The 72089-nt window shown below is 37.9% G+C and overlaps 1 protein-coding gene across 1 annotated transcript; it reads right to left on the minus strand.

Moving 5' to 3' along the window:
- Positions 1-707: 707 nt before the first annotated feature.
- Positions 708-48972, minus strand: NDUFS4 (NADH:ubiquinone oxidoreductase subunit S4). Its single transcript, XM_056325179.1, has 5 exons — positions 48624-48972; positions 28600-28678; positions 9619-9791; positions 5266-5339; positions 708-916 (listed from the first exon to the last, which is right to left on the minus strand). The coding sequence occupies exons 1-5, from the start codon at positions 48932-48934 to the stop codon at positions 813-815; spliced, it is 741 nt and encodes a 246-aa protein (XP_056181154.1). The 5' UTR covers positions 48935-48972; the 3' UTR covers positions 708-812.
- Between the last annotated feature and the right edge of the window lie 23117 nt (positions 48973-72089).

Here is a 72089-nt window from a genome sequence, read left to right on the forward strand (position 1 = left end):
TTACTAAAATTAACAATTTAATGTCACATAGACAAACTGAGTTTAGGCTACATATTTGGTGTGAAGGCTAAGATACTATCACCATCTCTCTGTTAGGCAACAGGAAACTTCAACGCAGATAAAGATGTAACTAGCAATTAAAAAATAGCATTATAATCATATACGCTATTTGACACTATTCTGACAATCTGTGAAAACTGTCTTAGTTTCACTTTTGAAGAATGTCACAGACAAACAATTGCAATCCCAATCTTTTGGTTTAAACCTCCCCCATATCAAACATAAAAATCAGTGCTTTCTATTCTAGTCATAAATCTTTCTGGAATAATGACAATATTAATTAGGACAGAAAGGAAGTTATATAATACACATTTTACTCATATGCTAAGTTTTAGATATCATACTTTGGTCTTCAATTGACAACTTCTTTTGTATAGAGCAAGAAAAAATCCTAGCTTCTATTGAGAGAACTTATATATGCAAGGCTGGTTAAGTTTAAACAAGACAGTCAATATAAAATTACCATTGAAAAGCAATCATAATCTTTAAAGTTGCAGCTGATTTCAAACATTCCTTTAGATAGTTTCCTAGTACAGCAATTTTTTAGAAGTATGAACACTTCAAATCTCTTCTATTTATAGGGAGGTTTGTAACAGGTTCAATTGGAGACATCAAAAACATTTTAAATAGACATCACAAGATGCATCTGTAGTTTAAAGGTCAAATTTATTAGGAGATTAAGAGATGTATTATACATGGACTATAAATACAGCACAGCTGACTTTATTTGCAGTCAGGCAGCCAATGCCAACCTATTTTGTAGACACCCTCGTTCTCTTGTTCCAAGAAAAGTTTGCACCATAAGACTTGAATTTAGGTTTTGGAACCTTCTTCTCTTCAACATCATAGCTCCAGCCTGGAGGTTACAGGGGGAATGGTGGGAGGAGACAAGAAACAAAAGAGAATTCTAAATATTCTCAGCATATAACATTGAGCCAATGCAACTTAAAACCTTTTAACTTTAATATCTTTTTCTCCACGTAGGCATCCACTAGTTTATTCCTATGTAGTGGGCAGCAGAAGTATCATAGATGTGACATAAGCCCGTTCTCCCAGTTGCTAAGACCTCTCCATACTACGTAGCCCCATTTTCTTTACTACTGCAAAAAACTTGACAGTCATCAATGAAAAGCTCAACAGGGAACGCTGACTGTCCTGCAAGTTCATGGCTACAAAACTCCAGAGAATCACAGAAACACTAAGGCTCTGTGTGTGCTGGGACAGGAAATTAAAATAAGATAAGGAAACATGGAAAAAAAGTAGCATACAGAAGATCAATCCCAAAGGTTGGCAGAGAATGGAGACCTTGGAAAGCTAGAGAAAAAAGAAGGGTGAGAGGCCGAAAGAAAGTAAGACCAAAGAAAAATCTTCAGCATTAGAAGGAGTTTAATACTTAACATTTTTGTAAGTAAAAAATCAGGGGTAAAAGAAAAGAGAATGAAGTGATAGAAGACAAGTAAATTATGTGATAGTTAAGCGAGAGAAATGCTAAAAAATGTCAAAAAGAGGAGGTGGAGACATTAGTGTTTATGTAAATCAAAATGCAAATTGGTTGCAGCTTCCAGGTGCCTGGAAAGGTGCCAGGGCAGCACTCAGTATTCCAGAGTTTGGTGTCTTTAGCTGCAACACTTCACTCAAAGTTGAGATACTTGAGTTGAAGCTAGATGTGGTTAAGTATGCAGTTTTAACTGTTACTAATAAGATGATACTTTTCTTCCTTAGTTTTAAAATAAAAACTTGTAGAGTTCTTAAAAGTTTTAACATATATATGAATTTTTACATTTATGTCCACAGAAAACACTCAAGATACACCTACATGTCAAAACATGATTTGTAACATACACAAGTTGTCTTGTCACCATGCCTCAATTTTGTGTATTCAAAAATGTCACACAAACATTTTCTTCATGTTTATTAGGCTGGATCAACATTCATTTCCAAGTTAACTATTCTTTGCAAGAAATACTGGAATAGAGGTTTTAAAAACATGCTCTTTCCATCTGAGCGAGCACTGGCTTTTGCCTTCTGTTCCAATTAAAAATATAAGCTTGAGTAAACAGCCAGAACTAGATCCAGAGACAGACATTGGTATTGCAACATTTAGCATTGTAACACCTAACTTTGAGACACTGGCTTCTGGAATGGATCTGTAGCCCCAAGTTATTGCTTCATCTTTTTATAGACTAGATCGAAAGGAGCTGAGTGCCTCCAAAAGAGATTCACAACAGCCAGCACAATGACTTGGGCTGCTATAGCTATCCAAAATCCACAATGTTAGTTACGTCTAACTTTGGATTGCAAAAGGCTACAGTATGTGATAAGGTTTTACACTCTGGAACAGTCTCTTTGAGTTAGGCACCTTCAGTTGTTCATGACAGAGAGCAGAGGTCACTTTTATAAAAATACCACAACAGTGGGGGAGGTTGTTCTTGCCCAGAACCCTGGCATACAAGCCAAGTAGATGAAAAGCAGATTTAATTGTCTCTGGAAGTACACCCTCACTATCTGACTAAAGGTTATTGTGGAGTAGAAAAACTCTACATACTTGTTACTAAAGCTGTATGTTTTTAAAGAACGACCTTGGTGACAGGACAAAAAAGGATTTAGGCCGACAGGCTATAGTTTTAATTTCATTCAGTTAAAAGGGGTTCCTCCTTGCCTTGTCTTCAGACTATCGTCAGCTAACATATTTTGGACAGAGATCTCTCCCATTACTGTATTCAGTGCTGTTACTCCTACATTAAAAAAACCATCAGATGGAGCAGGCATAAAAAGATTGTTTGCCTCACATTCCTGAAGTTCTTAGGTGAGAAAGAACTCTTAGGTTTCCCAATCATATCAAAATACCTGAAATACCTAGGATTTGCAGAAATTGAACTTGAGGTTCTTAAGAAATTTTGTAACGGAAAACTTGGGTGGTTCATACAGGAAGGACAGAGGTAAATATTTGTGTTCTTAGATTTAGACATGTTTCAATAGCACATCAGTTTAGAACCTAAGTTCTACTGTAAATGTGTGCCTGTTTCTCATTTTTTTCCAAAAGCAGAACTAAATACTGTGATTTTTATTTCCAGCTACATCTGATACTGCAGCTATTACTATAGAAAATACTATGCACATATCATATGCATAAAACTAAGCCACCTTATATAAAAATGGAATAATAATTTAGGCAAGCCAGTATCTGCAGAAAGGTTTGGTGCATCTCGACTATGGTACAAGTAAGGGTGCTAGGTAAGTGAATATTGAACTAATGATATTAATACTTAGTTTAGTTGGCAGAATTTCTCTGCAGTTTTCCTGTGCAATGGAGATTCATTACTAATTCAGTGAAGGCATAAATTTTCTGCACTGAACAAATAAAGTATTTTACCTGAATCTGCATTTCAAAAGGACAAAATATGTCATATCTTTGGACATGTTATAAGTAGCTCATTAACATAGTGATACATAGGCCAGGATTCTTTTTTTTTTTCTTATAGTCTGAATTTCCCAATAAGTGGAAATAGTGTGAACAATACTAAACACAAAGAAGCATAAGTAAAGCAACAGCAGATTCTCCAAAATTTATTTCTTCACAAAAGATTACAAAATACTATTGGAATTGCACAGTGACTGGTATATCCAATACAAACATGATGATCCTACTAATTTCTTAGTGAATACAATTTAATTTTCAGTAAAATTAAGACTATTAAGTTTAAAAAAATCCATTTAAAGAGGAACAGAGGAATTCAATACTAGCTTTTATCATTAAAAAGTGCAAATAAATTGCACATTAAATGATTTAGATTCTTAATTGTAGAAGCTAATGGACTTACCCTGTTTGGGTGTACAGCTTAAGCCTTCTAACAACTTTGCACGATTTGGCCTGACCAAAAAACTTCACTACCTGTCTACCCCAGACTAAATATAGTTGAAAGCTGTAGACCACAGGTAAGAAGACTTCTGAACAAGTTTGCACTCCATGTGCATTATTCCTGCCTTTAACTCAGTGCAATTAATCTCCCTCACATCCATAAGCACTAAGCATCAAGCCTAGCTCTTTAAGGAAAACTGAACTGATTTAAAAAAAAAAAAAATTGCAGTGAAAAATTCATACCAACACATAGAATGACTGCTGAATATTCAAAAGGCTGAGATTATGCGTACGTAATTCTGTCAGAAAATGCAAGTCTGAATAACCAAGTAAGTTTACAGATACAGTCCTTCTGCTACACTATTAGTACTAAAATTATTTAAGTAATGATACTGGCTTTACTCTCTTTCTCAAATATGATCATCAAGTGTAAATGTTTAGACTTTAGTACTGTACTTTGTAAGTAACATGTAACTTCCTCGATCTACAACCTCCTCAAGGGGAGCAGTTGAGGGGGAGCTGCTGATCTCCTCTCGACTGGTGACCCGTGACAAGAGACAAGGAAATAGAATGAAGCTGTGTCAGGGGAAGTTCAGACTGGACATTAGAAAAGCTTCTTCACCAAGAGGGTGGTCAGTCACTGGAACAGGCTCCTCAGGGAAGTCGTCATGGCAACAGGCCTATCAAGAGTTCAAGAAGCATCTAGAACACACTCTTAGTCATATGGTTTAGTTTTAGGTAGCCCTGCGATGAGCAGGGAGTTGGACTTGATGATCCTTATGCTCCCTTCCAACATGAGATACTCTGATTCAATGATAAATCCATTCTGCAACATGGCCAAAACTAAAGTCCAACATAATTACTTGGTAGTCACTTAATTTTAGTTTTTCTGATTATCAAACACTTACAAGGGTTCTGACAGTCTTTCCTTAACTAGAATTCAGATGCTCATGTCAAGCCTTCATGCAAAAATTTAACTGCCATATAGCTGGGACCTGCAGCTTGGGATAGTTTTGAAGTATTAATATTGATTTTCCTCCGAGAGTTAAGCAAGGCTCAGTTCTTATTCAAAACACAGATACTTGCTTTATTTTTGCAATAGTAATGCTAACAGGCTGGAACACTTATCCAGGAAGTGAAAGGCCTAGATTCATGCCTTCAGTGCCCTTGGAAACATTCGGCCCCATTTTCCTCCTCCTCAAGCAGAGCACTAATGGTCTGCAGATTTTGCGGAACAGAGGGAAGATACTTTATCCTGTACTTTTTCTGTTGTTAATACTTCGAAATCAAGATTGCCTATAGAAAGTTGAATCACTCACACCCAACCTGTACAATACATAACGTACCATTTTTTTCAGCAAAGGCAATGGCATCTTCTTTAGTAGAGAAAGTAAGAACCATGTTGGATAAAGGATCAGCGCTGTAAGAAAATCACATGACAAATTTTAAGCACATTTGAAATAAAAAATAACTCTATCTGTATCTCAAATGCTAGTCAAATGCTGTATGTACGCCACCTCACAAGGCATTCAAAATCTCTTTAATTATTTCTGGGATTAACCTTTTTTTCTGTAGGGTATTGTTTCATCCTTTCAGTCTGTTAACCTCCCCTCCTAACTCCTTGCAGAAATTATTGTGTTAAGTTTTTTATTAGACAAATATATCTAACCACCTGCTGAGGTTATAATATCTGCTCTGCAACAATCTTTTTCTTTTTAAAGCTTTGTAGTGCCTCTCTTTTTGGAAGGTCAGGAGGCTTAAGGTAGTTTTGAACATTTCAAGGAGACCTGGAGTCTGTAGAGCAGCTAGGAGAAAAATAATGTTATACAGAAAAGAGCAGAATATCAAAAGTGAGCAGAACAGGAATCAATAAGAGACTGAAAAGTACATTACAGAAACTCAGGAGTTCAGCTTGGCTGAGGTCACATGACCTCCACAAATTATTCCAGTGCAGCACACTGACCGCAGGCCACCACTGAACAGAAAGTTCAAAACCACAAACTGCTAGCTAACTAACTACACAGTGGTTAGTTTTAAATGATCAGCTATTCCTCACCTGCATTTCTGAAAGAAATCAAACAGCAAAAACCTTTCTGAAACAAACTGAAAACTCAGTTTAAAAAATACACTGCATTTGTTGTTACAAAAGCTCAATTTACGAACAGTGACAAGTGATGAAAAAAATAGGCTCTAAAAATTAACCTACAAAACTTCTAGAAAATAAGATACTGGTTGTAGCAGCACAATGATTAGATAATGCTTCCCTGAAACAACACTGCACATGAGCCTGGGAGACAACTGGGAAGACAAAACCAAACTGCAACGGATTACTGAAGGAGCTGCCTCTCAACTGTTCTCTCTCTGAAGCTAGAAGGTAAATGAAGAGAAAAAGCAACCAAAGCTACACTGAACTCTCTACAATAAAGGACAAAGCCTGTGACTGGAGGAGGGGGAGGGAAAAAGGGGAAATCTAGCTTCCAGCAAAGACAACAATGTAATTTTATCTGATGTACACATGGGAAAATGGAGTTCACTATATATCCAATATATTCCCCAAGAAAAAAAAAACAAAACACAACAAACACAAACAACAAAAAAACAAAACCAAAAAAACCCCAACAACAACAAAAAAACAGCATACAGGCAGAAATTACACTTTCACAAGCCATTAAGATGGGTTCTCTTGAAGACATTTAAAGATTTCTCTTACAGAGCAGTAAGGAGAATTAGGAACTAAGAAATAGTCCATGACATGAACAGTGGAGAATCAAGTGACCCAAACTGCAATATCGTGACAACTTTTGCTTTTTGTCCTTCTCTTCCACAGCTGGGGTTGTAAAACTCTTCTCAACACTACTAAGTGGAAACAAAGAAGTTTAAGTCTTATGTGTAGTGAGGGACCACTGCCTGTTCAGTACTGCAAGTCTGGTGAAAACCTTACAGGACAGAGGTAGTTTGAATATGAGGATTGTGCAGAAATTATTTGTTCTGTTTTCATATGGGATCATCTTTCATTCAACCTAAATACAGATTTTTGATTTCTTCCCATAAATGAGCTATCCACGTGTTTAAGTTTGGATAATCTGTAAGCAAACTGGAGTTCTGGATGGCCAGCATCACATCCTGATAGCGTCAGCAACAGCAGTGCTGCAGGATGTGCAATGACTGCCCTAAACTGTCTTATCAGTCACAGAGATTCCAAGTTTCGTTCTCTTATGACATCTTGTACAATTGAAACCATGTATTTCCCATGTTCCTTCATTTACAGCTTTATACTAAAAGACGTACTCAAGAACTATCCATAGGCATTCCCGTAATGAAACTGCCTAATTAAAAAAAAAATAAATCCATGAGTCCATTTTATTTTGATCTAATGCTGGATTATTTCCACAGAAACCTATATCCAAGAAACAACAAATGCAACAAAAAAAGCAAATGAGACTGTAAAATGATACAAGTATAGCAAAGACCTACAGGTAAGCAAGTACATTGAGTTCAGAGGAAAAGGGATCTAATCTCCAGACTCTAAAGGGCTCTAAATCACTAATCCCATTACATTATTCAAGAGTGAATGGGAAAACTTCTAAGAATTGTTCTTTGCAGAAATTAAATCTGAAGAGAAGAAACTCTTCTTAGGTATTTCTCAGTGTTCAATGGTAATTTGAAATTACCAGAATGACCACTAATAGTTTTTGCAAAAATCCCTTAAAAATGAACAGATACAAACTAGTTTAAAAAGCTCTTAACCTAGCTGTGTCAATTCTCAACACAGCACTTGCTTTTGACCTACCTGGAGTTTGCTTACACAGGAAATATTTCTTTCCCTACTCCAAAATAAAACCACATGCAGAGATGGATTAGTTCAAAACAGTCATTCCTTTTTTAAATTCCCACAGTAAGATCACTCCAGGACAATTTAACATACAGGTAAGCCCTTAATACCAGGGCTCATTTTTCTAGGTCATTTATTTAGCACAAATGGTTATAACTGTTAGAAAGGTTAAAAGCATTTGTTTTGGCTGAGATGATGCAAAATCCCACACATAAAATAATTTGTCTGGGGAGGTTAAAGACAGCTGAAAAGCAAAAGGAGATCAGAAGAAAAGTTAAAATTCAAACTGAACCAAAGCAGATTTTAGTAGCACCTGCTAAAATGTTACATCTGTGCAGTGGTGTTTACACCACCATACTTCAGTGGCTAGACACTTAGGGGGCACACAAGTCGGGAGGGAAAGGTGTATTGCTGGTCAACAGTCTATTACTTCATTAATTTAGGCCCCATGAAACAACAACCTGGTCATTACTTGTTAAATGTAGCCATCTTCAGCAGGTGAGTCACCCAAGGCATACATGTATTAAATCACTGAACTCTTATCCTCTGAAACAACAATTTAAATACGCTTAAGATGAAATGGTGAAAAACCCCCAAGACATGCTTGAAATGAGGTCATTGTTATATAAACGCTTATAGTTTTAGAACAGCTATTTTAACAGACTGTTTAAATACAATTAGTAAGTTAATTCGTATTCAGTATTTTTTCACGTCTAATGACAGTTGAGCTTGGCTTCCCTAGTACTTTGCAATACTGATACAACTGAGATGTTCCAGGTTGTGAGTCTTTTCAGTTTTTTACAGGAAACCAACATAACAGGAAGACTTGATTTCAGCATTATTCTGAATATTTCTGGATACATTTATTTTATAAATATGTTTAAAAAGTAAAAAAAAAATATATTAAAAAAAAACGTTCTGTGACTGGACTTAGAATGTATCAAAAAATGTCCTCAAATTATTTAATAATTAAAGTTTTAAGTTTTTTTTCATGTAATTTTGTATTCTTTCATTGTAAGCACTAATATGATTGCAGACAGAAATTTTCAATACATGTTGTATCCTTTCTGAAGTTTAAACAATATTCTCTAGTGGCTATTTTTTGTTTATGTAGAATAATTAACTTTTCTGAATATGCCTCAAACAAAACAGCTTCAAATCAAAACCACAACACTGTCAGAAGAATTACTAGTGTAGCCCTCACAGTTTACAGGAATTCTAAGTACACTGTAAAATGTAGGTAGTACCTTTATATAAGGAAAAAAGAATTAAAAATTAGCTGCATCCAAATTGTACTTATGGCTCCAAATTATAGCATTTTTAGCTAAGATTAGTAGTTTTCTGAGTTCTGGCATATTTAAGAGTTTTTACTGCTAATATTAGCAACACTGAAACAAGCAGTGTAATATTTTAAATATGTTTGGTTTGGTTTTTTTTAAATTAGGTATGGCTCCATTTCAGATCTTCAGGATATTTATAAAATTATGTAAAAAAAAAATAATTCAGATTTTATGTTTAACCAAATTTAAAAGACCCAACTGTACAGCTGAGGAGGATTTACTGCTTCAGCTAACAAATAATCTTCTTTCCCTGATGCTGCCATACAGTAACATCACTGCAAATGTAATTGTTCACATTTCTTGTTGTTAACACTTTTTTCAAACTCTTCCAGATGATGCTGGGAGCTAAAATCTTTTAAACATAACAGATCATTAATCACATGACTAAATAACCCAAGCACTTGCCGTAAGAACTGTTAAAACACAAGTAGATTTACAGGTAGGAAGGATAGTTCAAACTTAACATTTATATGAACCGTAAGAGCCAAATATAGAAGAAAAATATTTCCCATTCAGTAACTACTCACGTAGATGCCCAGCCCATTAAAGGGTTCTCCCAGCGCTCTCTGTTATCAAATTCCATCTTCCATTTCTTTGTATTGTTAACTCCTGCCTGCATTGCATTACGCGCTGGAACAAAAATGTGAACTTTTCTGGTTTTGATGTGCTCATCTGGAACACCAGTTAAAGCAGTGATATCCTATGAAAAACACAAGGGAACTTGTTAAAAAAGGGTTCATGTAAAAGGCTTGTAAAATAACACTGCTTACGCTTTTTACATAATTTCATGCTTAATTTTTTACATAATTTCATGCTTAATTTCTAAAGTTCCAAATAAAGAAAAAAAATTTCAAACAAGTATGTTACGAGTCCAGTTGTAAAAAAAGTGAAGCTGATAGATGCTGGGGCTGCTATCACCCTACTTCCCCTGGCTGAATTAAAATTTTGCATGGATCAGCTACCTGAACATACTCATTTCCCTGCTACGGAACTGCTAGTGTCAGAGAAGGGACAGGACATTCCCTCCCATCCTCTGACCACAACTGCGAAGTCAGGACTGCTCCAACTGGCACCAGTTAAAGTAAATGTGGAGATGTGTCAACTCTTCTTTCACCCTTAAAGAAAATACTGGAGCACAGACTGAAATGACAAATCCTGGAATTTTACATTAACATTAGGAGCCTGAATTTCATAGGAGCAGGGCTATTTACCAAATTCCTAGCTAGCCTACTACGTGCCACAGCGTAAGCTCTTTCACTCAGACAGAAGTCTGTATGTTATTAAGAGGCACCGACATCCACACTGACCCCAGAAGCTATGCTTAGCATGAAGGAAGAAGAGGCAGGAGGTTCTCTTCTGCACAATATTCTGTTGACTGAGACTGCAGAGCAGGTACTAGAATCCAGTTCTCTTAATTCTCTAACCATTAGTTATTCTATAAAATTGACTCCCTTTTGTTTCAAGCTACGAGTATCAGCTTTTTACAGTCAATTCTTCTCTTGATATTCACGATTAAGAGAGGAACATTGATACTGGTAACATTCATCAGCATTTTTGTGAAGGGCAAAAGGATTCAAGGGATTCCAACCTTCAAAGACACAAAAGGGCTCGTAACATTGCACACAGTCAGTAGTAGGATGCCCTCCTCTATTAAGGCTTGGCTTGTGACTCAACAAATAAACTTAACAAAGATTAAAATTGAAGGATCACAAAACCAGCATAAAATATTAACTGACTAACAAAGAATAAGATAGGGAAAAACTTCACAAGAACTGCTGTGAAAAATTACCCTCAGCAGCATCTGGTATAATCAAAGTGAACTTTCTTGCTAAAAACTAAACAGTAATTACATAAAATTAACCTGTCATTTCACCCTAGTAGAGTAAAGGGTGAAATCAAACATCAAATCCATCTCTAAGAATGCTAAACTGCTCCTGTTCCTTACATACTTAAAAGGCCAGTGGGAGCTCCTCGGTCTCCTTTCTTGCCCTTCGCTTCCCTTCTCCCTCCAGGAACAAATAGTAAACTGGCAAAAGTCAAAAAAAGTGCAGCAAAACGTTGGACATACTGAACTCGTCTCACCAGGACTGCCATGACTTGAATTAAAAGCCAAACAAGTTTAAATAAAACACTGTCACTTTTAAATGTCTGCAGCTACTAACTTTCTGGGATTTTGTTTTGTGGCAAACTTGAAAGCTCTTGGTGCTGTCACCAGATCATCCTTTGAAATGAGGCAAGTGTCATTTTTTTGTTTTACTTCAGAAAATAGATTTTGGGAGATAGTCTCTCTAAACTACAAAACAGAGCAAGTTTAAAGCATGTGACTTGTATTTGCAATTAGAACAGCAGGAGAAACAAACAAGCATGCACGTTTAATTTTTCAATGTCTGACATTTCTACAAAGACTACCAAAAGAAAGCGTCAAAATATCTTAACAATTCCATTATAAATGCTTTCATTAGGACCGAGTAATGTTTATTTTTAATGAGTCTAGCAGTGATACGAAAGAGAAACGTGAATAGTCACTGCAATGTTGCAACATGTATGTAAAATATCTCCTGACAGACTGGCATTTCTGACTGCTGAAGCTTAAACCACAGTTTTGGAAGGAAATAGCTTAAAGTTTTCTTATTTGAATTGGCAAAGTGCTTTCTTTAACAAAAAAGGGGGTTTTACCTGCAGTAAAGTTTGGCAGGGGTTCAATGTTTCAGCTTGCCTGTTTATAGGAACAGGCTACTATATTAGCCTTTATTTCTGTATTAAACAAGCATGCATATCTAGAAAACATACGAATATTCACAAAAATTTTGTTTTTTCCCCCCTCTATCTGCTACAGGCAAAAATTCTAGGTTTGTTATCGAATACCTCCAAATGTGCAAGCTTCAAAGTAGCTCAGAATAATGGTATTCTTAACTACTATTATTCTCAGCAATTCATGCTTCAGATTTAGAGGGTTTTGAATTCTTCCAGAATTATCTGGAATTATTAAAATAAGATACTACATGAAATAACATTACCGACATATATAATTTCCTCTTTTGAAGCCTCCACACCAGAGAACCATAAAAATACTACCTATTAGTGTACACAGAACACAATCTAAAGAGAGCATTAAAAAGCAGCAAATGCTGTATTTATGAGGCAACCATAGAAAAGAAATGCCTAGACTTGTTCATCTGAATGAAAATAAAACCAAAACCCCAGACAAACCGTAAGTTCCTTCAAGCCATGGTTTTTTGGGCACTCAGTTGGCTCCAAATCAAAGTTATTTCACTAATAGTACAGGATTCATCCCATTAAAAAAATCTTTTCAAGTTGAAAACTAAAATATCTACATGGTGTTGCTAGCTCTTCACACTTTGATTCATTATAGCTAAAGTTTCCATGCCTTCTGGGAATCTAGCAATCGTTTATTGATATCTTCCCTGTTTTAAAGCTGGCAATTGAACAGACAGTTGTTAGGACAATGAGTTTCTGGTTTCTGAAACCCAAGTTGTCCTGACATAAAATCACTGGTTATGCTTGCTGTAGACATGTAAGGTACTGTAGCATAGCTGAGCTGTTGCCAAAGATATGGAATAAAAAGGCTTGGCATCTATCACATACTTGACACCTAAAGAGCACAGAAGCTCTAAAATTCCTATTCCCTGTAGGCGCACTCTTAGTCTAGACAAACTGATTTCTCACACTTTTAAAATGCATTACAACACTCTATTGTGATCATTTCATCCACACAGCTCCAGCAAGTGACAGAAGAACCTGTCCTTTAAGCGACATTTCAATGGGCTAAAGCTCCCACTCCAAGATGCCATTAAAACAATATAATACTTGAAAAGAACTATGCTGCACTGGGTTGAACTCTTTACTGTGTCTTCAGTGCTTTGTTCTGAGTTCAAGTTCTCATTGAAACTACCTGTGAACCAACTTTCCAAAACAAAGATTTTTTGACAGCTGGTTTCACATTACTATCTCTTTTTTTTTTTTTTTTCTTTTCCCTAAAGTGTTCCTTACTGAATTTTGCCACATTAGCATATTAAAATATTAGTGAGGTGTTCAGCACTCAAAATTCTAAATAATAAGGTGACAATATAAAAGACCTAAGATTTGAACTGTACAGGTTCGCTTTACTAGAAATTAACAATCCTGCTTCACATTTTAAGGCAGGCTATCATCTAAAAGGTGCATTCTGACATTATATTTTTCTTAATATACATAGTGTGTTGTTTCTTTTAATAGCAACCTCTGAATTTCTTTGTAATTCAAAAAAACCCAAAATACTCATTTTGAAACATTTTGGCTCTTCCTGGAATAAGCTCAGAGGGATGAAACACTTTTTTTAAACTGCAGAAATCACATCAAATTGCTTACAAATGAAGATAAGGGGTTTTCTTTATTATAACTTACACTGCTATCTATGAATGCTTGCCACGGTGGAAAGTAAAGCTGTTCTAGGAAGAGCAATAAGAAATTATAAACGTGCTATACAGCAGTGAGAAAAACTGGTTCACGGAGGCAGTGTCAATGAAAGCAATATTCAGCATGAAGATGACTTTTAAAGGAAACGAGAATTTCCTTCTTTTAAGTACTCTACCAATAGCACACATTCCAAAGGGGACAATAAACGGAATTCTATCATTCAAGGGAAAAAGACCAATGATTGAAAGAATCTCTGAAAACAAATGTTTTTGAACAAATGGGTCAGGTGTGCATAAAGGTGTCATGTTTCTCCTAGGACATTTCTTTCCACTGTAGACAAAACCTGTACATAACCACTACCAACTATCTACTGTTTAGCATCCCCCTCCCTCTTTTTTTTTTTAATAAAGGAAACAGGGAACAAGCAATGGGAAGTTGATGTCAAAACACAGAAAAACCTCCCAGCAAGCTTCCAGCAACCACCCAGGATTTAGAGTCTTGCTAGCTGCTCTCTTTTCAATACCAGAATTTCACACATTTCAATGACCATTATGACTTCAAAGAATCAAATTTTCATCATTGTCCGTCATCTGCCGGTTGATTTGTATAAAGGAGTTCTTCTGCATGCATTCCAGACAAAGGACTCCTTACTTTCGTGGCTATATATCAAGTTTAAAAGTTCTGTTTGTGACAGTTGTGTCTGTGGTAAATTAGGGTAACACTGAAGGAGTGCAGCTGCCCTGCAGGAACCTCCTTTCTGGCATCATTTCACTTAAATAAAAACTGAATAATTAGCTTCTGCCTTTATTAAACCGCAAAAATGCCACTGGCCTTAGTAATTACTTCCGGTTGCCCCACCTACTTAACCTCAATAGTTTACACTTGTTAGAAAGGAGGAGAAGTTTTCTGGAGCTTACAACAGCTTGCTCTCTTCCCCACCCCCAACATGTTTTACAAGACTAAGTGCATAAAGTTTCACTATAAATTAATGTTGCAATACACTTTCTTTAGTAGCTGTTATATCAAAGCACAGAACATCTTGCATAATACCCACAAAATAGCTGCCGTGAAAGGGACTTTTTATGTAGTGTGCTCAGCTGCTTAGGCTGCAAGTCAGGATGAGAACATTTATGTCTCTACACTTCAATACGGTGTTTTTGAAACAAATGCAAGAGAACAGAATCTACTATGCAAATTGTCAGTGGAAAAATGGAGCAAAACGAACTAAATGCGGTCAGACAACATTTCTCTAACAGCTACAGACATAACAAGGGGAAAAAAGCATATCTGCCCTTAGGAAACTCTGTATTACACAGAACAGAGTTTTCTTTCAGGTTTCACAATCATTTTGCATTATCACAGTAATTTGTGAACAACATGGTGTTACCCGTAACATGCTCTCCCACCTAACCATCCTGCAGAACGATTAATAAAGATGTGAGAAAAGCACTGAAAGAACCCTATTTTAAGGAGACAGGATTCAACGATAATAATGACTGCATGATAGCTTCTACTTAAGAGTATCTCCTTCCATAGGCAGTTTTGCAGAAATCACTGAAGAGAAACTGGAAATGAAGAAAACGATATGCTGAAAAGTGGGTCTAACAGAAGGAGATACTGTCACAATACTGGAATCCACATAAGTCTATTACAATACTTTTTAGATTACCGACTGTCATTATGTAAAGGTGTTCTCAGAGTCCTAAACAGTCCAACATCCGCCAGCGCTGCTAGCTTCAGCAAACTCTATTCATCAGTTTGTGTTTCACAGCTGAGGAGATACTACTTTAACAGCCATGATAGCTAAACATTTGCTGCTGTCGCAAAGCCTCCTTGAGAACTTCCCTGTCATCCCACTGCACAAAGGCTCACTCCACTTTCCCAACAATATTGTGCATGCCCAATACTATTCCATGCTGATTGCATGACTTACTACAAACACAATGGCATAACACATCCCACAAGCACATTAAACTAACATCACCTGGATTTGTTCAGAGAGAACGTGATAGAACAGTAAACAGGAATAACTGACTGGATTTCTAAAAATCCCAGGTGCTCTCCACAAATTGGAACATGACTTCACACTAGTAAGTAGAAAACTTCCTGCTTACTAACTCTTCTTTCTCATCTTAAAACAGTTTCATTATAGTCTGCATTACATTCCCAAATTTCATATCCATATTCGTCTTCTGCAAAAGAAAGACTGTATTTATAAAAGCAATTAATGGTAAAAGTTATGGCAAAAGTTGCTGATCTGTGCTTTTGTTATTTTAAACCACAATACTAAAAATAAAACAAAAAATCTCAGATTTCGCACCTCAGTGCTCTGCCAAGCCTCAAAACGGAGAGGTGTTTTTCTTGACAAACATGTGACAAATACCAATCATTCAGCTTGCATTCTTCATGGACAGGTAAACAACATTTTAGAAATTTAAAAATGAAACAGTCAAAACACTTAAGTCCCACTTTCAGCACAGATAGATATTTCATGCTTAGTATACTTTTTCTGCCAAGGAATAATCAAAGAGCAAGACAAAATGATTATTTGATTATTAATCATGTACGGTTTTTTTCCTGTAACAGTATGTCTTAGTTTTGTAAATGTTGTCTGGGTAAATACTATGAAATTAAAGAGAAGAGGAACCAAATATCTGGGTCTACACTTCAGAGCTTCTCCATATGACCGAAAGTAAGAAATATTAAGAATATTAAATGGAGAAAAGTAGGTGCAGTCAAGGGAGAGCAATAGATTTCATACAAACAGATTGACATTGCTAGTAGTAGTCATCAGAGACTTAAGTGTGGTCATGACATTCTTCAAATTAAGGAGATTATACACAGTGGGCTTATCTTGAACAAGGTGGGGGAAAAAAAGTCTTAATTACTTACAGCAGATATTGTAGAATACTTTTTCTTGTAACACAGCAAGATTTAGAGGGAATGTATTTTCTAGAACCCATTCAAAGTGTATGTAAGCAAACCTTTTGCTTACACACAAATGTCTGAGATTTTTTTACTACCCGTAAGGCAGTTTTCTACAGTGCACAACTTTCAAGCATTCTCCAAGAACTTCACAATCTTCAGATTAAAAAATGTGCAAAAAAAAAAAAATCAATTAAATTAAGAGTAAGACTACAGCAGAGTTTTTAGACCTTAAACTATCAAATAAAAGGAGAGGCAGTTTTAGTTTTTCTACATTTAGAAAGGAGATAACTGGTTGAATATAGCTGATATAATTGAAATAATCTGATTCCGCTTAGAATAATTTAGTTATGACAACACTCTGCTCCTTTACTACCATAAGCAACTGTTCTTAAATAAACTATTTCTCAGTTGGAAAACAAGCAGGCAGGAAGGAGCTTTAAAGGAAAGAAGACAAAGTACTAGCAGCTAGAGCCCACCAGACAGCATTGTACTGATTCCCCCGATTAGTTCATATTTGTATATGCTATTACATAAATAGTATATTGTAGCTCACCTCCAGTTCAGTGACCGTATGTTCTTTCAAACAAAATTTATTCAGATTGTACTTCTGATTATTTATGCTATACTCCTAACATAAGTCACAATAAGCAAACTGGCTTGCAAAGCTAAACATAGTATTTCAAGAACATCTAGGTGAATTATTCACTAAAGGTGACTCTTGAGCTTACAGTTATAAAATGTAGTTTTGCTGACGCAAAGCCTCAGCCTGCAGCTCAGCACGGGGTCTTCCATATCTTAAGCGAGAGCCAAAATTCAGGCTACTCTTGCACATTGGGAATAATTTTCTGTATTTTTTTTTGTGTGTTTCTAATGCCACTTCAGTAAAGTCCTTATTTTTAACATTCACTAAAAGTTACCTATCTTTACAAAATAAATGATAAGCATACAACTTAAGTGATTTTTGTAAAGTTACTGTTTTTCAGGAATTCTGTCAGAAACAAGAAAATTAACAGTACTCATCTGCTTTATGCCTATTTGAAAACCTTACAAAGCTTCCTTTAAAGTACTCACTAAGAAATTTTGCAAGTAAGGCCCAGGTGGAATTCCCAAATACCAGCACCATTTGTTTCACCGTCTTCAGTTTTTGTAAGGAAGGGGTCTAATCTGTGTTAAATGTGTGGCTGGGGTGCCTTTTCTCAGTTTTGTGGAAAGGTCCCTTACCAGTTCAAGCTGCGAAGACCCAAGGAAGCATGATGTTCACAGCCCAGCAGCGAGCTGGGACAGTACTCACACAGCAGCAGTGTAATTAGTGCAGTGAAGCAGGAACACCTTGGCCAATTCATACTGTAATCTGGAAAGCAAATATCCTAAGGTCTGAGCTGCTGAGTTCAAATTTGGACGTAAAGTGCAGTCTTAAGATTTGAGAACTCTAGTAGTTTCCTATCATGAAACCATCAGAGACATTATCACTACATAATATGAAACATCCATTGTGAATTCAGTTTTAACTAGTCAAAAATCTCCCTGGGCTGGTAGCTACAGCAAAGAATACTATTTTTTGTTTTGTTTTTAAATTTCATTATTGTGCATTCTGGTGTTCTTTGCATTTCACCTCCCACCTCTTAATTCCCTATGTAATTATAACTGTGGAACATAATTTAAGGGTTACAATTTAACAAACTGTTTAGGGTCTGGTTTATTTAAAAAAAGACAATTCATCAAAGATGGGGGTGGATAAAAGGCAAAAAGTAGTGTTTCAAAGTTTTAACCTGACAATAATGTCACACTAGTGCATGGTCTGCTACTACAAACAATACCGAGAAACCCTGAGTTCATGTAAACGGATGCCTGCCTTCATGGTGATCTATGTTCTCTAGTCTTTACACCTCCTCTAAAAAGAAAGTGATTTCTGTAACAGATCTTTGCCACATAGTAACAAGTGGTATACAACACGGGAGAAAACCAGGAGCAAATCCCCAATCAAGAAACGGAAATTTAAAGCAACATTGCTATTGGTGCATGCTTTTTTAGAAGAAAAGTTTCCTTTAAGAAATTACAAGCCAGACAGACAGTAAGCTGTCCCTTACTCTAATGAAAGTGTATATTCTGTGTAATATGCATGGCCTTTAAAAGTTGAAAGCAAGTGCTGAATAGTGTACATAACTTCCATACACAGCAGGTAGTGAACCAAGAAAGAACTGACACAGTTACCCACGTTAAAGAGATGCACAATTACAAACTGTATGCAGTGCTAGCATACTGAAGGTCTGTGCATGAAGGATGTTGCAGTTATTAACAGCTTAAATGTTCACTCTATTTTGTTAATTAGTGCATACAGCTTTTAAGCCTTAAAATGTGTTTTAGAAGGTTCTTTTCTAACAGTAACACAGTCATTATTCCCCAATGGATACAGGAATTGATGGGGTTTCAACTGTTTCAACATCATCAATAAAATACACAGCTTAACACCACTAGACAAAAACAGTTCCTTTAAATTCATCCATATGGTTGGTTAAAATAGAAGCTTTCTACAATCTTTTTCTAAAAAGCTGAAGCATAACTAGAATGTATTAGTGTTATTTCACAACCTGTTTTCAGTTCATTCTGCCTAGTAGTCTGTCCCTGTAATTTCTGCTTTGGCCTTTATATGCTTGGCCTTGAAGGTTATTTACACGACAGAAATCATGGTATTACACTTCCTGATAAAGTAGAGAGAAATCTGTCACCAATTAAATTCAGTGATTAGTTTTTCAGATTGAATTCAAATTTACATGTAGTGTATCTACATCTTTCCTTTCAGTTTTCTATTACTGTGAGGAAAAATAAATAAAATCAAAGGATGCTACAATGTACAATTGTGTTTACTAAACAATGATAAAGTAAGACACTGTACTGGAAACAGACACTATGGAAGAAGATAACAAACTTCTGACTTAAAGAACCAGAATTAGTTGACTCAAGAAGGCTTTCAAATGGAGTGGAGATGGCAATAAAAAATGGAAAAAATAGTTATTTATTTTTATACAGGAATATATGTGTACATCTATAAAATCAATCTGTAAGGAAAAACTATCCACTTTTCACGTTTGTAATTGGAAATAATCATGATAGCCTTAACTTTTTTAAAACATTTGCAAAATAATTGTAACATCTTTAAAGAAATACTGTATTTGGTATGTCTTATCAGCATTTTGTAGAAATTCCTTATAGCTCAGCTTCTGCCTACTTGTTAACCCAGCTTTCAGGCTAACAAGTAATAGGATAAAATTTACTTCACCATCAAGCTGAGATGTTCTTTTGCACTACTTGTAAGCCACAACACATAAAAAGACTGAGCAATTTCCCTACAGTGCATGCTTCACAACACAAGAACTAAACTGCATACTAGAACCTCAACATCAGATGCTGCCTCCATGGCCCATGTCCCCACTTAATGCAGGTTAATGTTCCTAATCTGAGAAAGCAGCCATAAAAGCAGTTCAAAGATAGCTCATAAACAAGCCATCACAAACTGTAAGTGCATCTGGTTCCATTTCATCATTCATTTTCTGAGTAGAAAGACATAGTACTGCAGAAGAGCCTAGCTCTCTTGCAGTATGACTAAGATGTTCAACGATTCCCACAGGATTATGAGGATTTCTAGACAAGGAAAGTTTTTCCCTTCTGACTTGATAAAATTATTCAGCTAGAACTTCAGAACTAGAAACAGCTTTCAAGTCTGTACATAGAACTCTGTTAGTTAGGCTAGGATTTGTGTCTTAAATCTACAACTTAGATATGCTACAGAAGTTCAGAAAGACACATTGATTGAACTGCAAGCCCTCTACAATTAATTGTACATTCAGTATTCCCAACAGGACAAGAATTCATGTGATCTACAAAAATATTTCGTAACACGGGATACTAACTTGGGTGTTCAGATAATGGCATTGTATTATGAGAACATGAAAATACTATCTAGTCTTTAAAAAGCAAAACAGCTCCAGAAATTATGTTACTTCTTACTCCTGTTGATTACTAGACTGTATCAATGGCTTTTATTCTTTCTAGCAGATTAGAAACATTGCTTATATACTTTGACTTAAAAAACCAAGTATTTGCATGTTGAATAACCCTTCGGAAGCCAGACAAACTAAACATGGTACAATGACACTCCTTTAATTTGTTTGAGCAGCCACCGTAGCAAGCTCGTCAAAACCAGTATTCTTTGATAGAAAATTAAATACGGTGTCATGAAACAACAAAAAAAAAAAATCGCCTGCATACCCTTCAAAGAGACATATTCTTTGACCCGGTGCTCCAGACTAAAGCCTTGAAATTTTTGCACAAGAATGCTGCATGAAGGAAGCCCAGACAAAACAGACACTCGAGATGTTAGAAGGTTATGTAACCTCAATATCAGGCACTCCCCCTTCCAATACCCAGCAGAGATAGCACCACCATGCACCAAAAGAGAAGGCTCTGAGACAAAGAAATCCAAATCCTTTACCCTGTCCTAAAACCAAAACAAACCTCCACAGGGATAAGAGTGCAATTGCTATCACTTATTCAACTATGTACCACTTCATACAAGGTTCTGGGCTACTTGCAACTTATGTAGTTTTCTAAACTGAAAAATAAAATTATCTCAAGCTGAACTTTAGAAATATAGCACTATTTATTGCTCTTAAAGGACAGCTGAAGGTGACGGCAATTTCTTTACTTGGACTGTCATAACTACAGAAACTTTATCGTGGAGAGTAACTTGTTGCCTGCAGCCATGCTTGCAGAAAGCTCTTTATTGGTATCCAGCCAACCAGGTTTTCTAAACCACTGCAAGCTTCATCAAACTACAATTGCTTAGAAAAACAAGTTGTAGCAAGCAGTATAGGCTGAATTGAGCTAGACTGTTCCAAGTGAAAAGGGGTTTAATTGCCAAACAGCACAATATAGTGAATTTGCAGTACTTAAAACATGTACAGAACTAGATAATCTGGCGAGTATGCACACAGCTACACCTGAGTTTGTACTGTATTTAAGACCAAATACAACTACCAGCCAAAACCATGAAGAAGAAACTGTCAAATTACTTAAATATTTAAAAAGAAAAAGAAAAAAAAAGGCAACCAAACAAATAAAACTGTTTAGAAATACATGTATGCTCTGACAGACCAGTGTTGTATACATGAAGTGACAAGGATTATCACCATCCCCAAAATCAATAAAAACTTTAAATACTAAATTTCACATTAGCTGCTTGACAAAATTAACCAACACAGTTTTTTCCCTCCTCAGAGCAGTCTTTCTTTGTTTGGGGGGGTGGGAAGGGGGCGGAGGGGAGAAAAGAGAAAGAGAGAAAAAAACTTTTTTGTAGATTGTTTTGCAGCAAAAATGCAGATTCACAAATAAACTATCAGTGATGACAAAAAGTAAAGGTGGGGTTTTTTATTTATTTGTATTTAATATTTAATATTTGACTCTATACAAAGTCCACTCTTAAATAATACACTTTTAGTAAAGCAGATGTATTTTCATTTGCATAGTGTTCTCCTTTGAGTATTTCACTTTTATTGAAATAATGCTTTTAATTCTGAAATAATTCTAGAATGTGGAACCTTGTACCCTTTGAACAGGACAACTGCCTATCATAGAGCCATACAAATAAAGCACACAAAAATTTCAAAGTTACATTCCTCATCTAAAGAGGAATGCTGTCCTTACCATCTTATATGGTAACGAGTTGAATAAATATTGTAGCTAGAGTGGTCTAAATGAAGAAAAGATTATTCTAAATTCTTCTATCCCATTAAGTTACTTTACGAACAGCTTGAACTCACCCTCAAGTAATAACCCCACAAGGGGTTAACAGCATTTTGGAAAAAAAACCCAACACAGAACATCCAGTATATCCTTATTATCTAACACACTGGTAATGCTTGGAGAATTCTTGGCTGAATAGCAGTTTCAAGAAAAGCAAATCTAGTAAGCCTGTCTTTAATAAACGCATACTTTGCCAAGTGTTTCTCTTCACCAAGTTCCAAGATCAGTTCCTATACACAATCTTCAAATGCAATGTCACACTGTCTTGCAAGTAATGTTGTGCATACTACTCCGGTTATCAGAGTAAAGTATATTATCTATTTGCGGTTCTTGGGAAATGCTGCTAGCAATGATCACACTTTAAAAAGCATATGAGGGTGGTGAGACACTGGCACAGGCTGCCCAGAGCAGCTGTGGATGCCCCATCCCTGGCAGTGTTCAAGGCCAGGCTGGATGGGGCTTGGAGCAACCTGGGCTGGTGGAAGGTGTCTGTGTCCATGGCAGGGGGTTGGAACTGGGTGATCTTTAAGGTCCTTTCTAATCCAAATCATTCTATGGTTCTATGTTAAAGCTTGATTTGCTATGCCCTTTGTTTCACAGCACTGTAGCCTATCAGGATTGAGATTTCAAGAAGTATTGTCATTCCAGCCTATTTTTCACTTGTTTGTATATTTTATTTTGAGCCGCAGTATTACCACAGTTTATTATAGTAAAGTTTATACTTCTCTAATCAAACAAAGATTATACAAGTTCATTAATTTCTAAGCCTAGCCAAAGTTGGGATTTGGATGGTGAACAATGAGTCAATACTGAAAACATTGTGTGATGTTTGCTAATAATGAAAATGATGTTTGCTTCTAGAAAAACTGGACTGGAGTGTTTCTGCAACTCTTTTGCTGAAGAGGTTCATGTTCTGAGAATTCTAATAATACAGTGCTACTCCTGGATTATCCAGTAGTAAACACAACAGACACTAACTGCTACCTCTGGACAGCCAAGAGGAAGCTGCTGAGATTCTTGATATCCATTTCACAATAGTTACTAGAATCATGGAATCATTTAGGCTGCAAAAAAACCTTGAGATCAAGTCCAATCATTCACCTAGCACTGCCAAGCCCACCATTAAATGATGCCCCCAGATGCCACATCTACACATCTTTTAAATATATCCAGGGATGCTGATTCCACCACTTCCCTGGGCAGCCTGTTCCAAGGCTTGACCACCCTCTCAGGGAAGGAATTTTTCCTAATAACCAACCCATTTCCTCTTGTCCTATTACCTCCTACTTGGGAGAAGAGACTGACACCCACCTTGCAACGACCTTCCTTCAGGTAGCTGTAGAGAGTGATAAAATCCCCCCTAAGCCTCCTTTTCTCTTCCTTTTCCAGGCTAAACAACCCCAGTTCCCTCAGCCACTCCTCATAAGACCTGTGCTCCAGACCCTTCACCAGCCCCCTGCCCATCTCTGGACACGCTGCAGCCCCTCTGCGTCCCCCTGGCAGTGAGGGGCCCAACCTGAACACAGGAGTCGAGGGGCGGCCTCGCCAGTGCCCAGTGCAGGGGGACAGCACTGCCCTGGCCCTGCTGGCCATGCTGTTCCCGGCACCAGCCAGGATGCTGCTGGCCTCCTTGGCCACCTGGGCACACGGGGGGCTCATGCCCAGCCGGCTGCCGACCAGCCCCCCCAGGCCCTTTCCCCCCAGGCAGTTCCCAGCCCCCTGCCCCCAGCCCGCAGCGCTGCAGGGGCTGGTGTGACCCACGGGCAGGACCCGGCACTGAGCCTGGTTGAACCTCACACAACTGGCCTGGGCCCATCGCTCCAGCCTGCCCAGACCCCTCTGCAGAGCCTCCTGCCCTCCCGCAGATCAACGCTCCCCCCCAGCTTGCCATCACCTGCAAACTTACTGAGGTTGCACTCAATCCTCTCATCCAGATCACTGATGAGCTTAGCCCTGAGCCCTGGGGAACACCACTTCTGACTGGCCGCCGGCTGGATGTAACTTCATTAACCCAGTCTCTGGGAGTGGCCATGCAGCCAGTTTGTTACCCAGGAAAGAGTACAGCCGTCCAACCATGAGCAGCCGGTTTCTTGAGGAGAAAGCTGTGGGAAATGCTGTCAAGGGCTTTACTCAAGCAGATAAATAACATCCACAGCCTTTCCCTCATCCACTAAGTCCACTTATTAATCTGCTTTGGCCTAGGCTGCTGCAGTATACAGCTTTTACTGCTCCTCTTGAACATCATCCAAAAAATGGGAACTTTTCCTCAAAAAAGAATTCAGATTTTCTGTGCCCAGTTTGGTGTATGCAAGTTACTTTTAATGAGTTATGTATGTGATTTCATCTACAGTCAGAAGTAAACGATCCCTCTGCTGAATTTCAGAACTGAGACTTCTGAACCATTACTGAAACAAAGGTTAATTCACAGTATATATAAAACAATTTCAAGACAGGTGCTGAAATGTCAATACTATCACTCTAGTTAGCCTGTCATGTGTGTAATAGAGTCTGTTTCTACATGTTCTCATAATGCTGGAAAAACCACTTTAGTACCATCTCAAGTGCACTTGATAGCACTGCTCTTGAATGCTTAGTCCTGAGTAGCAACTCATCCTATTTTGTCTTGGCCTGATACAGAGTAAAAACATCTGTGAGATGGTTGCAACTAACAGCTGATCCTTAGCACAGTTGAACAACGTTTCTAGTGTCTCCGCAGTGACCAAACCCTAAAACTGCCTTTGCAATATTTTTTCTCTTGAACTACAGGATATACATTATCAGTGGAATATTCTGCCTCAGAGATGGAAAGGATATTTTCTGGCAGTTGTTCTAATTTTGAAATCGGTATCATTTATCCACTACGAAAGTCCTTTTATTGGCAAATATTAGGGGGCAACTTTCACAAAAATGCCTAGCCTGTAGAAACTCCAGGCTAGATACCCACAATGCAGCGTCACCAGCCCTGACTGGGAAGCCAGTTGTGAACTGGACAACTTTTAGCTAAAACAAACAGTATTGATGTACCCTACTTAAAACGATTTAATCAAATCATAGCAATTTAAAACAGTTCAAACCCACATTTCAGACAAAACCACTGAAGCTTTTTATAATGATGATGGAAGCTATGTTATTCCATATGCATAAACAGTTAAATCATTTGGAACATTACCTGAGGGAGATTCGCTGCCGACAGCCTTTGTCCTCTATAGCCCAAATTTCCTAACACAAGCCGGGTCTTGAGAGACTATTTTTCACATAACTATTTGTCCAGACTCTTGGAATATGACCTAATTGGTGGCCAGAGATTCAAAATGTGATGCAAGAGCTTTATTTCTGTTCAGCTTTGTTCATTTTGTCTGTTATTTTCCTTGGATTTAACTATTCACTAAAAGTTATTTTATTCGATATTCACCCAAAACAGCCAGTAACTTGAGACATAGGTACCATTTCTCAGATGTGTTCTAGACAAGCTGAGCATTTAGCTCCTCTTATATTTAACAGTCCCACTTTTTCCTAATATAAAAGGTCAACATGGCCTAAACTACTGTCTCTTTTGCTATTTCATTAGAACTCATTTTTCTGTTGTATTCAACACATGCTGGGTGGCAGTAAGAAGATAACTGACAACTGGTTAATAATTCAATGTCAGGATGCTCCTCTGCCTTCTATTTCATTTGTGTTCACAAGACAAGGAACATTTTAGTACTTACAGAACCAAATGGGGCTCTAGATAATCCAAAGGAACCCCTGTTGATCAAGTTCTAGCATATGCATGTATACATAGGAATACAGGGCCTACAAAAGCACTGGAAATAGATTAACCCAACCACAATACGCAGTTAAAAGTTCTAAATAAACACAGTGTTACTCTACTAGCCTTGCAAACACCAGCTCACAGAAGAGTTCAGTTTCAAAATAAGTTACAAGAGCAGTAAGGCAAACAAGCACAACCATATCCCATTTTCCACCTGTTCTTGCTTCTTCTTTCTGATACGCACATAAAACCCATGCATAAGGTGATGTTAGGCTTTAAAAAAACCAACAACCAAACCCCAAAAAACCCAAGTATGACAAAGCCAACAAATCCATCAAAATAGGACTTAATGATTTCTAACAATAAGATTCACACATCTGGCAGTAACACAAGCAAAGGGGTCTTTTTTTAATTAAAAGTTAAATATTAACCTCTGGAATACAGTTTAGTTACAACTTGCATGGAAATAATAGTTTTATTGTGCTGAGCAACATTATTAGAAAAACAGAACATTCATGTAATGTGTTAAATTGGTTTTAATGGGTTGTAATTAATCCTATTTAAATCAGGAAATATATTGCAGCAACTTAAAATAAGTTAATACAGTACTCTACTTTTCCATGAGGTTTAATAGGTGCCCAGAGAACTTCTCCTAGTCCTGAAAAGAGTTGAAAACCACATCAAACCCCTTTGTGAAGACTTTCCTTGCTAATGGGATACAAATTTTTGTCCATTAAAAGAACATAGATTATTGGAAATTTTACAGCATTATGGAAACTACTTCAAAAACTTACTAAACCTACAAATGAAAATTTTAAAATGTTATTCTAATTTCCCATCATTTTATTTAGGGCTCTACAATAATCTGGAAAACAAAAAGATTTGCGCATCTAGAATGTGCACCAACATACTGTAGAAAAATACTATCCAGTCTGACATTTAATGTAATACTTGAAAAAAAATGAGCATAAAACAATAATTTAGATACATTACATGTATCAAAATTAAAATTACTCAACAGCTGCTACTATGAGATCTCAAACCCCAGCCCCAGCAACTATGATACGAGTGTCGTCTATGACAGAAATACCCACTTAACTTACAATTCATTTACACTAACACTAAGAGAACAGAATAGTTGTATTTCAAATCAGTATCACTTTAACTCAACTGGAAGTGTAAACCGTCATAGATAGACAGGGTAATGTACAACCCTAACTTAGGATAATGTACATTTAAATACAAAACAGAAGATAGAAGAGTATTTATTTTGTGGGTTTCTCTTTGCACTGTAGCCTCTTTCAGATCTATGTATTCATCACCTGAGGTCACAATAGGGAAATATGATACTGTAAATTCAGGCATTATAAAAATGCTATTTAGATGATTTTTTTTTTTATGTTAAAGAACAGTGCTACAATAATCAAACTCATTCGTAATTTGTTTAGGGAAATGTAGGTCTACTGACTTGGAGAATCTTATTTACATAGTGACTCACAAACCCCTATCCATTAAATGAAATTTCCTGAATCCCAAGTTATGCAACTAGATTAGTAAGACAATCCCATTCACTAGAATACAGCATTATTTTTTTCCCTGATTTTTAAACCTAAAATTATACTATTACTTCCTAAAATCAGAAAAAAAGCTTACGTAAAGAACTGTATTTTTTTACCTGTGAGTAGGTTATTATTGCTACATCTACATTACAAAGCATGAGAAAAAAAAGCCCTAAAGAGTAAAGTAGGTGTGTTTTTTTCCAATAGCCTGTTAAACGTTAACTAGATTGTGACAGCTGACATTACAAATTTTCGATTTATAAATACAAATTCAAAATATTTCTCAAGTAGTTAATATAGCTTTAGGAATACAAGGCACTACATACAATATGAACTGTCTGGTATATATGATGGGAATATTTTTTTTCCCCTGAAGATTCAAAAGTGATTTGAAAACCAATGAAAAGCATGCTTCTGCTGTGATGCATTCCCCCTCAGAAGTCTTACAAAAATTATACTATTGAATAATGTAAACATAAGTGTCAGGTTGCACCTAGAGTAACAGACCACACATTATGGAAGAACTTACAAGAAAAGATTGCCAAATTTCTGATCTGCTACTGATTAGCAGAAGAATGTTATGCATTTGTTCCTAGTTGTAATCTAACCTTCATGCATATTCAAAAGCTAAAGTATATGTGCATAGTAACAATAATCTTGCATGCTGCTTCTTTGCACAGTTCCTTTAATAAAATGGGTCCTAATGAAGATAGTTTCAAGAATCTGGCAAATAATGTATACTTACATATCCAGATTTCAAAAAGAACAAACTGTTATAAATTACAGTTCATATTGATCCTTGGCCATGATATAATAATAATAATAAACAAGGTATTCATCATTTTATATTGCTTAATACTTTGAATTCCGTATTGCCTTCACATAGTTACGTTTTACTAATGCTCCTCTTAAAAATGTATGAAGCATTGTTGCTTTGTAGTTCCAATTTATACAGCTTTCCTAGAAGAACGCAGAATACCATACTGAATGTCTATTGTGCAAAAATAACCCTGAAGGCTGTATCATAGCAGTATGCAGTAGAAAACCCTTACCAATTTTTCATCAACTGTGATGAGTTGCGTGTCTCGAGTTTGGTCCTGTGCCAGCCGCCATGTGGAAGTGCTCAGTGACCTGCGGTGCAAGACTTGAAGTTAAAAAATGATTCATGCAATGAGAAAATAGAGGCAGACAAATCTTACATAAACAAGTTACTTTAACAATATCCGTCTTGTAAAAAAAATTGAAGAGGGAGAGATGAGGGCACAAAAATCCTTTTTCTCCCCAATTAGTTCTGTCTGCTGAGTTTTTGGCAGACTCCCACTTAGCAGTTCACAACAGGCTGCACTTTATGTCAGCCTACAGGCTCTCTGTCACAGACAGACTGCCAGTGGCAAGGACTGTACTACTCTATATGAATGTACAGTAGCTGGTTTGTCACGAACAGACAGAAAAATACAAGGCTGCTGCAAGCATTCTGGAACTCCGATCCTTAAAATGATGGCATCAAAGGAAAAAAATCCTCAATCTATTTGTAATGGTAAAGCTCCAGTTCTACACTTTAACAACAGAACATTAACAAATTAAAAAACAAACAAACAAAAAAAAAAAACCAACAAAACCAAAACAAACCCTAAGCTGAGAATTCAAACAAAATTTTCTGGGTTTGAGTGGGAAAGCTCACAAGTATTTTCTTCATCACTAGATCAGTATTGGTCAGCTTATTTGTTTCCAAGAAATATGATTAATCTTCTTGCATAACTACTAAACCTGTAAGGTACATATGGAAACACAGAATCCAATTCCACATTAATGATTTAAGAAGTAAAATCTCCCTTCATTTGCATTGTCACTAATGTCAGGATTGGGCCCTCCGAGTATATATCATCTTTTGACAAAATAATACAACAGTGAGTGAAACAAGCCAAAAAGCCCAATTCCCTGAGCTAAGAATGTGCGCCACATTAAATTAAGGTCACTTTAAACAAATAAGGCACAAAAAAGCAAAAATACAGACATGAGAACAGTAACAGGGATGAAGCCCACTTTCATTTTGACTGTTCTTCAGATGATTACCTACTTTGGAAAGCCAGGCATGCTTGCAGATGCAAATGAACTCTGAGATTTTGCCTATGGGAACTTACAACCATACTGCTAGTAATTTAACCTATTCGTAATTTTTATCTAATTTTTGAGGAAAGCATCCATAGATGCCTTTAAAAACAACACAGCTTTTAAAGCCAAATTCCAAGACTTCCATAAAACCTGCAATACTATCCAAACTAACCCTTCCCCACATAAACTGTAACTGTTAAATAGTCAATAAAATGAAAGGTGTTTCAGGGCCAGATAACTTGCACACAATCATTCAAAACTTGTAGACTTAAAAAATCATTATCTTCTACCACATTATACTAAACCATGGAAACATGGAAGACCTAACTGGGGAAACAGTCTCCGTAACACATGCATCTGCCATGTCTTCTGATCTCAAATCCCCCCCCCCCCCTAATTTTTGTTGATTCTGGTGAGAATGCATTTGAAGATATGAGCTTGATCATTTAATTAATCTAGCTGCACTGGATTTAACACAGTAACTAAATAAGAATTCAATTTTCAGGCAATATTAGCATGGTAAAGTTTTTAGTGGGTAAAACCTACACTAGACAGGAATTTGAAATCAGTGACTGAAGAAAGCCACAAGAATCTTACAAAACTAAGCAAATGGAATGAAGTTCAGTTCAGTAATATTTCAAATGCAGATCTCCTCAAATCCATACTTCTAACACAGATTACAGTCTACTAAATTACCTTCCATCCGCCAATAACAACTTAAAAAAATCCCCACATCATGAAAAACTAATTCAAAGTACAAAGTTTACAATATCACCCAACTTCGTGACATGGACAGACACATCTATTCTTGTTTAGAATCACAAAACCCACCAGAAGGGTATTCTGAAGAACAAGATGGAAGTTTTCAAGCATAAGGGAGCACAAGAATTTCATAAACATCAAAATGATAACTACCATGTTAGCTTAGAATCTCTGTCCCAGAGAGCTTTTGGTTCAACACAGCTGTTATTTTTTAATTTGAACATGTAAAAAAATACATCATAAAAACACAACAGACAGATACTGCAAAATGCTACAAGAAATGGCTCTTAGATGTCCTTATTCAAAAACACGCCAGAGCAGTTATCCTAAATCAGAACAGGAGCATTATGCTTGAGTTCCAGTGGTAAGCAGCTGAAGCCACAAAATTTAAAACCTTAAACAAGGCAAAACCATTGTTACAGGAAAATCAGTTTCTCCCCCGCTCCAGTAATTTTAGTATCGAAGTATTATTCTGCAGCTATTCTAGAACATCACATGATACAGTGTTCAGCACACCTCTTAATATATGGCCAAAACAGGACATTGGATTATGCAATCAAAATGGTCCTTTCTGGATAGAAAATCATCTAAACTATGAAACAAGAAGTTCGATGAACCTTGCTCTGTGGAGAGGTCTGATGACTATGTAAACATTTGAATATGCCATGATTTAAGCAATAGGGTAATCAGAATCACGGATTTTCTTCTAATGTGTATGACATTTGGAACAGATTTTAGCACAATTCAGTTTGCATTTGGCTGTTTTGTGTTGTTGTTTGGGGGGGGGTTGGTGTGTGTGTGTGTGTTTATTTTTTGATTTGGAAAAGCATTAATCAGCTTTGCAAAGTATAAGCGCCATGCCCTTCCAAAATTATTTCCACTCAGCATTACGCCATTTGAAATTGTTTTTCCTCAGATGATTGCTCATTTTGGAAATTTCTGTAATTGCAGGAAAAAATTAAATGTTTTTCATATCATTACAGTTGATAGGGAAGAGCAGGGTAAAAATCCCACCAGATCAAAGGTGAGCAGAATCTCTCTTAGATGCCTCTACACTGCATGCAGAGGGAGCTGATTTTTTTGCACAAGATGTCTCTGTCAGCTGGGATAAACTGCAAGGCATCACACCTTACAGCTGGTCCATGATGTTTCAGCTCTTCTACAAAAGCAGGCAGATAGTTTACTAACCTGTCAACTTCTGCTCCTCTTCATCATTTCTCAAAGCCCTTTCTCTTGACTACAGCATTCTGGAAAAAGCCCAACTGTTACTGGAATTTGCAGCCTTGTACATTTCTTAAATGCCCAGCCTTCTGCCATCCCTGGATTGCAATGAGTTGGAAAGAACATACTTTCCTTAAGAATTTCCTATCTGAAAAGTGCTTGAAAACTGACATTTGGACTAGACTAGGAATGTGAACTGTAAGTCCATGGAGGTCTGGCTGTGTAAAAATACATAAAACACCAGTTTTGCTTTAAATGTGATAGGTTGCTGGTATTTCCATTTGTTGCATCTCTCATAGGAAAGTAACCTGGAGAAATACCAGCAACTCTGAAATACTACTATTTCAAAGTTAATAGAAAGTGTTACTTGATTCCCAGAGCACTTGTTTAATTTTCAACAGGTTTCACTGCAAGTTTGTCCCTAATGTCAGGCACTTAACTGAGAAGATAATCAGTAAACAGATCTCTTACGCACAATCCTCCCTTTTCAAATTCCCACAACTACAAGTATCATTTCGTCACTCAAGTTTCCCCTTAGAAATTGTATAAACTTTACAACATTTCTTTTACCTTCAAATTAAATGAATATGCCATCTAAATCACTCAAGTGACCATTCAATGTAAATCTTTTATTCTGTGCTCAACAGTAAAGTAATTCTCACAAAATTCCCAATACCTTTGCCTTTAGGTAGCTTTTGTGACAGATAAACTTACAGAAGTATAAAACATACTGTTTACAGTTCCATTCTCACAAGGTTCTCCTCCTTTCTTCTACTACTGACCTCCAGAAAGGTAATCTGCTTTCTCCCTTTCTCTTTGTAAGCAATATGGGTCCACATTATCCTGTTTTGCCTTTTTGACTTCTTACGCATTATTTTTTTTCCTGTCAAAAAAGATCTTGGCATGAGGCCTTAAAAGCAGGAAGTTCCATTTCTTACCCTGTTCCAAGACCACTCAAACTCTGACTTAAGATTACTGTACGCAGAATACTTTAAATAATAATAAATAGCAGTGATAGAATCCTAAAGTTCAGAAACTATACAGAAAGTTTTACGTGTAATAGTTAGCAATAATAAACCCTGATACCTTCTAGGCTCATTAATGTCCCATTCAAAACACGTATCAGACAAACTTCCCTCACAGTTACTATCTAATAACAGTGTGACAAGACTCCAAGCTGGCCACAGCTCCTTTGTGGATCTGCCCAAACATCTATCTTATAGTGAGCTCCCTAGTGATGAAGAAACAAGCTTTTAAATGTAAAAGCCTGGCTTGATTAGAATAGTTAGCCTTTTCAATCAAAAATACTTCAAATTTACACAGACAAAAATAAAATTAAGGTTTATTTTGAAAAGTCACCTATGTCCTTCATGATCTTGCTGATACTTTCCCACAGTATCCTACATTAATGTATGTGACTAATCCAATCTGTAGCTTCTTGGATTATAACCAACCCTTCACAAGGTCTTCTAGTCCCTAAAAAGTTTTTCTTTCATCAAAGAGAACCGGGTGTATGGCTTGTAAAGATGCCACACTTAGTCCACAGTAAATGTGGATGTCTTCTATACTGTGTAGAGAGACATGAGCAGAAATCTGTCAAAGACTATACTACATGGTGTTCTTATTAAATACTTGTAAAAACACTCTCACAATAGCTCAATGACATGGAATGAATTAATGATCACTACTAGTGAAAATATGAATTTGTAGAGTTAAAAATTTTCTATAGGTATTGGGCAACCTGGAAAAAAAATAATGTTGTGATCATCTAACCATGTGTCATCCACAAGAAGCATGTGCTCCCACCATTATATGCTGTTCCAGCAAAGTCACAAATGGGTTCATCTCTGCTACACAAATGGAGGGGTCCATTGAGAAGCTGCTGGAAGCTCTCCAGTCCTATGCCACAATATTCACATCAGTATCAGGTCTCTTGACCATCTTATCCCACTGTGGGATAAGGACATAACAAGGTTCCTTGTTGCAGGGGATGTATTTATGGCTTCTTTTCCCTTGTTATGTTAGAGACCCCAGCTCTGTTGATGCCATTAGCCAAGCTCTGTTGAACTGGAGAAACCAAACAGTAAAAAAAAGAACAGTGAAAGTATTTTGTGATATCAGGATGTAGGATATTAAGGCATTTGATGTGAACGTTTATCTTGGTAGTTTTGGATATCTGTAGTCAATCTCTAAAATTCAACAAACTTGAACTTCTTAAGTATCTGCTAAATAACTTACGCTTAACCCTATACGATATAAATGGAAGTCTTACAGAAGAGAATGCCAGCCACAGAGCCTCTGGAAATGCCACGAAGAATCCTCCACAAGCCTAATGGAAGGCAAGAAGCTGCCATATTTACAAAGCACGAATTTGCCGTCCACAAAGAGCAATGATGTGACTAGCGTGTTACATAACACAGAGATGCAAACACTCATATTTACCTGACCTAATTCAGTAGCTCAGATTTAATCCATTGCACAAAAATAGGCTTCTTAACCTTTGGCAACACGTGTGACTGTTTGATCTATTAGCACCCCCTTTTGGTCAACTGTTGGAGACATGTTAAAGAAAATCAGATATCGCAGCACAGGTAATCAGATCACAACACAGAGATGAAGCAAATCCTTGATGAAAACCTCACGAGCCTCATGAAGAATGAGGGCAGTCATTAAGAAGTAAGTCTAAATGCTGTTTTAACTGTTCTCATACTGAATGATCAGGGCACCAGTAGGTGTGGATATACATACACGCAGAAGCAGAAGCCGTGATGAACCATTCAAAACCTTGAACAGATTCTTAGAAAACCAACCTTTTTTAATATTATGGCATTTATCAGGAATAATAAAAGCTTCACAGCATACAGCCACCATAATGACATTAAATTCTGAACAAAAAGAACATGGAAACACTGCCAGCTCAGAACTTCCACAGCATCCAACCTAGCCACACGCTGCAATTAAGTAGACTAAAACCAAATCAGTATAATGTTCTGCCATGTAAAATACAGACATTAATGACTGCCTGTTATATGATGTTGAATACAGTACAGATCACGGAATGCAGCCCCCATATAATGTGTTTTATAAAGACAGCTTGTAAAGTTGAACTTGTGAGAGATGAACTCTAAGTGGAGTGGGATAATAGTTCCTCGGTATTAGATTCACAGTTGTAATTAAAGTGATAAAGACCTAACAGAGTCAATGGTATTTTATTTTTACCAGGATACATTTATTATTCCTATTACATCCCAGCATAAACAAACTATGAAATATAATGCCAAATACTGCCTGTGGAGACCATGTAGTTCTATTTTGTAGTGTGAACTGCAGGAATATACAGTTACATTCTCAGGCAATATTGACACATCGTAATTCTTCCTTCACCTACAAAATGATGTTAAATTATAAACACAGTAAATTACATTTCTGAATGGATGAAAGGAATGCCTATTTATTTAATTTAAACTACTGAAATTTCTATATTAAGTGGCAAAAAAGATCAAAATTGATAACAGAAATTTATTAACACTGCTTCTATGCAAAATGTGTATACATATATATTCCAGGTATGTGGAAAACAGGGCAGGAACTGATTGCGCTTTTGTTAGGCAAATGTGCATTATTAAAAGAAGCAATGGTCATATAAAGGTACTGAAACATGAAAATAACTTTAAGCATTTGACTTGTGACTTGTAATTCAGTGTGCATCTTCAAAGCTAAATTTTCTGTTCAACTGCCTTTAGAAACATTAAATGAGTTATATCTTCAAGTAGTAAATATTTAAGTAGAAAAGAATCAAATTTTAGTTATTTTATGTTCTACTTCAATTATCTTATGGATAGGAAAACGTTATTGATGTATCTGCAGACAACCAAGGTATCAACTGAACCACAGCACTATGCAAACATAGCCATAGTCCTTCCAGAACTACTGCAGGACCAGAGCAGTATAGCTGCTCCCGGCACCCCAGTTAAGTCCCAGGACAAGTGTCAGCTCTCTTAAGACACAGCTTGACTTGCCCACCATCAGTTTCCCGCATTCAACCGGCTTTCTAATGGTCAACAAAGATGAAGATTAGCTCTGACTTAGTGCCAAGCCTGCACTGCCCCCAACTTAAACAGGCCCCCTCTGAGCTGCTCTCCAGCTAGCTAATTGAGCTGACACCATTTCGCACACAACAAAGGCAAGCACAACCCTTCAGAAGGCTCTGCAATAGCCATACAGTAAGCACAGGCCCATTCAACCTACTCCCGCAGAGCTATATGAATGTCTCCACTCTGCTTTTTAGCATTGTGCCTTGTAGCAGCATTAATAAGGTGGGTACATGCATGGCACAAGCATATACACGATGAAAATAGCTTCAGCTGAGGAACAGTTCAGGCAAAAAGCACAGAGCTAGCTTGGGTTCAAGCTGCACATACTGAAACAGTTCTCTGCAAGTCCCAGGCTGACAGCAGACTGTTTCTGCATGTGCTTGGATGCAAACTCTGTCACTTACCTGCAACTAAACTTCTGAACAAAGTCATACCAGTGCTTCTAGACCCTCATATGCATGAGATTCAAAGTATGCTAGTGGTCTCCCCCAGATTACAGCAAAGAGACTGAAAACGGGTGAAAGGGGCTTAGCATGCTAAGAATAAAATGACCCAAAATTATTTAAATACTTTTGTCATAAAAATTATAAAACTTTTAATAAAAGGTGATCTGATGTACTACTTTTACAGCAGTAGAATACATAATTTATAAGATGTCCAACTGCTGCCAGGTGACAGGAATTCTGAACTACTGCCACCTGTACAGTTGCTGATCAGCAATTTCATGACACACTACTCTCCAAACGAGAAGATCTAATCTTAGAAATCAGCCTCAAAATCACAATCCGAGAACAGCAGGTTCCCTTGTGAACCAGTGGAAACCTCTTGCAGGCGCGTCAGCTGAAAAGCAAATACTAGAAACGCTGCAAAGCCCATATCAACTATCAACTGAATTTTATGCATCTGGTTAGAAAGCCTAATAAAGTTAAAAAGGAAGAGGGAAAAGTTACGTAGGGAGTAAATACAAAATAAACAGGTGACATATTTGCTCTGATTGTGCTTTCTAAATGTCAAACTTCTCCCCCCACACACACATTAAGGCATTCATACAACTAGACAGTAACTATAAACTGTGCTCTCTTTATAGTAAGAACAACAGAAGTCAAAGGGTTTAATTCCAAAACTGTGAGGAATGAAACTAATGTTCCACTACCCACCTCTGTCTTAGGGAAGTTTATGCATTTTGAACAAGAGCCTTTGAATCATGTAACATTAAGCAAAAAAAAATTAGTAAAGATTCCTCTGTGTTTGCAAACTGGTTTATGGCATAGTATGGTCCTGTGTTTCAGCCTCATCCTTTCCTCTTTATTTAGCCTTTCTATCTGACTGCAGTTGTAGGCTTAAGTAATACTTATTCTAATTACCTAAAGTAATAGCAATGTCTGTAAAACATGGCATATAAACAAAGGCAACTTCTTTCTTACATATATTTAATGCCCTCAAACAATTGAACTTAAACTACTGAACTAAACCATGGTACAAAAAACAATCCTATAAAGTGATACTGGAAAACTACATCTTGGTTTATAATGGTTAAAAAAAGTCCATGAAGCTATTTGGCTAGTAAGCCTCAGGTGTTGGGCAGCTATGAAAAAATGTATTTAAGACCAATCTATTGATTTGTGTTTGTAGTACTTTGTAAAAGCCACTTAAGAGGCAGGCAAATCCCTCACAAATGGAATGCAACATACAGAAGCCGGTCACTTCCAGAACCGCATGCTCTCAGCAGCTGTTCTAGATAAGAATGGGATAATATAGCTAATATTACTGTGTACGATTTTATGGCACCTTTGCTTTGTCAGCTTTCATAGAATCACAGAATGGTTTGGGTTGGAAGGGACCTCAAAGATCATCTAGTCCCAATCCCCCTGCCATGGGCAGGGACACCTTCCACTAGTCCAGGTTCCTCAGAGCCCCACCCAACCTGGCCTTTAAACACTTGTCTCAGCCATTTTACTCTTCAATTTCCTTCCCAACATTAAGCTTTTGTCCTCAACTCCTTTTTGAACTGTTGCCGTTCCACAGTTATCAGGTACCTTGGCTACTCTCCTTTGTATCACACACCTTAATCACACCACAGCCCATTTGTTAATTCTTCTGCCTATCCACATCATTCCTTTGTTGGCATATTTCCAACTTCCTTTTCACACACCTCTGAGTGGAACAACCCCCATGGTATCTCAATAGATCTTTGCCTACTGAGTTACATGCAGAGAAGATAGCATCTTACAAGAAAGAATATAATCTGATTTTTCAAGTCAGCTTCTGCGCTAACATTAACAGTCTGAACACAAACTCTGTCAGACCATGCCATCAGGACCCTACAGGCACTAACAGGTCTTAACGGCCCTGACCAGCCTCATCCAGGGCCTCCATGACCACCCCCTGCCTGTGGCCCTGGAGCTCCATTTAAGCTCAGCTCTGGATCTTCCACCCTTGCCTAAGCGACATCATTAAGTGTATCTGCCTCTAGCCCTGGCTCTGGCTCCTGTCTCTCAGCCTGGCTAGACCCCTCACCCAAGCTGCAGTATGACTCCAGTCCTGTTCAGACCCTGTTGCCTGGATGGACTTCAGAAACACGTTGCAGCTTGTCTCCAAACATGTCTCTTTTGCTCCTGAAAGGACTCCTCAGACAGACCCTGGACCTCACTTATGACTGCTGTGTCTGGGACGGTTGATGGACCCCTATAACCAGCACCCAGCTGTCCTCATGTACAGATGCTCTAAGACTGTGCACTGGTCATGAGGGCACTGTGCCTGCTGGGATCAGGCTTGGCTTCCAGCTTGCCTTACTTACCTTCAGGAGCAGCCAGCCTTTGCTGCTCCAGACTCGTCACTAGTCATTAAATCCACATCAAATTCTAGGGAGATTGGAGTGTTTCCAGTGTATGCAACATATTTACACTTGTTTTTCAGCCTCATTACTTTGAAACAAATGCACAGGACTTAATTTTTATGTAATCTCTCTATAATGACCAATTCTAAAACTTATCTCTTTTTTAAAAAAGATACTAAACACACAGGTTTTTTGTTGTGAGTACCAGTGTGATTAATTAGCTTCTACAATACACATCTGTCTTTAGCTTAAAACAAATGGTTGGCTGCAATGTAAGCAACATATGCAAGTGTCTCCAAGTCTTAAAATATTACCACATCAGAACTTTTAAGTGCTATTCTACGTGCAAGTGCAACTAACAATTACAAGGCACTAGTTTTGGGGGTGGGTGGGGGAAATCCTTTATTCTAGAGGGTACTGTATCAGCATCTGTAGTCTGATGAAGGATAAATTATTGTACATTAGAAAAATAATGTAATGAAACTACCAAGGTACTTAAATGACATCCACTTTAAAATAAAGCCTGAGTGCCCTGCTGTTCCATCACTATCCTACTTCATTTTTTCCCCATTTATCACTGTTTATTAACATAAACACACCTTACAAGCATATTTGGAGAACTCAACCCGGGGAATAAAAATAACCTCATCAGTTTACCCTATTTGTGTGTTCCCTTATATGCTGACCTTCTCCTCCTCCACTGGTACTACTCTTTCTTTTTTCTAGTCTCTTTTCATATTCTTACTATCTGAGCAGCTATTAGCTCCCTGAAAGGAGACTCCTAGCCTTGCTATTGCTCACTCTTTTCTAAAGTGGAATAAACCCTTAAGGCAAAACTGGTGTTTCAAATGCAAACCTTATTCTTGAATTCCAGTTCAGACAACAACATTTGGATTATTTGTCTCTTTCTCCAGTAGGCACAATCAACACTGACATATGGCAAAACATCACGGCTGCAGAATTTCACTTCAAATAACTTAAGCAGCACATACAAATACTCCTTGAATACATGACAGAAAAGTCAAAGCTACTGCATGAAGAGCTCTGCTGTTTTTTCCCTTCATTTAAAATACAGTGGGTTTACTGAAAGCAGTAAGCGTCTTGTTTATTCTTGGGTCTTTAAATAGCCACAAAATACATCTCTGGTTTTATAATGAAAGACAGTACTTCTGAACATTACTGACATCAGATACAACATCCAGAAAAATCTCTACTTAAAATTACTGAAAAATACAGAAAAGATGGAAAGTTAAACAGTTATCCTCTGCAACAAAATTCTGGCTTGGACTTTAATACAAATGGCATCACCAACAATACTTTAGTAGACTGACAGCAAATGACATCAGAAGTATTTACATATAAAGTATACAGTCAAAAAAGATAGGTCTTCAAATATTTCCTATAAAATACATCAAATCTGTTATTTAAAACATAATGAATAGAAGCTGTTTACGAAATCTTTCATGTTAACACTCCAGGAATAAGCAGCTGTAAGAATTGTTTGCCCACACACATTCTGGAGCTGCCTACAGTCTGTCTAGTTGAGTCAGAAGCTAATTTACTTCCTCAACATCAGTCACAGGTCAAGGGAATATTAAGAGAGACAGAAATTCCTGCAACTAGAAAGTGGCTTGTTAACAAAACAGTACCTATACATACTGTTATACTGTCAGGAGGAAACAACTGCACTTTGAAACTCAGACAGAAATACACCATTCATTTCTTAGGAAATACAGAAACATGCATACACCATTCATTTCTTAGGAAATACAGAAACATGCATTATAAAGAAGGTAATGTTAAGTTTTTGGCCTGCCTCCTGCTAGCTTAACAGTTTTATTAGAAACAATAAAAGATGTGATCTTAAAAGACAGTTTGGAAGTATACTTTGTAACACACAGAATCAAATTCTTACAAAAGAATTTAAAAACCTTACCAAAATCCACTGCATTGTCATGAGAATTAAAACATGTACATAAATAAAATATATAAATTATACAAACTTACTTAAACTATGAGTATAAAAAGTTTTTTAAAAACTTGAGGGTTTTTTAAACTTTGTGAGGAGGTTCAAGCTTGCCTGCTAACTGTATAAGCCTCTCAGCATTTCAGTCTCTTGTAACAGACAATTTTATCTATGGCAGATGATTTGGCCAACAGCAGAAAAATCAACAGCAGCCTGGAAGGGTGGGGTATGTTTAATTTCTAGCTTTTCTTAAAATACTAAAAAATTTATGTCATGCCTTATGATAACAAAACAAACAAAAAAGGCAAACAGGCATGGTCCACTTTTAAAGAACCAAACAGGTGCAAGTTTAAGAACAGTTGTTTTACTACATCACAGAGAATTGCATAAATCATAGTAACTATGAACTACGATATTGCCTGTATCTCTAGAAATTTACCTTATGCCTAACACTGTTTTCAAGCATGCTTACAGCTCAGATTCCTTTTAAAACAACAACCTGACGGAAACAGTCACAAGGTTGGTGATGATGAGAAATTATTACTATACTAAATAGATGATTTGTCCATAGAATATTATACAAAGACGTCAGCAAAAGCAACATTCAAAATTGAGAATACAGATAAAAGCTGAAAGTATCAACCATATTAACTGTAATTGGTGTTTCCACCCTCAATATTCATCAATATGCACTTAAAAACAGGCAAGATCTCCCACAGTGCCACAGAAGACCTATCACATTGGTCTAATACACCAAGAGCTATACAATAGTTTAATTTCCTACTGTTGATTTTATTTGCATTTATCTCCTGCCAAAACCAGAGGTATTGGATACTGTTTTGCTTGTGTCTAGCTGTGAGTGAAAGGCCAAAGCAGCACTGTACTGAGGCAGATGGTATAAAATTTGCAAGTTACTTTGGGCTTTGGAATTTAACAACTTCTGAATCTCACTCGTGCATTTTGATTGTGCCTGCTTTTGTGCAGAACAGCTTTGAAAGCGACCGTTCCCATCAGTCAGAAATACAACCCATTCCAACTTTCTCCTGGGCTTTTCCAACCATATAAAAATATTGCATCAAGTTCATATGTGTAATGGAATAACATGGTTAACTGAGCTGTAATGCTCAAACCTACATTAAAGCAACATCAAGGTCATTTTTATAACCCAAAATATATTATTTTCCCAGTATGAGTTAAATCTGCTAAATAGTATATATTAAGCTACCACCACTAAGGCAAATTTTATTATTTTGTTAACACAGATTTGAAATTCTATCTATTGACAGCTGGCATTCAGATTTGCCTTCTCCATGTATTCATACGGCATTTCATAATCTTTCTTTCAATTTATTCATTTGAAAAAACAAAAAGGTGCTTTAAGATACATTTCTGCTAAACTTCAAGATACCAGATATTTGGTATTAGGAAATAACAACATGAATTTCCATTAAAAAAGTTTTGGGTTTTGTTTTGAAAACCAAGTGAGCGTCATTTTCAAACACAGTGTCAGAAGCTAATTTAAATTGTTTAGTCCCTGAAGAAAAGTATTAGGTCCATCTACTTTGGGATACTAGTGCCAACAAGCTTCATCTCTACCCTCCAAGGCTTTTGTGTTTGGGGTTTTTTTTCTCTTTTGGTGGGGATTTGGAGTTTTATTCATATCTCCGTTCTTCTTCTGATCTTCAAAGTAGAGAGAAGATTATTAGGTTCTCAGACCAGTAGATTTATAGGAAAAGTTATTCTAACATGCAATAATCCTTTTTTTAATGCTGCACCAAACTTTAGGTAAAGTGACCTGTAGTTCTGAGCCCACAATGACTAGTTGCACAGAGCTGGTAAGAAGAGCTTTCAGCTGTTCTAATGCAGAAGCAAGCACGTCACTTATTTACTAGTTATCTTTCAAGACAGAAACAGCTTAAACGTTTGTCTGTTTGTCTCTATTGCTGAAAAGACTGTCATTGCTTCCCCTTTGGGTTTCTAATTCTGAAAGTGAAGGAACGAAATGTATTAAAATATGTAACTCCGTAGCATATGTCCAATAAGGAACAGCAATTTAAGAAGCCTCATCAGGAACATTTTGCAGTCATAATGCCTGCTCTGCTTACTTCTCCACAACCACTTTAGAAAAACAGCCATTTCCAGAACAACACCTCTCTCCCTTGCCCCCATGCTCAAACTCTGGTTCTCCTACCCTATCTCCCCCTTCTGCCCCTCTTACATATTTCTACCTCTTCCTCACCTAGACCAATACTGAAAGTACCTGAATGTTAAGGCACATTATGGGCGTTCCATACAACTTTAAGAGTAAGAATGATCTGGATCTTAGCTCACTAGAAGTTGTGAATTAGAAGAAAGCTAAACTACATGATACATGGAATTTTTTCACTTTTTCATTTCTCCAATCTGTGATGGTATTCTTCACTTCGATAGCAACATCCTACTGCTCTGAAGTTTCATCACACCCAACATCTCCACTTCTCCATGGGGGCTTTCCAAAGCTTCCTCTTTCCATTTTAAAGGAAAGTGGGACCACTCCTATAGCCTACTTCCCATAATGCCAGAGAAGCCAAATGTGGAAATCTGAAACACCATTCTGGTTCACCAGAGCCACTCTGACCTTCTAATAAAGGCACCCATGGACAAGACATCAGCCATGAATATGACTGGTATGTTGTTGTCCCATCACACCCTACACTACCGAGGCAAGTAGTGATGGATTAGCAACTTTGATATCCTATATACAGTACTGTAAAAGGGCTCAAAGTCATTCTACTTGTCAGGAATCTTCTCCTCTCTCTCCCTCAAAGCATGCAAAACTAATGGGGAAAGACAGCCTTCCTTCACAAGAGCCAGACACCAGATCATCATCAAAAGACATGTGACTAAAAAATCACCACTGATGATGCTTTCAGTCACTGTGAATATGCAAGATTTGGCTGCAAGACCCTCTCTTATCCACACAATCACTATTTGAACTGCATGGACAAAGTCAAAGGGAATGGGTTTTAAATAAATTCTACACTTAGATATACAGAACATCTACTTCTCTGAAACTACTGCTTCAGGCTGTCTGCAAGATCAAGCGAATACTCACTGCTGCCTCGAGTCTTGTTTTTAAACTTGTGCTCTTTAAGTGTACAAATGGCAGTTTTTCATCTTTCTCTCCCCTTGCCACGTCCATTTGTCTCTCCACATCTTTCACCTTGAGTCTGCTCCAAACCTCACATCACCACAATCTTGCAACCAAAAAACTCCCTGGAGCTTTATTCCACATTTCAGTTCTCAGTTGTACTATTGTGTAGTCTGATTCACTGTACTTTCTCTGATATGCATTAAAAACAAAATCAATATTCAAGATAAAATTGTAAAATTCAAGTTAAATGTATGTTTTAACAGGTCTTTTTCCCCTACGAATAACCAAAGTGAAACTACGTATAAATACAAGTTATACAGCAAGGGCAAGACCTCAAAAAACTTTTTATCCTGGTCTTATCTTGAAATTTTACTACAGGTACTGTTTGCAGATGCAGTTAGCTATTGGAATTAATTTTGATGAAGTGCTGCAGAACTGTTTTTCTTTAAATAACGAAAACCAAAGCTTCTGATGCATCTGAACCTGGCACCACCACACATACATTATCCTGCACAGTGTATGAGAGGAAGTAGAAGATATGCATTACAGCTGGATGAAATAGTAAGTGATGTAACTGCTGCAACACACTACTTACTCCAAACTTTACAAAATTGTCACACTGGCTAGCACTAACACCAGCTAAATAGTGCTTCTATTAACCAGATGCATCTCTGTGCGTCTTTGTGTAGCACTTTGGTCTACCCAGATCTGGGAAGTCTACTAAGCCATACTTTAACATATGGCTTAGTATGAATGTGCTACAAAAAAGTCAACACTATTCTGAAGAAAGAAAAAAACCCTCAACAAAACAAATAATAAAACAATAAGCCCATTATCTTGAGGGGAAAAAAACACCTTTTTTTGAAAAGTTAATAAACATTTTTTCTGTTATTCATGAAAAAGCAAGACAGAAAATGAAACAGGTATCTTCTGTAAGTCTTTTCCTTTCCCACAAAAATGGTTTCCCCCTCTTTTTACTGAGGGGCACGCTTGCTTATGTAGAACATAACTGAAGAGCAAGATTTAAATGACATCCCAGGTTTCTTCATTCTCTTGAGCATATAGCATGAATTAATAACAGGCTTTCTACTACACAAATGCCTGTAACTTTTTGCTTTCATAACGTCATGTTTCCATTTATGATGAAGCAGCAAAACACTTCCTGTCATGCTCAGAGTTCTTACAACAGTTACAAGAGGAAGGTAATACATTTTGAAGAATTATCATCTATCACTGAGAAGCGAGAAGAACAAGCCATTATCATGGTATGTAGGGACTATGTGGCCAGGTATTACATCTCCCTTCTGCAACAGAAATTGGTACCTTTGTACCCTGACTGCAATACTTTGTGAAATAAAGGGACTCTGAAACACTAAGTGGTTTTGGAACAAACAGCTGATTCCCAGCTCATTACAGATTCATCTTAAGTCTCTTCCCAGCTCCATGTACCCACATTTTCTAATGCAAGGAGACACTGCAATCTTTCCCAAGACAATGAACGACACTTAAAAGTCCCTCCTATGCTTTCATCCAATTCACATGAGACTTAAAGAAATATAACCGTATTACTTACATTATACCAAATCAAACTGTGGCTGCAGATAAGAGGTAAAAACTGAAGTAATTAGGTAAGACAGACAAAGGTGGTACAACTTTCATCCTAAAGAGGTCAAATTCAAAAGGGCACATTCAACGTAACTTCAGGCTCCTGAAGCCTTGACAGACCTTAGAGCACAAAAGCTTCAAAACTGATCCAAGAAAAGGAGGCACTTCCGCTTTCTGGATCAGCTCAAACCATCTGCTGATGGTCTACTAGGCTCACCACTAGACAGAATCATGATGGATTCAGTAACCACTGCTTCAGTGATTTAAACTAGGCACACAGAACTTCATAAAGATATAAGGAATGTCGCTGCCAGTTCTAACTTTCCGGACTAAATGCTTATTTCCTTATTGTGTTACCAGTAACTATTTCCAAATTATCAAGCAGCTTGGACATGCATATTTTGATGTGCTTAAACATTAGAGGGTGTCATATCTGTAAGAAACAAATACAACTCATGGAAATGAGTACAGCATCTCTCTTGTGACTACCAGAAAGTGATCTTGGGAATTGTTTTCAAAATCAGAGGCAGTTATACTATTCTGTAATTGAAATTTTGAAAACTGGAGAACTATCAGAAGTTTCATATGGAAAATAAACGCAAAAAACACTGCTTGAATCATTTAATCCTTTAAAAACTTTAATCCTACAGTGCTGAAACAATAAGCTATGTTACCCTCATAACCTAATTTAGGTAAATAACATGAAACTGTAATTTAACCAAGTTGTACCAAACTTGACCAAACCTCACCCTGAATCTGTGTAAACAAAAGCACATTGCTGAAGTGACAGAAGAATCATTCATATGCCGTCACAGTTGCCAATTCCAGTATCTTCTCCAGTCATCTCCTAAGAACAGCGCTGCCTTCTATTGCTAGTGATTCTAACACTGATATTTACTTTAAGACAGACATCTAGCATACTAGTATATTCTTTCTGTAGGTTGACAAAAACACAGATTACTCGGAAAACTTTAAATACAGTCTGAATTTATTGTAACAAAGCAGCTGCTTGTACCAAACTGTATCTGTCAAAATGCTTTTCTGAAAGGAAACACTATACCCAATTGCAAGACATGCCGCAAACCACTGGCTTCTCAAAGAAGTAGGCTTTTGGATAGCTGCTGATCATTATAACTGGAAAATAAGCTTAAAGAGTTTGTATTAGAAGACCATTCAAAATTCCGTGAGGCAGGGAAGTTCCTTTACCCCCTTTTTAGAAAATTAGATGCAAGATACAAAAGCTAGAAATGGGACGGGTATACTGCCAAGCTTTAAGGCATCTACCTGTTCACTGAAATTTATACTAGAGTCATCTATCTTTCTGGTAAAACACAAAGGCAGGATTATATGGTATGCAAGAAAAGTATCCACAAAAGGAAAACAAACCAAACAGCTGCTTTCAAGAAGCAATGGAAAGTACAGAAGCAAAAGATACACTTTCTCCCATGCGCATCTATCTGATTTTATTACCTGTCTATGAACTGCAGGAAGACATGCTGAATTCAAAATTTAGAGCCCTGAATTTTTCTTAATTATGCATCTTGATTCTCCCTCCCAAGTACGGAGACTGCACAGGCTACTTAACACTTTTTGCATAAAACAGTAACTGACAAGAGAGGAAAGATCTAAGTTTCAGTGCCTACTTCATGAAGAAGATAATTAATTACTTTACTAAAATTATGTATTGAAGGACAGCCTCAACCATTCCTCCATATTGCCAAAACTATCTTACTCTGAAAATCTCTGAAAATCTGTTCCAAGAAAAATTTTATTCCTGCTCTTCCAACATGCAATGATAGCAAAGATGTGCAAAACTTTTAAAGAGACTCACAGTGCTCTTCCCTCCCTCTTCTCCAAGAAACCTGCATCAGGCCACTCTCTTACAGAATGTGAAGCTTAAGTTGCAGCGCCCCTCAGGCAACTACCTTCAATATCCCTCATATTAAAAAAAAAATTAAGGGACACTTAATTCTTCAGTCTCCCTCTGTGGCACTATTTCAAAGAATAAATTTCCTGGAAGAAATGCCAACTTAAGAGCCCCTACCTCACATTTCCATGCTGTTAATTTCCAACCCTGCTACACCCTACTGTTTGTTCTGGAATAACTGCTTAAAAGGTAGAGAGGAAAAACTTTAAAACAAACAAACAAAGTTATATTTAACCGGAATCAGGTGACTGATCTGAGATACCACATGGCACAGGCAACAGTTGTGTCAACACCACAGAGGACTAAAAGAAGGGCAGAAACAAGTAGTCAAACATGAACAGTAGGTTTCTGCATTAGCATAAAGGAACTCCTGAATTTATATTCACAGATTCCAAAGCATTTTTATGAGACCAAGAATTACCTTCAGCACTATAAAACATGTTACCTTAAGAAGGAGCAAGCAGCAGTAACCAATGGGACAGTCAGAACATAAAAAGTGGGGAAAAACAGTATGGCCATATTTCTTCTTTCTCTCCGTATTTGTGTATACATAGCTTTCTCTGTGTGTTTTTATATTTTTATATTTTAAAATATATATATATAAATACCCCACAGATTTTAAAAAATTACTGTGTATGCTTATACATAAAGATCTAAGTCGCATGGAAAAGCAAACCCTCCAAATCACAGTTAATGGCACTGAACTGTATTTTTCCTCCTGAACAGAAGGGACTCTTACAGAAACCTAAGTCCTGTGACATGCACAGAAGTAAACACACGCCCACCTCTTCAGCTTGAGGTCGGCTCATGTACTGGTCTTTCAGTACTGGTCTCTGCACTAATGAAACAAAGTCCCACCAAAAATTATAAAACGATTTCCAGCATTATTTTGATGAATCAACAAAAGAGTTGCTACGTCCCTCCTGAAAAAAACCCAACAGATTTCGGGAAGGGGACAGAAAAACTACAGGGTTCAGAACAGGGGAAAGGGGTGAAGATCTCTGGGGACCGTGCTGGCGATAGCAGGAACCACCACGCTCTCCGGATCCTTGGCAGCCAGGTGAACGCTGCCCGCCGCGCCGGGACCCCCCCGCCGTTTGCATCAGCTCTGGCTCCGGGCGCCGCAAGGACACCGGCCGGGCGCTCGCAGCGAGGAAGACGGCAAAGGCAGGCACGGGCAGGCACGCACAGCCCCGGAGGAGGGCCTCGGCCGGACGCCCACTGGCAGCCCGGCCGCCCCCCACTCGCGGCGGGGCCCTGCGCGGCCCCCCCGGCCTGGCGCCCGAGGCGGCCACGGCAAAGCCGTAGGCCCGGGTCAGACTCCGGGAGCGCGGGCCGCCCCCGCGACCGGCCGCCGGCAGGCCCCTGGCTGCAGCGGCGCTGGCCGGGCCGCCGGCGGAGCACCCGCAGTGCCCGTTACCTGGCCGGCGACAGGCGGGCCACGGCGACCCCGCTCCTCGCAACAAGGTGCTTCAGAGCCGCTGACATTGAGAAAGCCGCCGCCATGACGCTCGCTGCAGCCGCTGGGAGACGGCGGCGTCGCAGGGCCAAACCTCCTCCGCCCAGGCAGGAAACGCGAAGGCGAGGGCGGAAAGAGGGAGCGGGAGGGGCCGGCGGGAGGGGGTAAGGTGCAGTGCAGACAGTGCTGGGAAAGGGGCCGGCGAGGGTGGGCGGCTGCGGGCATCCCATTGCCAGCCACCCCACTGCAAGGTTAGGCCTGGGGCCCTGCATGCCCTCGGCCACCGGCGCCCCTTTCCCGGCGGCACCTCCGGCCCGGCAGCGCTTTCTGGCCGCTTTGGGCATGAGGCCGCCTTCTCGGTGGCGGGGGACGAGCCCCGGGAGGCTGGCACGGGCCCTACGGCCCTTCGGCCCCCGGGCAGAGTGGCGGGGCTGGCGGCTCTGCGTGCCTGGGGCAGGGCAGGGAGCCCTGGTGTCCCCAGAGCCTGGAGCCCCTCCTGCCTGGGCACAGAAGCTGCGGCACGGGTATTTTTGGCCCCGGAAAGATCCCGGTAACGCTTCACAGGCAAAATGGTGCACTCTGTACAAAGACATGGAAGATCTGACTTACTTTCTTGCACTTGTTTTTTAACATGCTGCTTCGTTTCACCATCTAAAATGGTTCTGCGTTCATGGGTCATTAAGATAAGCAAGCCTGTAACATACTGTGGTACTTTCAGGAGTTCTGTCTTATTTTTAATCCAATTCCAGCTGTATTTCCTCTATTCAACCAAGGACGACTGGCACAACCCCTGTTCTCTTGGAGACTTATTTGTAATACATCAGCTGTAAAAGGGGAGTAAATAACAGTACTTATGCCCTGGGAGCATTATAGTGCTGTGTTCTTGTTTAAAGAAGACAGACGGCTATAAATCAAGAGTCAAATATGATTGTGTTCGGTGCCAAAACCTCAAATGGCATAAAGTTTCCAAAAATGTGTGGTGCAAAAGCACAGTGTTATAGTATAATCTATAATATTGTAAAAGACTGAACAGATTTTGGCTCTGGGAGGAAAAAAAGGTGGTATTCTTAAAATTATTCTGATTATACTAAAAATCTGTTGACATTTTGAAAAAAGCTTAGCTAAGCTTTCAGCTTAAATTTTACTGAAAAACTGAAAAAATACTTAGAAGTTTGTTAAACAAAAAAGTGATGAAATTCCTACGGGAGGAGATGTTGGATTTAACTAACTCTCTCTGCTTCTCTTCTTCTCCAGAAGAAGCCAGCCTTGTTCTCAATTTTGACAGCACAGTTTGACAGGGTCAGATACCAAAATTCTGCACAAACAAGTAAATTTAGCATTTTCCTGCCCCAAATAAAGGAAGGTGGAAGAAGAATAATTTTAATGGAAAGTTAAACAAACTTTCAAGAAATTAATTTTTGATGAGAACAAGCAACGCCCTTGTGTTGTATAATCCTAATTAAATGGCAGACCTAAAGCCATTATTTCATAGTCTTCATATTAATCAAAGGTTGCAAAATACTATCTATTGTAAATCATCCTATTAGAAATTTCCACTTTCAAATAGTTACGTTTCTATGCTTTCTTCCCATCAAATATTTCTGAATTGTGGGGAAACAAAATTGTATACTGGTTTTCCCTTTCAAAACAGCAACAACACTGCAGAAAAAAAAAGTGAAAAATCTTTCTGGGCAACATAATACAGAGATACAGTAAGGACAGTGGTTTACAAATCTGGTGCTTTTACAGATAGGAGTGTTTTAAATTAACCTTTCAATCATTAATGAATATGCTCAAAGTCAGATGTAGTAGAACAGACAGGAGTAGTAATTTTGTAGCAGTGATGAATTGTAATGGGTTATATGGAGAGGTGATATCCTTTGTTAAAAGCAGGTGGGAAAATATCCCAAACTTTTGAATTTACCAATTTTTTTCCAAGGATTTTGAGAGAAAGACTTGAAAAACTGTGTTCACCAAAGTTTTATGTGTTTGGTTTGTTAGGGTTTTTTAACTGTATCAGTTATCAGCCTGCACATTTTCTCTCACACTGAACCTTCAGTCACATGCAGATAGACCTAGTAAGAATATCTGTGTTTCAGGAAATTAATTAATTTTTTTCTCTCCCAACATCTTTTTCTAATGTGTGAGTGTTCATAGGTTAGAGGAGGTATTCATACCAGCTCAGATTTACTTCAGCAAATCTAAACTTGTCCCTTTGTGGTACTTCAGCTAAGAGAAATATTTTGTCTTTTCTGGAAGCAGAGGAACATTTTATAGTTGTTCAAAGGCGTCAGCGGTTTGGTGAGACCAGTTGCCTTTGAGGGCTCCATTGTAAACTGAGGCAAGATTTTTGAGTTTGTCTACTTTGCATCAATGCTAGCAGATAGTCATAGCTCAACTGAAGAACATCAAGGTAGATCCAGCTTTGTATCTGGTGTCTTCTTTCACTGTCAGAGATGGAACCACTGGTTTGGGCAGCACCCAAAGGTTACTGTGCTTCATGTGGCTCAGTTCTTTGAGCCATGCCACTGTGGGTGGGAAAAGGACAGAAGCAGCACATGGCAGCTGGAGTTTGGAGCTGCCACCTTATTAACTGAATCTGTCAAAGGAGGGTGCCAAATTCAGGAGCTGCCTTTGACAGCTGCAGAGACAGGGAGCATCCTGTGCTAGATCACAGCGACTGATGGGCTTGAGCATGTGCACAAGTGAGTGTACTGCTAATTGCTAGTGCAGTCCCTGGAACCATTTTGGCCCTGGCCCATTAGCACCATCCCAGTGCCTGAGCAGAGTCTGGGAACTAGCGTAGGCCTGAGACTGCTCCTAATAAACCGCATAGATGAGGCTATTCTGGGGTTTGCATTGTTTTTTTGGAGCAGGGGAGAAGAGAGGAAAGACTTTAGCTCCATGCATGTGACCTGTGCCATATAAGCTAAGCTGCATCAGGGGTACAAAAGGGTCCTTGGACTCTATTTACTAATATAAATGTAACCATAGCATTTGTTGCTGAAGTATTACTGTATAGTATTCACAAACATGAGAGACTATTTCAAGACAAATAACTGTAGCTCTCCAGAGACAGCACGTGTGGCAATTCCAAGTACACAGTTTACCGTGAAATTAATATGCGCCAACAGTCCCTTGCAGTCTGGTGCCTGAGAAAGGCAGAGATAGGAATTTTTCTGTCTCCCACTATTTCATCGGTTTAGAAGTAGACCTATAATAGTATAATACAACACCTTTCAAAATCATCAAGTCTTAGGTTAAACTTATGAATTTGTGTGTGTAACAGTCGTAGAAAATGAAGTGTTAAATGACTTATTCCCCAAAATAAGTGAACGCATCCATTTTTGAGGTCACTGCAAAAGTATCGTTCTAAGTCCATACTTTCACGAAGGCTTAAACTTTTCATTCATAATTCTGGCTGCAAGCTGGTCTTCTGTCACTGATAAACTGTGAAACACTGTCCCTCAAGACTGAAACAGTTCATGTGCCAGCACTTATTGTGCTGTACAGTATGCTCATAGTTCCTATTGTCTCACTCTATGAGAAATCTTGTTAGCTTAACTATGCAGAGTGAGAGTCGTATTTTCTCTTCACATGTGAGCTGCACACATTGTGAGAATTGGAGAGGAAAATTTAACCTTTTACTTTTTCCCTGCAAGATTGAGGCTGCACAGCTTTACTCCATGCCCAGACGAATCATTTCTGGTACAAATAATTTCATAGTCTCAAATAAACCAGAGTCAGCAGTGACAAGCAGAATTCTAGAGCTATTCCTTAATGTATTGTTGCTTTGAGTTAGTTTGTTTTCTTCTGGGTGGTGTAGAGGAATTATGCAGGAAACAATAGCATCAGTCTCAATGATCTTGACAGTCTATTGCAGCAAAAAACTGGTAGAGAAAGGGTAAAACAAGCAAGCAAACTGGTTATGCAGAGTATAGCTGTGTGTATTCCCAGATCCATTTTGTTTGAGGTTGTATTGCTTTTACATACAGAAGCTATGATTTCAGTGTTGGATAACTTGCAGATTCTGATCCTCCAGACATCTAAGCATGACAGCTTAATATACGCTAAGGAACTCACATTAATTAACTTTTATGGGACTGGAACTTAGTTTTTAAAATATTAATTTCTAGTTTGAAAATTTTATCTTTGTAAAATCTTACTCTGTAAGTAGTGGCTCTTTTATCTCCATCCTCTTTAAAATAATTTTTTACTGATGAAATATCAGCTGCAGTTATGTTTGTAGGTTTTTTGAGTATTTGCAGTGGGATGAAGACTACCCGTCTTATATAGTCCTTTGCAAACCTTACTATGCTTCAGGTGTCAAGGTAAATTTAGTGAGAGAATTTGTCCTGTATGCCAGTTTCTGCATGAAAAGATGAATAACTATAAGAACATGATGTTTGGGGATTTTATGGCAGCCAGGTTGGTAAGGAAGCTGACAATGTTCTCCAAGTCTGGTTGATTGCATATGAAATTTAAAGTGCAGTTGGAGCTGTCTGGATTTAATTCCCACCCTCCACACACACCCCCCTTTGGTATGGGGGAATAAAACATCTCAGCTTATGCAGGAGAAAAAAATTAAAACCAGGCAGAGCCAGCCCCATTGTAAGCTTCACATGCAATCAAACGGCCTTGCAAGGAAACTCCCCTTCCTGGCCGCACTGCTGCCACTGGTGAACCACAATTACAAAAAAAAAAAAAAAAAATCACTTTTTATACTCCCTGCTTTCAAGCTAGACATTGACATGTGAACCAAAATCTTCTTTTTAACTATTGCCCGGGAGGCCACCAAAGAATCCCAGCTGACCCCCTGCCATCAGAGTGAGTGATAGTCTGCTGCTGGTGTTGCAGCTCACTTCCCCCAGGCTGCCACCCTGAGAGATCCCACCATCCACCATCGGTGTGAGTGACATTAGCCCACTGGGCTTTGAAAACACTTTTCAGGTCGGTCATTGCAGAGAGATGGCTTCCTTCACACACACCATCAGGGTGAGTGACGTCAGGCCACTGGGGTTTAAAATACAGACCCTCAGGCTTGCTAAGCTGACACTGCTGAGAAAACTGCTTTTATTGTTTTACATCAGCAGGGACCTCTTTGTCTTTTTTTGCATTGTTTACTTAGAAGCCAGTCTCCCCGTTCCCTGACTCCCACCCCAGACAATTATTAACATCTGCAGGATAATATTCTACTTTTAAAAAAAAAAAACAACTGAAGGTAAAGCAGATTTTAGTCTTTGAATTTTTATAGCCATCTGCTTTCTCATATGATTTTTGAAAGATCCTGGGTGTGCCTGAAGATTTGTTACAGAAAAGTCTTAGAATAATAAAAGGAGAGCAATTTTTAGAGATTCTAGACCTTTTAGCTGTCCAGGTCAGACACTCCTTGATTGATATTGCTAATGATAGTTATTCTTCCTTCTTAGCTTTTCCTGAGGTTCCTGGAAAATTAAGAATTCAGGGAATGTTTTTCTCTGTCTTGACAGAATATGACTCTGGCTGGTGCTTGGTCTTCCAATTCATGCTGCAAAAATTAAAAGGATCCTCTCTGGCCAACCATTATAGAAATCTATATCTCAAATTTTGAATAGCTTTTGAATCCTAAATTCAGATGATGAGATTTTAGGAGCTTTGTGAAATAATAGAGGGGATTTAGGGTTAAAATCCCTAAACTGGCTAATATGGAATACAAAGATTTCAAATTGTCATTATATAATATTGCTGAAAATATTGTATCATATAATTATACATAGTGCAGTAGAAGTACCATTTTTATGAATTGTGTTTCCCTGTCATTCAAAATTAGGAAATGTTTCTTGATAGATTATTGAAAAGTAGTGGGGTTTTTGTCCAAATATTTATAACTGAAGGATTCTAATTCCTTATGAAAACAGCAAACATAGGTAAGCTAAAATAAATACATGCATTTGAAAATTAAGGAAAATAAATTCTGAGGACGATTACTTGGTTAATTGTTAATTTATTTAAAGATATAGAATAGTATTGAAACTAGTATTTTTTGTCTGATTTGCAACTTTGTTTTCCTTTGGTCTGTGCAATTTGAAGCTTTTCTTTCACTGATCTGATCTTCATTTCAATGCATAAATTCATTTGGAGTTAGATTTCACAAGAGGTACTGTGGAGAGTACTATTGCTCTTTAAGAGAAATTCAATTGCTTAGAATAGTCTCTCACTTCCTCAGCTTGCCTATTTTCTGAAGGGCATCAACTACAGATAGATACTGAATGGCATGAGTTTCACTGAAGGAAGAGACCTTTTAATGTTTTTGAGAGATTAACAGGAAATTATTGACAGTATGTTATAAAAATGGATTTTGGTGAAGCAACTGGGCTGTCCAGTAAAATGTATCTGAAGAGAATTTGCTTTAGCCTTGTGAGAACTGAAATACAGAACAGAAATGTATTAACTGTGCAATACTAGATCAGACTGAAGTCCTTTGATGTTGGCATGAAGGTAGCGCCCAGTAGTTACCACTATGAGATGCTTCTGAGGACACCGCACGCAACGATGACACAGAGTCTTCCACACTGAAGTTCTCATCCTAAGATATATCCTTAAAGGTTCAGGTTTTTCCTACTCATAAAAGTTATTTTAAAGATGCAGTTTTAATGAGCTTAATAATATTCTGTGGTAGGAAACACCACAAGCCAGTTACGTATTTTGTGAAGTTTTTTTAAATTATTGTCCTGAGTTTTGAATAAGCCCCGCTTCACCTTCATATAAATGAGACTTTTGAGGCCAGCTGCTTGTTTCTGCCCCACAAAAACTGAAGCAAGAACTGAACCCTGGACTTCTGCAGTTCAGAATCACAGACAACACAGGGAATTGAACTGCCATGGTATAAAATTTGCAAGAGGTGTTAAGGAGTGCTTTTGCTTTTTCTACTGGCTGCAGCAATCTGTACATAATTTGCCATTGTGCCGCTGTTATCTTGACCAGACTGAAGAAGATGCTCCTTCTAGCTCTTTTTGTGCCATTCACAGGAGTTCATGTGTTGCTCCACGCACCCTGGTGTGCAGGCTGTCTTACTAGCAGCACACCCCAACCAGCTCCTCTGTCTAGCATGTTCTGGGAAAGGGCAGTGTATGTTCAGTGCTGTGCAGTTTAGGGATTCCCCTGCCGTGGAAATCCCCAGATCTCCGTCTGGTCAAAAGGCTATCCATACTATACCTTGTGTGAGGATTGCTTCATTTTGTCAATGACAGTCCTAACATTGCAAAACCTGTCTGTTCAGAAATGAGAAAGTTGGCCCCAAATGTCATGAGTTTGTTATAAAATTTGAACAATAAAAATAAAAATAAAAGTTGCCTCCAGACATTTGGGACTTTTTGGTTTACTCAGTTTGCATATTCAAATTATCCTATAGAACCATGAACATTATTTTAGATCTTTGTTGTAAAATTAAAATTAAGTTTTCTCTTAAGTGCACATCTTGAGAGTCAGATTCATGAGATCTGCCAAAAAGTCTAGAGTATCTGTGACTGTCCACATAGAAATGAAAGATGGATGTCCCTATAGCAACTGGAATCTGAAATCGAGGGATTGCAAAAAGGAAGGCAACAACCCAGTTGGGTTATGCTTGCTTTGGCTCTGAGTACTTTGGATAAGGAATTACAAGTTCTGGATCTGTCTGCCTTATGCACTGGCATGCTGGATCTGGAACAGACCACACATGTATTTCTGCACCTTCTGTATTTGGATAGAAGACATCAAATCTTCTGCTAAAATTGCTATATGGCAATATATGTGACCATCACTGTATTAGCTGCACCAGGAGTGTTGGTTTTGGTGACACAATTAGTTTCTGCAAAAAGGATTGTGATGCCGGTAAAATAGTATGATTTCTGTAAAGCACCTGTTGTAATTCTTAAGGATTTATTATTCTGTTTCCACGCAAATAAATTACCAAAAACATATATTGGCAGAATATTTTCTAAATATAATATTTAGAAAGTGTCCAGAAAAAAAAAATATAAAAATCTGAGTCATTTATAAGAGGTTGAAGAATGTGCTAGTTTTACTCAAGACACTGGTGAAGGAGCACTATGCCCTCCTCAAAATAACCCCCAGTCAGGTTACATGCTGTAAGAATGTATTTTTTAATACAGATGCTTGTCAATGGCAGCTTTAGCTTGCCTACCACACCTTTCCCAAAATGTGCTGTTATTTTTATGAATTAAGGCACACAGAATTTCTTACTCACAGTAATTCTCTCTTTTTCTCATCTCCTCTAAAGGGCTTTCTATAAACTCTTTTTTTTTTTACTGGTTAAATCACATGACACCAGTGATGCACATAATTATTTCTCTGCTTGCTACAATACTACAGCCTGTATAAAACCAATCACAAAAATGAAGTTCTGAAAAAGGATGTCTGCTTACCTATGTTTCTCAGTGTAGATTTGTTTGAAAGGCCTGAGCTCTGCTTTGTCATTAGTAGTGTACAAAATCAATTGTGAGATTATTATTCTGGTAGTCATGCAATTTCTATTGCATACCATACTTTGTCTTGATGCTTTTAGAAAGTGCTACTGATTCATAATTTCACTTATTTTGCATCATCTTAATTAAATAAGATTAGGACTACAAATGCCACAAGATTCTACCTACAAGAAATAGTTACGTTCATGATTTTGGAGAGTATAGCTTGACGTTACCAAGTCAAACATCAAGGTCTTAAAATGAAATTATAAGTTATAGACCTGTTTCAACATCTGGGGAGAATGGTATGGTTCTGCTCTATGCCACTAAAAGGTTTAGCATATTAGTATGCTCGCCACTATCAGCCTTTCAGCTGCAGGACGGTGTCATACTGAGCAAAAGATGACTTACATCCAACAGGGAAGTGGCAAAATGGAAGTCACATTAATTCCCTGCCAAATTAAAATTAACTTTTATTTTGCAATAAATAATTTAAATTAAAATCATTTCCTAAACATAAAAATAAAATATAATGATAATAGAAAATAGTTCATGCAGTCATTTTTTAATTTGGGGTCACTGTTTATTCCATTTTCTATGACATTTTCTTGACTAAATTGTTGGTTTGGTTTTGTGTCAAATTTATTTTTTACCAAAGGCAGATATATTGCAATACTACAAAAAACCACAGAAATAATTTAATATTTCATTTGAAACAGAAATTATTAGGCACAAATTGGTTTTTTCCACCCAGTTCAGTATTGCTGGTGAGTTTAACTTTAGTTAATACACATAGTAAAGGTATTCATACTTGTGCCTTTTGACTTGGCTATTAACATGTCGAGATTAAACTGGGGAAGTCTTAATTCACCAATGTGTTGTGAAAACAAGGCTTTTTCATACAAAAGGCTGTATGATTATTAGTTTCTCTCTCCCTGCTCTTCAGTGAAACGTGCATTTGCTAGATTAATTGGTTTGTGAGATTACCTCATCTTGGTCCTTTTCTAGTTTTATCTATATATTTATTATTCCTCATCTTACCTCTTTTCCCGCATTTGTTCTGACCTTACATAAGCAATTACCTTTGAGTATTTTTTTTTTCAAAAAAATACTCATTTTAGAGAGATTGTCTCATGCCATGAAGAAAGCAGAAACAAGTTCAAATGAGAGACATCATAAGAGACTTGTAATCCCTGTTGCGTCTGTGTATTCTTGTCAATTTGCAAAATATCAAAAAAGTCCCTTTCTTTGAGACTACCTTTCTCATATATTTTTCATTTTATACCCTTGAAGTGCAGTAAAAAAACAGGCAGAAAACTAAGACTGTAATTTAAGTTACATTTCCACCCCCCACCCCCACTCCCCTATTTCATAAACAACAGGCTAAATACTACTATAGCTCTCATATTTCTTTCTTTGTACTTTATTTGCCATGTGAGACTTTGGAGACCCTTCCTCTTGTCTCATTTTCTATTTTCCTTATGAGAAGGTGAAGCGTAGTAATATTACAAGAGGGTAATATATTCCCTGTACACATGTATATATCAGCGGTCACAGAAATTGTAACTAAAATGACAGATACAGTAAGTATTCTTCAGAGTCTTTTGTTAGTTTAGATTTAGGTCACAAAGTGTATTTCCCAGGCTGTCATTCTAAGATGAGCCAGTCTGACTACATAAATGTTGTTTTAGCTTTTTCAGAGCATTGGCTTTGTAGCAGCATTAAATTAGTGTTTTCAGAACTTTTGCAGTGTTCCTAACAATCCCGGTTAAGACATAAAGATTAATTTTTAAACAGTACTTTTCCCGCTCAAATCCTTTGCCCGTGTTTCCATATGGTTTCATTTTGATGCCCTTGAATCCATTCTATTATTGCTTGCCCCCTTTTACTGGAATTCACTGGAGGAAAGTGCTATTAGGGTTTTCCTTTTTGCAGAAGTGGGGAGTTCTGAAAAGAGAGCACAAGATGAAATAAAAGGGTACATTTATGAACAAAATGGACATAATAATCAAGGTTTTCTGTTGGATCTTTGTGGCCTAGAGAGGATCACTGGCATTCTGAACGAGAACAAAGGTTCTTAGAAAAAAATCAAGAAATTAGCAACATTCTCTGGAAGCTTAAATTTTGGAAGCTTAAATTTTTCTTATGTTTCATGTCTCTTTCTAGTTCTGATGAATCTTTGAAATGGTAAAATAATTTATATCCATTCACAAAGATTATTTTTTGTTAAGGTACATGACAGCTGTTTAAGTAGCATCTGACACTATCAGACAATTTAAAGGGAACTCTTTAGCCTCATGTTTAGATATTAAACATGTTGTTAATTTGTATTACCTGATTAGAAATGTATATGCAAAAACAAATGCATCTTGAGCACATTTTAACTTAAAATACTTTATAAGGTCTCCTCACGTGTTTAAAACCCAGCTCTGTTTCTCACATTCTTGTAGAGTCCTTCATGCATTCAGTGGAGGTATTCATGGCCCTAACCAAATTTGGAACATGCTAATATACTTCGCTAAACTGAGGCCTCCAGTTCCAATGAACTGAAAAAAACCCTCAGATAACTAGGAAATAACTGCAAAAAAAAAATACAACTTTCAGGAGAAGCTTTAAAAAAAGCTTGTCATAGTTTTCTTGGATAAAACTAAATGCAAAGTTTTGCAGTGACTTGAAATATGGTCTTTATTCACAAATTTGGAATTTGCACTTCAGAAGGACAACTAGAATCATAAAGTATAGTAAACACAGAGAAGGAATTTTCCCTTTTGTTAGTTGTCTGTCTTTAAGAACACAGAAAACAGTGTTGAAACTTGTTTTTACGTGTTTCTGATTTTCAATTTCTAGGGCTATATTTCTTGAATAAAGTCCATGTTAGGAAGTCCATATACAACACTCACAATTTCTGTAGTTAAATAATGAGCAGTGTTTGATTTGCCAGCAGGAAAATGATATATTCAGAAAAAAACACCAGAATTTTCAACACTGATGTTAAACTTTGTTTAATTGTTACTGATTTGCTACAAAATGAAGGGGAATTTCAGGAATGCTTATGTAAATTATTTTGAACTTTGCCTTGAATGTCTTTATGACGTTCTCCATCTTCACAGCCTTCAGTCTTAAATGTCTCCCTACAAAGGCAAAGCCCGTGTTTTCTTTCCTATATATGTTATGGTCTGACTGTTGTCTCTTCAGGTTAGAAGTTTTCCATCACAACTTGGATTTATGTATTCAGATTATTTTCTTGAATGCTTAAAAGATTTTACAGTGATAGCTTCTCAACATGAAGAACTGGAACAAGAAAATAGATTTTAATAGAAAAATGGTAAACGCATGTTATTGTGCTCATAAATCACATTGCTAGAAATAGTGGCAAGGTGTCTTTTGTAATAATATGTAGAGACTGAAAGGGATCTTCTGGCTCATCCAGTCTCCTCCTGGGTCAGGCAACCACCTCATACCATCTTTTTAATAAATTGGTTAAGTTCCATCTTAAGATGATCTGGGCTAATTTTGCCCCGTTGCTTCTTCTGCAGGACTGTTCAAGAGCTTCGTTGCTCTCTCTATCCTGTCCTGGACTGTGTTTGACTTGCAGTATGTACGTATCACACCATTGATTGTATCACTGTTAGCAGTCCCTCAGGCTGGAGTCTCACTCTTTATTCAGTTGTAACTATCCAATTATGAATGTCATCCAGTTCTTTCTGGGTGGTATCTGTGTCTTCAGCTCTACTGACAATGTATCCTAAAGCTTGTTATCAACATGTGCATACATGGATTTTGTCTCAAGATTAAGTTAACATACATTAAACAAGATGTTTGAGGAGCAGTCTGGTCTGATACTTCCTTTCTCAGGATTACTTGTGATCATCTCATTTTCCTGTTGTTGGCCATTTTTTTACATGCCTTGTCATTCTTCCAGTGACACCCACCTTCTTTTAGCATAACTAAGAATTTCATTTATGGTGTTGTAACAAAATTTTTGTCGATGCCCAAGTGGATTATTTCTATTGCATTTCCTTTGTCTGAAAATATGTTATCTGATGAATGAATGTCAGCATCTGGCCACATTATGTCAATATGACAAAATTCATGTTTAGTATTTTACTCATGGGGTTTTGCCTTCCTTTCCCCCTCCCCCTCCCCATTTATTATTGCCTCCCGCTATGAATTTTTTCACATTCTTAGGGTCATTCTAGCCCATAGTGCTATGTATTCTCTGATCAGAGTGTGTCATTATAGGTAATATCTATAGGGCAGCCTCATGGAACCTGAAGCTTTTTCTGCTAGGTCATTAAGAACCAAAAATTACAAACTAGATATTTCCCAGAATGTCCTTCACTTCAGCTGTTTGCTATGTCAACCAGCTAAAATATGTACAGAAACTAAACTTTGCTTACTAATGGAAAAAGACAGCATTAGGATGTCTGCACTGTAAGTATCAGTGAAAGTTTAAATACTTCTATGCAAAAATAAGCTCTGAACCCAGATATCCTAGGCAATGTTTTTATTGGAAGTTGATTCTAGCCTAGTCCAATTTTATTCTTGTTTTTATATTATTCATTCCCTTTTTGACAACTCACCAAGTCATGCTTTTTCCTGGCATAGGTCATTCTCCTTTTTATAGCAATAGTAGGTGGAGAGGAGTCAGCAGAAAGAAATCACAAAAGGTCCTTTTTATTTCCATATAATTCTACCTAAATATTTGAAGGAAGATTGTATTTCTTTGTAGTATCCTAGGCATCTGATGTCCCTATCACCAGTTCCTGACAATAGGTTTCCAGAATTAGAATACAATTACCATGTAGCCTGTCCAAAGATGACTTGAAGACCTCTTGCAGACTTAATGGCTTTTATTTTCCAGCAGCTAAAATCCCACAGCTTTATGGATTTTGATTGCAAACTACTATAAAAAAAAATATCCCTGTTGATTTACACAATAGTTATAGTAATCTTTCAGAACTTTCATCTTTTCCATCATATTTTTTATATAGAGAAAAAGATTATCAGTTTTTTACAACATGTGACATTTTGTTTTATTTAAAGAGCTTTATTTCTAGATAATATTTCTAGATAGAAAGAGATGGATGTGACTTCCCTAGTACAAGACTTCCTGACTGTTCCTTTTAAGGGTGTACAAGCAGTCTAGATACCTTGATGGAAGCAGAGATGATGTCAAAAAAGGCCACTGGCCCACAAATTATTATGTCAATAGAAAAATAGAACAGTCTTTTTTTCCTCCATATGTGGACCAAGTAAGTTAGATCAAGACTTTATTTTCAGATGATAACAAGATAATTCACAGATGTCTTTAATTGCAGTTACGACTGCTGGATTAATTAATGAAACTTAGTGAATCATACTGCTAAAATTAGACTCAGAAATGCAACAGTCACTATTCTGTGGTTTTCTTGTGCCTTTCTCACTACTTACCTTTATGTTGCTAGAGTCTGGATTTCACTGTTACCAAAGCTGATTGCCCGTTTCTGTTGCAGTGAAAGTCTAAGCTAAAATCATTAATGTGCTGGTGGCTAAGACCCTCAAACATTTCTACTCAAGTCAGAAAATTCTTCCAATGGTAAAATTCAAGAACAGCACATCTTACTGCAAGAGAAAAAGAAGTGGATCTTCTGAAGAACCCTGGGTTTTGCACACACAAAGGGAGTACAGCTCTCACAAATGGAGTAATACTGCACTGAGCTCCTGAGCTAACCTGGATGCTCAAATCAGGTTCAGATTTATCCACCTGGCATTGCAGCAAAGGCTTAGAAGCTGTGGTTGCATTGCTTGCTTTTTTGCGTGGTACTGTGTCCCATCACTCCCACCCTGCCCCACCACGCCACATCCCCCACCTGTGTATCAACTAGTACCTACTAAGTCTGTAAAATAATAGAGACAAGGCAATTGTCTTACTGCTCTGAAGTGTGAAGGTCATAGCATTGATTCTGCTTAGTTACTACTGGAAAACTAGAGTACTTTCTCTCCACTAGGAAGTTACAAGCAGGTAGCTTTTAATTACCTGCTGTAAAATCAACTTTCTGGAATAAAAATGAAGGCACATGAACATCTGTGATTTAACTTCTTTTACTCACTTGCTAAGACTAGTAGTCCATCTGGCTATTTTAATATGATTTATCGTCATGCATTCTTCCTTTTTTTTCAGTTTTTTACCAACGTATTTTGGTGTTTGTGTTAACCTTGTAAAAATTTCTGTGATCCTTTCTAAAACAGAGCTTCATGATTTATTTTTGTAGTTTAGTAGGTCAGATAACTTGTTCTAATGCAGACAGATCAGTGACATACAAGAAAGGAAATGTGAATTATCTGCCCACATCCCGCAGTTTAGATAGCATCTCAGACTGAGCTATGCACCTGGGATACTCCTAGTGATACCAGGAACCCATGAGGTGTGTCCAATAGCACTTCATTCCTTCTCGTTCCATGCTTCAGTCTCACTAGCTATATTTGTGCAGACAGGAGCTCTTTAATTTAAGCATGAAAGAAACTATTCTAAGCAATTATTTACTGAGAGTGTCTCCGCTCTTGAAGTAACATGTTGATTCCATGTACCGTTGAGACTGTATTATGTAGTCATTACTCAGAATATCAAGACAGAATTGCCTAATAAGAGAAGCATAAAACAAGATGATTTGCGTAGCTCAGCTGAACTTCACAGTTTGCATTTCTGAACAGGAGAAAACGCCAAGATTCCATAAGGCAACTACTTATTCTAAATCTGGCATTTCTCCTATTCAGAAACACAGATTGTGAAGTTCCCCCAAGTCACTCAGATCAATATTTTTCCTGAATATTTGAATAACAAGCATATTTTCTGTTATTAGTGTTTGTCTTGTATACTATTTGCATATTAAGATATGAGTATATTTACTTACCTGCTGTCTCTCTTTCTTGATTCTCCAAGAAAAATCTTTGTAGTACATTTAAAGGAGTAAGAAACATAGACAGGTTGATACATGTGTGCCTTTGCTAAAGAATTAAGATGAGTATCATGCACAGCTCATTTGTGGCTTTGTCTTATGTCATTCCATCACTTGCAAGTAATAAAAGAATTCCTAGACCATATAAATAAGGGTTTTCACACATACAGCATGTAAATCTGGCTTGAAGGCTGTGTCTGTATTAATGAATAAAATGGACTAAGGAATATTTCTTCATCCTGAAGCTAACTGGGATGACGAGCCCTGTGTCCATATGGACACTCTTTTACCCTTCTGACTATTAACTGTATTCTTGTTAGGGATAAGCCTTGGCCTGTGTGAATCCCTGAAATACAGCTTTGAATTGTGGGAGAGAGGTAGTTGGCCTGAGTCAAAAAATGCCAGGAACCTGAGCAACAACTTCACACTACCTCTGCTCACCCGTGCTGTGGCCCTGCTGAGCTTATCAGTGCAGTGTTATCGGAAGATTTTGTTGCATCCTGCTTTAGGATACTGTTCAGGTCCCTTTCTGGCTCAGTAACTTAAGCCTCAGCCCAGCTCTCTGTACTGAACACAGTGGCTTAGAGCTACTGGCCTTCATGGAATTGGTGGAAGGGCAAAAAACTCCACCTCCTCCTTCCACCCAAGTTTGTTTATTGGCAGCAGTGCTGCTCTGTAACTTGGGGAGAGGGGAGAAAGGTTGCATGTAACAGTAAGTCTGCCTAACCTCCACCATGAATATAAGCAACAGTTGTTACACTCCCCCTACTCTGTTGGGCCACCCCCCTGCCCCCCATGGAGCCTTTAAGTAAAGATACCACCCATGGTCTGCAATTTCTGTGAGCCCCAGGGAAGCTTTGAGGATTCTATGCACCTGATGGTGCAGCCGATCTGCCTGAGACAGACAGCACATCAAGTGATTGTATGTGCAAGTAATGACATTTCTTTAATTCGAATATCCAAGTACTTTGTACAAGCATTTTCCCATGAGTTGTTGAAAAATGGACTAAATATTTTGCTTTTCATTAGAAAATATGAGGATTTCACAATGTCAGGCATATTTAACTCTTCTGTGGATCAGGTATGTAAAAATTTTATGGTTTGTTTTTTTTTTTTCTTCTTTATTAGCATCATCAGAACAGAGTGAGAATGTAGGTTCTGGGCTCAATACATGCTGTTGAATACAAGATTATAATAGAAGCTTATTTGGTATGTTCTTACGTGATTTGCTACTGTAGTGAAAACATAGCTATTAAAACTTGGTAATCAGTAGTGGCTATTTGCTGCTGTGAAAACCCAAATCCCAAATGTCAACTTAGTTTCTGTGGTTCTTCAGAAAATGGTATATTCAACTCTGTTCTATACTTACTAAGTTTTACTGACATGACTATGTCTGCTAGCAGTGCAGTTTTTTTCATTATCGTAACTACTTTACACTGCCCTACTGCAGATGTAGGTATGCTGGTACTCTTGCTGAAGATGTGAGTCTTGCTTCGCTGACCAGAAGGAGGTTATACCTTTAAAAAATGTTTGAACTAGAATTACCATTTCTAGATTAGGGGAATGATTGCCCTGTGTGGGACTAATAAAAAGAGAAGTTCTCTAAGTGTAGACAAGGCTTCAGTTTCACAGACACAGAACAGTTCTGAATAAATAAAGCCCTTTCTGTTTGGCAGTCAGCACTGCTGACTCTTACGACTTTATCATGTTTTTCAATATTTGTTTTTGGTTTGTTTCTTATAATCCTCAAGTTCTTGCATAACAGGAATGCATAGAAATCTGTGCTTCATATTAGACTGTATTTCTAGCATTCATAATTGTGGAGAAAAAGCTTGAAAACGCTCTTACAGTCCCCACTTCTGATACAGCAAATAGAAGGATTCTGAAATGTGCAGTATTTTAAAATATTGTAAGTTTTAGATCAGGTCCTTCTTTTTGAGGCCTCCCCTTCTTACAGTTTTGATAATAATGACTTCTATATGTTTTATTTGCCTGAGTTGGTTTTAAATGTGTTGGACCTCATGTGCCGAAATGCTCAGGCAAAAATGCATAAGATATACTTTTTAATAGAATTGCATACATTAGAAAAGTATGTTTTTCAGGTTCAGGGGCTTCTGCTCAAAATTGTGGCTGTTTTCTTTCTGGAAACATTATAGTAGGTACACTTCTTTTTTAGATATGCTTTATGAAGTGAAACTTCGAAGTTGAGCTCTATGCCGAGTACTGGTTATTAACATTCTAAAATGAGTAGATTTGGAACAAATTTCACAAACACAACATATGTCATGATTTTGTTAAAATAAACAGTGCCCATGAGCCTCCTCAGATGTAGCATCAAGAAGGGGCTTTCTGCCTCTAGGTGACTGTACACATCTGTTAATTCAGAGATCTAAATGTGAAATCCAGCACTCAGGGACACCAAGTGGATATCTGATACTCTCCAAGGAATTTGGTCTTCATGAACCATTGTATGGATTATTCACAGCCATGCATTTTTTCCCTGCTTGTGACAGAAGAAATATGGGTGAAAAAATTGCATCAATAATTAATCCTGGTATAAATCAATACAAGTTACTAATAAATGAGAAACAGAGGCTTGTTACTGCCAAAAATCAGCTGTTAATGCCTCTTCACTTACTGAAATGGCATATCACAAATGTTCTATTACTAACTATAAAATCTTTCTCTAGGTGAAAGTAAGGAATATTCTCCAGCTGTACTGTGAAAGCTGCAGTCATAGCACAGGATAACTTGGAATTGGAATAAATGTGCATAGAGCATGAGAAACGAGGAGATACAACTCTTTATGCCTACTTTTCATGACTATTCAGAAGTACTTACAAGATTTCGGAGTGTAAGGGCTCAATACACTTGTCCACACATAGGGATCTTGGTCCATTGAAAACTCCTTAGGGTATCACAAGCGTCCTCATGAGGCTGTCAGATATGACACAGGACCTGTGGAAAAGCCATTTTCTTTGGGAACAGCAGATGGAGACCAAAAAGGATTTCCTGCAGTAGAACTAGATGACCATGTACTGGTAACTGAATGTTGAACCTTCAAAGTCCAGGATGAATTCAATCTTAGGATCTGTTCTTGAAGAAGGTATCTGTGCCATTTCTAAAGAATGGAATAAGACTAGTCTTTTCTTCAAAGTGGCTATCCCTTTCTATTCAGTGTGGTTGCTCAACTTATTGACTCCTTCCTTAACCAAACATATGTGTTCCTTGCCCATGCAGGTAGTGAGGGACACCCCCACCCCCCCATCTCTCCTGGTAATACTGCAAAGTTTGGCGAAACTCATAAACTTGGCTCCATCCCACAATGATGTCCTGATGGTGTCACTCTCCTGAAAAATAGCAGAGGTGGGTATGATTTCTTCAGGCCAAGGATTGTCAGGGAAGTGCTTTAATCAATAGACTGCTGCTACCAATGGACATTTGAAAGGAAATGGTGGGTATGTCTTCACTGCATGATGGGCCTGATCTTTTCAAGGTGTAGTCCTCACAATTCTGAATTTATTTCTCAAAGCTCTGTTTAGGTACCGGAGACCTTTACTTGAGTCTGCCAATAAAGTGGTCAGAAATGAGACCTGTGTCTGAGAAGTATAGGCACTGTTAAAAACTATATCCCTCAGCAATGATTAAACTCACCATCCATGTAGGGGTGTCACCTAGCAGCACAACAGCAGTGCTTCCCAGTTTCCCCTTAGCAACCCTACTTCCAGGGTCACAACCTCACTTTCATTTTCACTTCCAGGCTTGTGGGCCCCAAGTGGGGTCATGGCCCTAACTTGGGAACTGCTCTATAACACATTGAAAAAATTAACATACCAGCCAGTAAATACATCAGCAAAACAAATCCATCCAGTCTACCCAAGACCCTGTGCTGTCTGCCATCCCTAGAGGCCTTTACCTATCAAACATGGGTTTTCAAAACCATGGTTCTTCTTGCAAGCTCATATACTGCTTTGGGTATGTGTTACCATTGTCTTGTAGTCTTCCTTTCTGCCATTTAGCTAAATTTGGTGTTGACAAATATGTGCTAACACTTCTGAAAATATGACCCTCTTTTTCTTTCTCATTCATATGTTGGAGGTGCTGCTTAGATTTATTATTTGCACATAATAGAGTTCGCAGTTATTGTGTGTCAGAAACAAGATCTGGAGAGTCTGCTGTTCCCACAGCTGGAGCAACACATACACATCTGCTAAAACTGCAGTGTAAATTGTTAGCAATTAATCACTTACACTGTATTCTATCAACTCTCCTTCTCCTTAACTCCTACTGGTCTTTACCCTCTTCTCCCTTCTTCTTCCACTGCTGTCTTCTGTTCTCCTTTTCTTCCGTGTCTCCCACTTCATTTTTAACATGTTCTCCAGAAGTGCCCAGTCTGGATGTGGAGATGCTGCTGCAAAAGCGCCTACTTCTGTTGCAGAACGTTCTGTCGCTAACACAGAACGCAGGATGTTCTACAACTTACACAGGTTGTGAAAGCACACAGGATATGAAATCTCAGTGTATTCTCTTTACAGTGGGGAGATTATAACACTGTTCTAGCAAGGTCTGTTACTCACAGTCACCAAGAAGTCAGTGGCAGCAAAAACGATGAATCTCCTGTTTCATGTGTCCCATGGTGGACTCCAAGCAACATGGTTAGTTCACACAAGGTATACCAGTAGATGGCACTTCAGCATTCATAGCATTGCTTATACATTTTAGGGTCTGACAAAAATGGCCTTCTTTTTGTAGTTCTTCACATATGACTTTTACTATGAATTTTCTCTTAGGTCTTTTTCACTTTTCCTGGGATCTTTACTCTACCCATGATGGAAAATGTTTTTCATTTTCCGTATTGTGACACTTTTCTGTTGTTTCTCTATTTCTCCCAGTTTTCCAAATGGTATGTCTCATTTTGAAAAGAAAGGGGGAAAAGGGGGGAAATAAATAATAATAATAATAATAATAATAATAATAAACTTGTAAAGTTGAAATCCCTCACTTATTTTTTTTCAGAAAAGGGTTACCTAGATCCTGACCGATTCATTACCGAGAACTCAGGGGGTGGTGAGCAGCAGCAATAAGATTTAGTCCCAAATGTTCTTAAGGTCTTAAGTGTGTATCTGAATGTGTGGCTCCAAAAGTGCACTGCAATGACCCACCCTGCATGTACAGACAAAATGGTATTAATACCAAGAACAGACCATACTAAGCCTGTTATAATATATAATATAATAGATAACCATGTATTTCTTGCAGTGTGAGGTAAATTGCTATTTACTAACTTGCAGTGTATCTGTGAAACACATGCAAACAGACACTGTGTGTCCTCAAGTCTGTGTGTTACGCTATTTTTGCTTCAGGTAACACTTCAGGTTCTGGCCTTGCTTCCAGATAGGAAATGAAGGTTTTAATGGGGCTTCTGCTGTGGGCCCTGGCTGGATTTCACCCTGTCAGTGCATGTGGTGCTGCTTGCTAGGTTGCTGACAGTGGCAAGTGCCTTTCAATTAAGGATGAAGTTTCATCAGAGCTTGTAAGTGGAGACTGCTGCAGAGATTAATAAACAAATTGTCACAGTTTCCAGGAATGCTGGGTTGGGAAGTGCAACTCTCAAGTTTGCAGGCTGTGTAAATTTGGAGCTCTGAGTCTGTATCTTCGTAGAGATTGACTCAGTCCCTTTTTTCTTTTTCATAAAATGAATGAAAATCATTTTATCTAAAGCTGAAGTCCAAATGTGGAAATACTTAACATTTGTATATCTTTCATGCCAAGCATTTTAGGCTTTTTGCAGTGTTGGTGGAGTCTCCATTTGAAACAAGGATTTGAATTGCTCTGACTAAACCATCTTTATGTGGGAAAAGATTATGGGAAACATCCCTGCAGGGCTCTTTATAGTTGCTCCAGTGGGCATTATCCATTATTTTTCCAAGTGTCTTGCCTTGGGGTTTTTTGTGGTTTGGGTTTTTTTTTGGTGGGTTTTTTTTGGTTGTTTTTTTTTGCTTTCCTTGCTGTCTTGACCGATCTAGCTGGTACTAGTTACTGTCTTTTTGAGAATTATTGTCAGTCTTAAAAAAAAAAAGTAATAAATTGCAAATCTGAACAATACAATTGTTTAAAACTGCATTTTAACTGCTTCAATCTTTCATCTTATTTACTTGTTTTCACTTAAAAATACAGACAGAAACTTGTGCATTTGCTTGCATTTCCTCCACTACACATTCTACTTGACATAGAATGAATATTGTAGTGAATATATACTGCATTCCTTGAACAACAAAAAGCTTCACTAAAATCAATGAGAAAATAGGATTTGTGGGAAATGTTAGGATCACTTAAGGATCATGTAAGGGAAAGACAAAGAAGGAACATTCTAAATTCATGATGACAATTGCATCCAACAGCTGTGGTGATATGGTTGTTCCTTAAATGTTTCTTGAAGGGATTGTTTCTTTTTAACTGGACATTCATTTATGATTTTGGAGTCTGTAAAACTTAAAGTGGGTAGACATACCTCTTCATAGGAGCATAGGATAATTCAGCTTGGAAGGGATGTCAGGAGATCATCTACTGGATTGTCCCTGTGGGGAGAAAGGTTTCTCATAACCAGGGTGATAGGTTGACCTTCGCTGGACAACAGGTGCCCACCAAGCCACTCTGTAATTTCCCTCCTCACCAGAACAGGGTGCGGGGAGAAATTAAGATGAAAAAGACCCCACTTGTGGGTCAAGATAAAGGCAGTTTAATAAAGCAATAGTGAAGGTCATGCATGCAGAAGCAGAGGAAAACTAATGAAGTTATTCTCTACTTCCCATCAGCAGGTGATGTTTGGCCACTTCTCAGGAAGCAGGGCTTCGGTACATGTAGCAGTTGCTCTGGAAGACAAACATAATAAATAACAAATGCTCCCCTTCGTCCTCCTTTCTCTTGGCTTTTATATCTGAGCAGATGTCATACGGTATGGAATATCCCTTTGGTCACTTTGGGTCAGCTGTCCTGGCCATGTCCCCTCCCAGGATGGTGCCCACCCCCAGCCTACTGGTGAGGGAGGGAAGGCTGGCGGGACAGCCTTGATGCTGTGCGAGCGCTGCTCAGCAGTAGCCAAAACACCGGTGTGTTATCACCGCCTTTCTGGCTACCAATGTGGAGCACAGTGCCGTGGGGGCTGCTATGGGGCTCAGCCAGACCCAATACAATCTCCACCCCTTATTCCATACCATTTATGTCATGCTTAGGTCCCATAGAACTTAATACATATAATACATACATATCTTCTAACCATTGCATTGTATTTCATTATCATCACTGAAATTCCTTCTTACCAACATTTACAACTTAAACTACATACCTAAACCATCTTTATACCCAACATGCAGATTTATATGTTCTTATTAGTTACTATCCCCTGTCCTTTAATAGATAGATATTACTCATGTTCCATGAGCTTCCTCTGCTCCTTCAGATGTTTACAAGAGGATATGACTTGGGCCCCAGCTGTCAAGATGGGTACTCAGGACAGGAGAAGCAGTATGTTTGGTTGTTGGGCACCAGCACTGGCTTGGTTTGGGTCCTCATGGCACCCATCTGGTTCCTTGTGAATCTCACTCTCATCAGTTCAGGTCACTCGTGCTACATTACTTCCTACAACATACAATTCACAGATTGTTTTTCTCCCAAGGTTAAATCTTCTTGAAGCACACAACACGTCTTCCCATCCTTCCGCATTACCACCAAGTACTCCCATGTCCCTGAGAAAAAACAATCCCACAAATGGGTTTGCCTTTTCCCATGGAAGGAGCAATCCACATCACTTTCCCCAGGCACTTCTCTATGTGCACTAGGGATCTTACCTACTCCCACAGTGTGTAGGGGGTTTGTTTGGGCAGGACCAGGACAGTTAGAAGATCCTCTGGTGTTAACCAGCCAAGTGGTTTCTGCTAAATTTGTATCCCAATGCTTCCATGCCCCATTGCCCAACACTCTCAACAGAGTCTTTAACAGTCCATTACATCTCTCACTCTCTCCAGAGGCCTGTGGATAATAGGGGA

The sequence above is a fragment of the Falco biarmicus genome, chromosome Z (genome assembly GCF_023638135.1).
Source record: "Falco biarmicus isolate bFalBia1 chromosome Z, bFalBia1.pri, whole genome shotgun sequence".
Taxonomy (NCBI): domain Eukaryota; kingdom Metazoa; phylum Chordata; class Aves; order Falconiformes; family Falconidae; genus Falco; species Falco biarmicus.

Bases quoted from the DNA above. Each gene is read 5' to 3' on its own strand.
- NDUFS4 (XM_056325179.1), bottom strand. From the start codon at position 48,934: ATGCAGGGCCCCAGGCCTAACCTTGCAGTGGGGTGGCTGGCAATGGGA. The intron at 9,792-28,599 runs GTAAGGGTTTTC...TGTTTTTCATAG, and splicing joins TCACAGTTGATGAAAAATTG to GATATCACTGCTTTAACTGG. The intron at 917-5,265 runs GTACGTTATGTA...TGTAACCTCCAG, and splicing joins TGCCTTTGCTGAAAAAAATG to GCTGGAGCTATGATGTTGAA.